This window comes from Alosa alosa, chromosome 24 (genome assembly GCF_017589495.1).
Source record: "Alosa alosa isolate M-15738 ecotype Scorff River chromosome 24, AALO_Geno_1.1, whole genome shotgun sequence".
In the NCBI taxonomy this organism is placed as follows: Eukaryota; Metazoa; Chordata; class Actinopteri; order Clupeiformes; family Clupeidae; genus Alosa; species Alosa alosa.
Window position 1 is genome coordinate 17,091,423 of NC_063212.1, and position 72,089 is coordinate 17,163,511.

Here is a 72,089-nt window from a genome sequence, read left to right on the forward strand (position 1 = left end):
GGGTAATGGTGTGGGATTAACACTTGGGAAGTTGGGAATTCACTAAATAACACTAACCTCATCAATACAATGCTCATTTCAGAGATTAGCCTCCCCGGGAGCAGCTTGATTATAACAGAGCAGTTATTTAACAGAAATAAATGAAGCAGAGGAGAGAGAAGACACAGAGTTAAGAGCATGGAGACAAGAAAGAAGAAGACTAAGGATACTACTGCAGCTTAAAGGACAATTCTGGCGCAAAATGAACCTAGGGATTTATAATACATGTGTACCGAGTTCGACCATTCGCTGGGATTTGTTTTCATGCTAGTTGAATGTGACCAGTTTTATTGCAAACCGCTAATTAGCTTTTAACGCTAGCCTTCTGGGCAGACGTACAGTAAAAAGTAATCACTATTTCTATACCACTAACAAGGCTCAAAATAGCACCACACTTACACAGTAACATAATGAGGGTCTCTACATGTAAACTCAAGCATTGAGAACTTTGTAAGTGTACAGGCAGTTTATTAAAAAGAAACACATTACCGTTCACGTCTGGTTCACATACAGGCAGGCACCTTGGGAAACTCTAGGATCTGAAGTGAATCTCGCGTGAAACGTTGCCGAAAGAAAGCACTGAACACATAAGAGAAGCACTGAACGCAACAGGAGACATAAGAGATGGCAGGTTATTTGAACGAATTTGAAGACATCGAGGATGAACCCTTTCGGTTTGATGGACGTCCTTATCTTTTCGAGCTGGAATATACCGACGAAGAGCTGCGGTACACTTACAAAGTTCTCAATGCTTCAGTTTACATGTAGAGACCCTCATTATGCTACAGTGTAAGTGTAGTGCTATTTTGAGCCTTGTTAGTGGTATAGAAATAGCGACTTAAAACATACCTCTTTACTGCCTCCCATAGTTAGGTATGGTGCGGTGTGGAACTTCACCCACCTCAGGGATTTTTGAATGGACCACCCTGCTGAGTCCCCGTGTGACTGGCCATACCTGCGCTGGTGTCGACTACCCCTCACCATGCCTTAGTTATGCTGCTATAGCATAGTGCTGTCATGGACTTTTCATGTGCCATGCCGTACAACCCCCCCTCCTCTCTCCCCTTCTCTCTCTCTCTCCCCTTCTCTCTCTCTCAACTCTCCCTCTCTTGCCTATTCTCACTATGATTTACTGTAACAATATATAGTACCACTGATTACTTATTGACATTAACCATTTTGATTTTCAGTAATACTAACCCACTCTACATTTCTCTTTCTTCCCCCTTACTGTACCTCACTTGTATAAGTATAAGTATAAGTATATATATACTTTTTGATCCCGTGAAGGAAATTTGGTCTCTGCATTTAACCCAATCGGTGAATTAGTGAAACACAAACAGCACACAGTGAACACACAGGTGTGTGAGGTGAAGCACACACTAATCCCGGCGCAGTGAGCTGCCTGCTACAATGGCGGCGCTCGGGGAGCAGTGAGGGGATAGGTGCCTTGCTCAAGGGCACTTCAGCCGCGGCCCACTGGTCGGGGCTCGAACCGGCAACCCTCCGGTTACAAGTCAAGAGTTGCCGAGTGCTAACCAGTGGGCCACGGCTGCCCTGTGAGGTATATCATCACCAGTCATCAACCATCCGTGTGCCTGGCCCTCCTCTCACCCATCCCACCTGATGTCCTATCCTCGACTGGCCTATTACTGTCCCCCTATCTGGATTCCTGGCCCGTACAGCCCCATCACCTCTGACAACTCTGCCCGGATTCCTGGCCTGTCTGCCGACCCACCACTTGCCCCCTGACAACTCCCTCTCCCTGGACAATTCCAACGCCGGACTATTTCCACTTTCTCTCACTAAATCATGATTAATGCATTATCATACCGGATACGTAATCATCCCACCTCTTGTAACTTTCACCTCAGGTGCTTTAAACACCATGTCCTATTCTCCACACCTGACTATCATATGCATTTGTCATGTATACAGACCTTACTGTCCGTATTGACCCTACACAGTAAATCGGCCAGTGTTAATTTTACTCTATGGGTGTTAATTTTAACACTATTCCAGAGTTTATATAATCCTCACTCATCAGTGTTAAAATAACACTTGCCATAGTGTTGCCGTATTAACACTAGCCTAGTGTTTTATAATTAACTCTATCAGAGTTAAAATTAACTCTATTGGAGTGTATCATTAACTCCATCAGTGATTCATAATTAACTCTTATCAGAGTTTCAAAGCTAACTCTATTGGAGTAATTAATTAGTTTCTAGAGCCATATATTTATCAAAATAAACATATTAAACAAACCACAGCAAATTAATTACTTTTCTTTTTTTTATTAACGTTTGCCATGATATGGCTCAAATCAATGTGCAGAGGTACAATATATATGTCAAAGTTTGGTCCATAAGCATTTTGTTGAGCAAAGGCCTTATACTCATACAAATCATTGACTGTAACAATAAAACAATGTTCCTCACAATCCATAACCACATATGCATGAAAATGCTCTGCAACACTGAGTAAACATTTCATAAACAAGAAATAAAACAATATAATCAAGAGATTTTTTACAATTTCACAAACTTGTGTTTTGCTTCAAACCTATTACTAGAGATGTGCAATAATGGGCCAATTTTCCATAAGCAAGACAGATAATGCACCATGAAGTGATGTTACATGTGGGTATACCCAAAGTCCTTTTAGGCAAGTCCCTCCACTCAGCAGCCATATTGCAACACATTTTGGGCACTTATCGGGCATCTATTTCAGCAGGCTTCACAACACCAATCTTGCTCCAGCGGCAAGATCACAACACATGATTGGCACAATCAATGTCTTCACAACACACCACATGATTGGCTCAATGTATTCACATGTCCACGTTTTGCCACGGAGGGGGGTGTGATGTGTGTAGACAACACCATACGTTACAAACTAACCCCATGCATTTCTATGGAGGATTTTTTGAGTGCTGTGTCTCCTCATTAGAAAGTCTACCTCCTTAAAAAGCTCATGGTGTTCATGTATTCCAAGGCTCCCGAGCTGTTCTTGACCAAACGCTGCGACACTCGTTGCTTTAGGCGCCATGCCAGATAGCCTGTCCCTCTTCCAGCATCGTAGAAGTGTTCCTGCAAAATAATGTGGGCAAGAACTATGATTATCCAGATCAATAGTTGAACATTATTATTATTATTATATATAACCTTAAATGGAAATGAGTAAAATCTTACATAGCCATTGGTGGAGTAAGGATCCCTGAGATTAGGAAACAGTCACAATGCCGAGTGCATATCTTTTTCTTTGACTACGTACTGGTATCTTTCTAAAAACAATAGGAAAATTATATTAGATATATTCAGACAACATTACAAGCTATAAAATGGAAGAGTGATTAAACATGGATTATGGATAAAATATAGACTTAACGCTTCTTGCCACTAAAATATGCTTAAGTAATATTACATTACATTACATTTGGCTAACATATTTTTAACCAAATCGACTAACATGGTAGCAGTTTAAGTTTTAAAGCAATTCTCTCAACAATTTTAGGACAATTTAAAAACAGTGGAGTACAGTAAGAATAAGTGCATCAGTGAGTGCTGTTTTTAAACAGTTGAGTGTCAGTTCAAGACAGGTGGTAAGTACTAGGATCAGCAAGACTTGTTGTAAGTAGTGCTATGAGAGGAGATGTTCTCTAAAGAGCTGGGTCTTTAGGAGTTTTTTGAAAATGGAGCCACTGTGTAGTTGGTAATAGATATCCCTACAGCTAAGGTTCTGCCTTATAGCATTTATCAACCCCACAATCACCAGTTCAATATTGTTTTTACACAGCAATTCTACTACCAAATACCTGGATTAAAAGACACCAATTTAGGGTTTTCTTGTCACTCTGCAGGCAGGTTGTGTGAGGCTATATGTGCACAATAATGATTTTTCATTTTATTTCACATTACATTATTCACCCTATTACATGCACTCTATTTTTCTCACTCAAACAGTCAATTGTGATGTTATGTTACACTGTTCTCTCACTTTGAATGAATGGAACGATAACATTGGATCATCATTGGTAAAAATGGCACTACCACTGAAAAGTCTGAGTAGGGATGTCCTGAGATCCTGAGAACCCCACCCATGGAATCCCTCTCGTTCAGTCAGAAAAGAGTTAATAGTTTGACTGGACCTAACTGTTGTATACAATTAGATTAATTTATTCAAAACAAAACATACCCATGGACCAGGATATTCAGAAGATGCCTTCTTGTACAGTGTGTCAAGGTGCTCTACTATACTCCTCCATTATTTCCTCTCCCATTTAACTCTTCTCCAGAACCTCCTGGACCATCTATGCGTAAAAAAAGAAACAATAACAGTGATACACTTGTAAAGAGAAAACTTACATGCACCCTCTAAAAAGTGTAACTCCAGAGTACAAACAAGAAAGCTAAGGGGGCAGCTAGAACGTCAAAAAACAAACGCTATTTAATACCACTGATAGTGCTCAAAATATAATTACACTTCTGTGGTTGTGTGATGAGGGTCTCTACAGACAAACAGAAGTATTGTAAACTTGGAAAGTGTACGGGTTATAACAAGACCTGTATCTGAAGGAAGCAAATTGCTTGGCTTTGTGTTCCAGTAGCATGAAATCAGTGGGATTTTGATCTTGCAGCACTGGATCTGCAAGCAGATCTGACTGAATCTAATAAACATACTTTACGTTCAGCCAGATCTGTGCAGAGCTGCAAGATTGAATGTGCCCACTGATTTGACACTACCGGAACACAAAGCCAGGCTTCTGCATTTTGGAGACGAGACAGACAAGGATTTCTCCTAGTGATATTTTAATTTTAAATGCTCACCTGTTTGGCCTTTTTCTGGTAAATCTCCTATGGCAGAGGTGTTCTCTTCTTTTGCACCAGTGGATTGATGTGCCTTGTTTGAAGAACAAGAAAAAAAAAATGGAATCTTAAAGGGCTGCTTTAAGAAATTCAGTCTCCGATTTTATTTCACTTAATTCAATTAAAGGGTGACAAAATCTTTTTTTTTTTTTTAACCTTACCCACTTTATTTGGCGTGAACAACACGTTTCACATTTTTCTTCATCAGGTTTGAACGTGAACCTAAAGCCTTCACGCCAAATAAAGTCAACAAAATATACCCTCCAGTGTGCGATTTATACTAGTTTTTGACTTTTTAATAGTTATACTGCACACCATCAGCACCTGGAAAAGGGCTGTGCACAGGGATTTTGAACCTTGATTGATTTCAAATGTATTTCTTAAAAAGGATCATAAGGATCTGCATTAACTCCAGCCAGGATACAAAGTGTGCGTGTGAAATCATTAAGAAACATGCCTAAGGTCAGGCTGATTCATAGTCTAAAACAAGCTAGAAAAAAAAAAAACAAGTGTTGCAATATGGCCGCCGAGTGGAGGGACTTGCCTAAAAGGCCTTTGGCTAAACTCACATAAAACCTCACCTTCTCGAATTAAACTTTGAAAAGAAAAACCAGGCTGCAGTTTGAGGTACTTTTTTCTCCACGGTACTGGACATTGATGAGCATTTTGCTGACCCTGTTAAAACAAAGAAAATTATTACATCAATACAAGAACAACAATGATTTGACTATCAGCAGTATATCACCTAACCAGCAAAGGACTTCTAAACTTTATTCTGACATTATTTTATCTTAAAATATGTTCATATAATCCCTACTTTTTAAGCAACACGACTGGTAATAACTTAAATAATTTCATTAGGCAGTAAACTTGTCTACATTTTACCATATCCATAAAAAAACTGCATATAATTTCAGAGAATTAACATTTATTACTCTGCTCAGCTGTAACGTTATGCCTGATGGGCTGAATATCCTTATGCACCTGCTTGCAAGCTAGTATTGAACCACAATTTCTACAAATATCTAAAATTAGTATCAGCTAGCTAACTTCTATACTCTTTGGCTTACCTGCACCCTTTATAAGTTAGGAAACAAAGAAATTGATCTAACCCAAATAAAGCCAACAGACTCCAACAGAAACTAATACCAGTGCCATACAGAGAATGGAGACTGCACCGAACCAACCAGGCTAACGGTTACCTTACACCTCTGTTTGCTACAAATGCCTAACAGTTAAACGAATGCCCTCGTGGTCTCAGCTAATGTTAGCTAGCAGCAATTTTTAATAACCAAGCAATAGTGTTCAGTTCAACCAAACGTCAATGAGTCGACAGACTGTTATAATTAGTCAGTCAACAGATTCATTTGTGCCAGGTGAGCATTTGGCAGCACACTAACGTTAGATCGCTATGAACAGTGGAGTTCTGGCTGTAACTAATGTTAATCAGCTAGGCTACGTTAGCATGTTAGAGCTATTCCCACAGTGGGTATTCAAATTCCAACCGCCTTTTCGAATTTCAGAAAGGACTTTAAGACGTTGTCGACTCCAATATTATATTAATGTCAGTTTACAGTTTAAGTATTACAAATTAACATAAAGTTAACCATTTCAATTTGATAAGGTTATAACCCACCGAAGTTATGTTAGCCTGCTGGATGTTTTACCAATAATTTTCTGAGCTAGCACTAGCTATCATAGCGACCTTGCTACTAGCTAGCGACCAAGCTAACGTCACCAATATTTCATAGTAGGTAAAAACAAGTTGGTATGAAAACATATACCTGTGATGTGACATTACTTAATTGTGTATTTGTCGTAGTTTTCATGCTAGCTTACAGAAGTAGAGGGAACACATGAATTTACCTTTTACTATCCCACGCTGTACTTCAATGGCGTCCATCTTCTTTTCAAAAATCTCAACTGAAGGACCGGAAGTGTAAATGACTCCACCCCAGAGTTCGTACATTCACACCCACTTAAAACACTAGGTTGTGAGTTTTAATTACACCGTGGGTGTACATGTTTGTTCAAACAACTCCCATAGTTACACTAATTAACACTAATGAACACTGAAAAATATGTCTCTGAAAAATTAACACTTAATAACACTGTCAATTTTACTGTGTAGGCAGATGGGTCAGGCCCTTGAGTCATGGATCTGCTCGAGGTTTCTTCCTATATGTATCTCTAATTTTAGGGAGTTTTTCCTCACCCCTGTTACCCATGGGCCTTCTTTCTTTCTTTCTTTTCTTTTCTTCCTTTTTCTTTTTTCTCTGATTGCCTACATTCTGTAAAGCGCCATGATACATGTGTAATGTTTTGGCGCTCTATAAGCAAAATAAATTGAATTGATTTCTTTTTACTGTACGTGTGCCCCAAAGGCTAGCGTTAAGCGCTAATTAGCGGTTTGCAATAAAACTGGTCACATTCGCCTAGCATGAAAATAAATCCCAGCAACGGTCAAACTCGGTACACATGTGTTATTAACCCCTAGGTTCAGTTTGCCCCAGAATTGTCCTTTAAAGAGATGACAACTAAGAGGGGAGACAGAGAAAGCAACTACAAATACAAATATACAGCAATGTATAGTTAAGAGAATCCTAATGAATCATGTCATCTAAAAATAATTTGGTAGGCTTAAAACCAGCCTTAAAACTAAGTTAATACATTAATTAAGTGGTAAGAGCAGTTTGATTTATTTAAAAAAAAAAATAAATCTTTTTTCACAAACAAATGAATTAAAAAGGAATGAAGAGTATACTGCAAAGGAGACAAAAGACATGAGACAGCCGCCAAGAAAGAATAAGAACACTGATGCGCCTGAAAAGACACCACTAGAACATTTGGAATTGCAGGAGTGTAAATTTCAGAGAATCCCTTACGTTGGAGGAGGGGGACAAAAGGTAAGCCATTTACTTAAGAATGCAAGTTGCTTCACATAATTACATGTTTTGCCTCCTAAATATGGCCTCTCCTTTGTTTCATGAATGTCACTTACTGAGTTTGATGACTTTGTCAATGGAATGCATTGATGATGTTTCAAAGAGCACAACTGCCAAAGTGTCATTATGGTATGTGACATGTCCTAGGGTGTGTTGAATGATCTATCTAGGTAGCTGTGTGTTGGTGGGTGTGGGTGTATATTTTTAGGCGTATGTCTTTGCTAGTTTGTGCATCAGGGAGGGGGATCCTGATATGTGTTGACGACTGGATTCCAATGCAAATTAAAATGACTGCTGATGTTAAGGGTCAGAACCACACCTATATAAATATCTAATTTGAACAGAGAATCATTTGAGACATTTCAGGTGCTCCAGGAGACTGGACTCCGGGACTACTCAACGAATAGAGCTTCCCAAGGATTAACCGCTTTCAGGAAATTAACTCACAGTGCATCTTTGGTGTCACCTAACCACTTAGTAGGATCAGGTCAGTGAGGCTTTCTTGATTTACAGTTTTACTTACAACTCTTTTAAATTGAATTGAATAGGCCTGACAGAATGTGTTTGAATCTGTGTAGATTTCCAGTAAACACTTACTACTTACTATACTTACTTTTTCTAAGTAAGCAACTAATTACGGTACCATCTTCAAATTAATTTTGATGGAATATGGTCACAAAGGACCAATAAACTCATACATCACTCCGACTACCTGTCCAAGCTGCAGTTCTGTAATTTGGGTTAGTCAGCCTGCAGAAATGCATAAATTTAGCATACATTTTTACAATATTTTGCATGTAGTCTCCTTATTGCAAAATTGTCAACAAAATAGAACAAGATATTATCAGTACACATTGGACTGTGTTTTATGATGTCTACAAGGTTTTCGCAAACATTTTAGGAAAAGTAGCTTGTTAGTGTCAAGTGGAAAATCTCCATGATTTTTTCATTTCAATCCATGTCCCTCAAGCATCTTTATATTTTTTATTTCAGTAATTGAGCCAACAACTACAAATTAATTAGTTATGGTAATGACCTGTTCATACCACTTTTAGTAAAGTCTACTCTATGTAATGAAAATTTGAGATGTGTGGTGTGCTTATATACTCAACTCACACCACATTTCAATCCATCATTCTCAAGACGCTGTAGTCTATAGTTACTTAACAGTGGTTCATTAGGGTTACGGTTGCAGTATGACATTTAAGAGCACATTATTATGACTGCCACGCTAGCGAAGTGTTTTTTTTTCTTCCAGATTTTATTCGTTCATAATTTTCTGTCAACAATTCCCAGGACACTGAAAGACTGGGCAGTACAGAAATTGGTGGGCATGTAGCCTCACAAGGATGACACAGAACCATTGATTTTCATTTTGATCCGTAGCCCACCAGAAGCCCCAGACCACCCAAAGGGTAGGGCAGACAGTTTTTGTGAATATCTCTAGAGCCGTAGGGCCTAGGATGACCAAAGGTTTGTTGTATGTTGGTCTCTCAAGGTGCCATCTTAAGCCATTCCCTAACCAGTCATTTGTGGTATAGTGAAGAGATGGAGACAAATTGACAAGCGTAATTTAGTTTTGGAGAGAGAATGTGCAGGACTGAGTGGCAGTCATATTTTGTACCGCTATGCAGTTCATCTAGTTTTCTTCATGTTTATTAAAATATTTATTGCCAAAGTAACCTATATAACTAATCATCTAATCATAGAAAGGCCATCTTCTATTGAGAAAACGTTTACGTTTAGTGCAGCATTATGAAAGATTAACTATAATTAATCATCTCTTGAACACAAATCATTCAGTACTCAGTTTTACAGTGTAGTGGTTAAAATGGGTATGCTATAGACCAAAAGTAAAATAGTGAAATAGCTTAACAAATTCTTATTACTCATGTATTATTATTAATACTTATGCTTGTGGAATCATTATCGTACATATGTAGGCATTGATCTAACTTCAAACTATATAAAGGGAACTGATGTAAAACTTAAAAGATTTAGGTTCAGATTACAGGCGTGATGAAAGTGTATGATGGACTCTTTTAATGGGTATATCAGTCAGTTATTTTAATGAATGATTGTGGTGATATTCACACAGTTTACCGTGGTCCATCACCGACCATGTAAATGCATTTAATATAGCTAGTGGCATGGCTCAAGAGGGTAAACTGTGTAAGTAGTGCTCTGCTCACCTTTCTTTTTTAATGAGCTGTTTTGGAAACAAATCCAGTGCTGGACACACCGTGTTTCATGCATTTTAACATCCACTAAAATGGCAATGCACACTTGTTTCATTGTATAATTTCTCATTTTATTGACAGATAATCAAACTACTAAAAATGTGGGAAACAACAACTACTGTGGTCATGATGATTCTTGGTGAGTTGAACCACAAAAATATTTGGATTTTTGCATTGAAAAATATCAATTCACTGAAAAATATTTGCATTGAAAAATATAAATCTCTAAAAAGTTAGAATGTCTAAAAATTCTACTTTAAAGCAACACATTTAATTACAACTACCTCAACAACAAATGAAACAACAACTACTACAATTGAGGCAACAACATCAACTGCAAATGAAACAACAACTTCAAGAACAATTGAGGCAACAACATTAACCACAAATGCACCAACAACATTAACTGCAAATGAGCCAACATCCACAACATTTGAGGGAACAGCAACAACCACAATTGAACCAACAACAACCACAATGGAACCAACAATTGAACCAACAACAACCACAATGGAAACAACAACAACTACAATGGAACCAACAACTTCAACCACAAATGAACCAACAACTGCAACAGAGGCAACAACAACCACAATTGAGACAACAACTTCCACCACAAATGAACCAACAACTACAAATGAGACAACAACTTCAACCACAAATGAACCAACAACTACAACCACAAATGAACCAACAACTACAACGGAGGCAACAACAACAACAATTGAAGCCAACAAACAATTGTGCAAACAAGTTCAACCACAAATGAACCAACAACTACAACAGAAGCAACAACAACAACAACCAACAACCACAATTGAACCCAACAACAACCCAAATGAACCAACAATTGTGCAAACAACTTCAACCACAAATGAACCAACAACTACAACTGTGGTAACAACAAGGCAACTGACAATAACAACCCAAATGAACCAACGACTACAACAGAGACAACAACAATTGATCCAACAACCACCACAATTGAACCAACAACAACCACAAATGAGCAAACAACTTCAACCACAAATGAACCAACAACTACAACTGAGGTAACAACCACAACTGAGCCAACAACTACAACCACAAATGAACCAACAACTACAACAGAGGCAACAACAACAACAATTGAACCAACAACAACCCCAATTGTGCAAACAACTTCAACCACAAATGAACCAACAACTACAACTGAGGTAACAACAACCACAACTCAACCAACAAGTTCAACCACAAATGAACCAACGACTACAACAGAAGCAACAACAACAACTGAACCAACAACCACAACTGAACCAACAACAACCACAAATGAACCAACAACAACCACAATTTTGCCAACAACTTCAACCACAAATGAACCAACAACTACAACTGTGGTAACAACAACCACAACTGAGCCAATAACTTCAACCACAAATGAACCAACGACTACAACAGAGGCAACCACAACAACAATTGATCCAACAACCACCACAATTGAACCAACAACAACCACAAATGTGCAAACAACTTCAACCACAAATGAACCAACAACTACAACTGAGGTAACAACCACAACTCAGCCAACAACTTCAACCACAAATGAACCAACAACTACAACAGAAGAGACAACAACAACAACAATTGAACCAACAACCACAACTGAACCAAAAGCAACCACAAATGAACCAACAAAGCTACAATTGTGCCAACAACAACCACAAATCAACCAACAAGTTCAACCACAAAAACAACCACAACTTCAACAACAAATGAACCAACAACAACAACTGAACCAACAACAACAACTGAACCAACAACAACCACAAATGAACCAACAACAACCACAATTTTGCCAACAACTTCAACCACAAATGAACCAACAACTACAACTGTGGTAACAACAACCACAACTGAGCCAATAACTTCAACCACAAATGAACCAACGACTACAACAGAGGCAACCACAACAACAATTGATCCAACAACCACCACAATTGAACCAACAACAACCACAAATGTGCAAACAACTTCAACCACAAATGAACCAACAACTACAACTGAGGTAACAACCACAACTGAGCCAACAACTACAACCACAAATGAACCAACAACTACAACAGAAGAAACAACAACAACAATTGAACCAACAACAACCCCAACTGAACCAAAAACAACCATATATGAACCAACAACAGCCACAATTGAGCCAACAACTTCAACCACAAATGAACCAACAAGTTCAACCACAAATGAACCAACAACTCAACCAAAATGAACCAACAACAACAACTGAACCAACAACCACAACTGAACCAACAACAACCACAAATGAACCAACAACAACCACAATTTTGCCAACAACTTCAACCACAAATGAACCAACAACTACAACTGTGGTAACAACAACCACAACTGAGCCAATAACTTCAACCACAAATGAACCAACGACTACAACAGAGGCAACCACAACAACAATTGATCCAACAACCACCACAATTGAACCAACAACAACCACAAATGTGCAAACAACTTCAACCACAAATGAACCAACAACTACAACTGAGGTAACAACCACAACTGAGCCAACAACTACAACCACAAATGAACCAACAACTACAACAGAGGCAACAACAACAACAATTGAACCAACAACAACCCCAATTGTGCAAACAACTTCAACCACAAATGAACCAACAACTACAACTGAGGTAACAACAACCACAACTCAGCCAACAAGTTCAACCACAAATGAACCAACGACTACAACAGAAGAAACAACAACAACAACTGAACCAACAACCACAACTGAACCAAAAACAACCACATATGAACCAACAACAGCCACAATTGTGCCAACAACTTCAACCACAAATCAACCAACAACTACAACTGTGGTAAAACAACCCAACAACTTCAACCACAAATGAACCAACGACTACAACAGAAGCAACAACAACAACTGAACCAACAACAACCACAAATGAACCAACAACAACCACAATTTTGCCAACAACTTCAACCACAAATGAACCAACAACTACAACTGTGGTAACAACAACCACAACTGAGCCAATAACTTCAACCACAAATGAACCAACGACTACAACAGAGGCAACCACAACAACAATTGATCCAACAACCACCACAATTGAACCAACAACAACCACAAATGTGCAAACAACTTCAACCACAAATGAACAAACAACTACAACTGAGGTAACAACAACCACAACTCAGCCAACAAGTTCAACCACAAATGAACCAACAACTACAACAGAAGAAACAACAACAACAACAGAACCAACAACCACAACTGAACCAAAAACAACCACATATGAACCAACAACAGCCACAATTGTGCCAACAACTTCAACCACAAATGAACCAGCAACTACAACTGAGGTAACAACCACAACTGAGCCAACAACTACAACCACAAATGAACCAACAACTACAACAGAGGCAACAACAACAACAATTGAACCAACAACAACCCCAATTGTGCAAACAACTTCAACCACAAATGAACCAACAACTACAACTGAGGTAACAACAACCACAACTCAGCCAACAAGTTCAACCACAAATGAACCAACGACTACAACAGAAGAAACAACAACAACAACAGAACCAACAACCACAACTGAACCAAAAACAACCACATATGAACCAACAACAGCCACAATTGTGCCAACAACTTCAACCACAAATCAACCAACAACTACAACTGACGTAAAAACACCCACAACTTCAACCACAAATGAACCAACGACTACAACAGAAACAACAACAACAACAGAACCAACAACCACAACTGAACCAAAAACAACCATATATGAACCAACAACAGCCACAATTGTGCCAACAACTTCAACCACAAATGAACCAACAACTACAACTGACGTAAAAACAACCACAACTTCAACCACAAATGAACCAACGACTACAACAGAAGCAACAACAACAACTGAACCAACAACAACCACAAATGAACCAACAACAACCACAATTTTTCCAACAACTTCAACCACAAATGAACCAACAAATACAACTGTGGTAACAACAACCACAACTGAGCCAATAACTTCAACCACAAATGAACCAACGACTACAACAGAGGCAACCACAACAACAATTGATCCAACAACCACCACAATTGAACCAACAACAACCACAAATGTGCAAACAACTTCAACCACAAATGAACCAACAACTACAACTGAGGTAACAACCACAACTGAGCCAACAACTACAACCACAAATGAACCAACAACTACAACAGAGGCAACAACAACAACAACAATTGAACCAACAACAACCCCAATTGTGCAAACAACTTCAACCACAAATGAACCAACAACTACAACTGAGGTAACAACAACCACAACTCAGCCAACAAGTTCAACCACAAATGAACCAACGACTACAACAGAAGAAACAACAACAACAACTGAACCAACAACCACAACTGAACCAACAACAACCACAAATGAACCAACAACAACCACAATTTTGCCAACAACTTCAACCACAAATGAACCAACAACTACAACTGGTAACAACAACCACAAATGAACCAACGACTACAACAGAAGCAACAACAACAACTGAACCAACAACCACAACTGAACCAACAACAACCACAAATCAACCAACAACTTCAACCACAAATGAACCAACAACTACAACTGTGGTAACAACAACCACAACTGAGCCAATAACTTCAACCACAAATGAACCAACAACTACAACAGAGGCAACAACAACAACAATTGATCCAACAACCACCACAATTGAACCAACAACAACCACAAATGTGCAAACAACTTCAACCACAAATGAACCAACAACTACAACTGAGGTAACAACAACCACAACTCAGCCAACAAGTTCAACCACAAATGAACCAACGACTACAACAGAAGAAACAACAACAACAACAGAACCAACAACCACAACTGAACCAAAAACAACCACATATGAACCAACAACAGCCACAATTGTGCCAACAACTTCAACCACAAATGAACCAACAACTACAACTGACGTAAAAACAACCACAACTTCAACCACAAATGAACCAACGACTACAACAGAAGCAACAACAACAACTGAACCAACAACAACCACAAATGAACCAACAACAACCACAATTTTGCCAACAACTTCAACCACAAATGAACCAACAACTACAACTGTGGTAACAACAACCACAACTGAGCCAATAACTTCAACCACAAATGAACCAACGACTACAACAGAGGCAACCACAACAACAATTGATCCAACAACCACCACAATTGAACCAACAACAACCACAAATGTGCAAACAACTTCAACCACAAATGAACCAACAACTACAACTGAGGTAACAACAACCACAACTGAGCCAACAAGTTCAACCACAAATGAACCAACGACTACAACAGAAGAAACAACAACAACAGAACCAACAACCACAACTGAACCAAAAACAACCATATATGAACCAACAACAGCCACAATTGTGCCAACAACTTCAACCACAAATGAACCAACAACTACAACTGACGTAAAAACAACCACAACTTCAACCACAAATGAACCAACGACTACAACAGAAGCAACAACAACAACTGAACCAACAACAACCACAATTGAACAAACAACAACCACGATTGTGGCAACAACTTCAACCACAAATGAACCAACAACTACAACTGAGGTAACAACAACCACAAATGAGCCAACAACTTTAACCGCAAATGAACCAACGACTACAACAGAAGCAACAACAACCACAACTGAACCAACAACAACCACAATTGTGTCAACAACTTCAACCACAAATGAACCAACAACTACAACTAAGGCAACAACAACCACAATTGAGACAACTTCCACCACAAATGAACCCACAACCACAATTGAGGCAACAACAACCACAACTGAGACAACATCTTCAACCACAAATGAACCAACAACTACAACTGAGGCAACAACAACCACAATTGAGGCAACAACTTCAACCACAAATGAACCAACAACTACAACTGAGGTAACAACAACCACAACTGAGCCAACAACAACCACAATTGTGCCAACTACTTCAACCACAAATGAACCAACGACTACAACAGAGGCAACAACAATTGAACCAACAACAACCACAACTGAGGCAACCACAAATGTACTAACAACAACCACAATGGAGGCAACAACTTCAACCACAAATGAACCAACAACTACAACTAAGGCAACAACAACCACAATTGAGGCAACAACTTCAACCACAAATGAGCCAACAACTACAACTGAAGTAACAACAACCACAACTGAGCCAACAACAACCACAATTGTGCCAACTACTTCAACCACAAATGAACCAACGACTACAACAGAGGCAACAACAATTGAACCAACAACAACCACAACTGAGGCAACCACAAATGTACTAACAACAACCACAATGGAGGCAACAACTTCAACCACAAATGAACCAACAACTACAACTAAGGCAACAACAATCCCAATTAAGGCAACAACTTCCACCACAAATGAACCCACAACCACAATTGAGGCAACAACAACCACAACTGAGACAACATCTTCAACCACAAATGAACCAACAACTACAACTGAGGCAACAACAACCACAATGGAGGCAACAACTTCAACCACAAATGAGCCAACAACTACAACTGAAGTAACAACAACCACAACTGAGCCAACAACAACCACAATTGTGCCAACTACTTCAACCACAAATGAACCAACGACTACAACAGAGGCAACAACAACAACAATTGAACAAACAACAACCACAACTGAGCCAACAACAACCACAATTGTGCCAACTACTTCAACCACAAATGAACCAACGACTACAACAGAGGCAACAACAACAACAATTGAACCAACAACAACCACAACTGAGCCAACAACAACCACAATTGAGCCAACATCTTCAACCACAAATGAACCAACAACCACAATTGAGGAAACAACAACCACAATTCAACCACCAAAAAACATAATTGGGCCAACTACTTCAACCACAAATGAACCAACGACTACAACCTGAAGTAACAACAACCACAACTGAGCCAACAACAACCACAATGGAGGCAACAACTTCAACCACAAATGAACTAACGACTACAACAGAGGCAACAACAATTGAACCAACAACAACCACAATTGAGGCAACAACTTCAACCACAAATGAGCCAATATCTTCAACCACAGATGAACCAACAACTATAACCGAGGCAACAACAACCACAATTGAGACAACAACCACAATTGAGGCAACAACAACTACATTTGAACCAACAACAACCACAATTGCGCCAACTACTTCAACCACAAATGAACCAACAACTACAACTGAGGCAACAACAACAATTGAATCTACAAAAACCACAATTGAACCAACAACAACCAGAATTGAACAAACAGAATCCAGAAATGAGGCAACAACAACCAGAAATGAACCAACAACTACAACTGTGGCAACAACAACAACTTCATCCACAATTGAGGCAACTTCAACAACAAATAAAGCAACGACAACCACAATCGAGTCAACAACAACCACATCAGAACCAACAACAACCACATTTGAGGCAACAACAACCACAATTGGGGCAACAACTTCAACCACAATTGAACCAACAATGTCCACCACTAATGCACCAACAACAACCACAGTTGAGGCCATAATTGAGGCAACAAATAAAGCCACAATTGATGCAACAACTTCAACCACAATTGAAGCAAGTTCTTCAACAATAAATGAAGCAATAACAACCACAATTGAGGCAACAACAACTACAACCACAGCTATTCTAGCCCCAACCACAAGAACGACAATTACCTCAGCACCTGCCACATCAACCAGAACTTCGTCAGCCCGTACTACAACAATCAGAACTACCCCAGCACCTACCACAAGCACTACAACTACTCCAGCCCCTACTACAACTACAACAATTCCCACCACAACAACCACCACGACTACAACTAGACCACCATCTCGTCCAGCTCCTACATTTGAGATTCGGGTTGTCCTTTTCATAGTATTTGAGTCAGTGCTTACCGACCCACAGAGTCCAGAGTTCCAGCAACAAGCAGTTGTGGTAGAAAATGCAGTAAGTACTCTTTTGTACTACATGACAAATTCAAGTTATTGGTCTGCAGCCATTGGCTAAGAAATGACAGAGTACACATTTACATACTGTAGATTGTGTATTAGTAAACATGCAATTCATATCTGTGTGGGTCTTCAAAAAAAGGTTACATTTCAGGATGAATCTGGAAGAGTATTTTCTATTTGGTAAATCAGCCATTATAATAACACTCTGCCACTCCAGGGTTAAGCTCTCCTATTTTTTTTTAAAAGGGAATGGATTGGAGATGGAACTCTTATTGGTTTACTGTATGTTATGCCCAAAACACCTCATTGATTGACTATTAGACTCAGTGCAACCCTTTTGAATCATGCATCAGACACTTGTACTTGCACCAAATGCACCACTGTGTGCTAACGAGGGGACCTCTATTTGAAAGCCAGGCCATGCACCTGGAAACCACAATAACACAATGAAAATAAATTAAACAATATTGAAATTCATAATTAGATACTGACCATATTATGATGGTGCAAATAATTAAAAACAAAACAAATGAAAAAATAATTCTGTCTGTGTTTCTGTGCAGTGTGATTTCATCTATCGGCGACGCTTTGGATTTCTGTTTGTGCGGACCATTGTGAGAGCATTCAGGTAAATCTCCCTAATATATTGTATCACAGTGAAAAAGCAAGATATATTTTGAGACTAAGACAAATGCTTTGGCAATGTTACAGGCTGGCTACTAGATACCGAGCGGACACCATTGAATCAGAAGTTGAGACAGATATTGACGTTGTGTTCAACGAGACTTCAATTGAGCCCCTACCTACAAGCTCTGTTGTTATTGAAGCCCTGGCTATCGCCATAAATGACTTAAATTCAGGCTTCAATATTTCTGTGGTGCCTGGATCCATCTTTGTGAGAAGTAAGAAAATGTTTGTTTCAGAAACTAGTAATAGTGATCAAACGTGAATTAACATAAGAATAATGAATAAGTCACATATTTAGTGCAGTAAACAGTACTATCTCTTCACAAATGTTTGTGTGTGTGTGTGTTTCCTAGGTGAACCCAAATCAGCAGCCATTGTCCAGTTCTGTACCAATGACACATTTATTGCTGACCTTTTGAATTCTTCTTCGGTTGCCTTCAGTAAAAGATCCTCACTGATCAAAACAGAGGTACAGTAGCCTATATTTCATGTGTTATAGCTGCTGACTGCTTTGATCAAACAATTGATTGTGGACTTTTCTCCATTTCTTTCAATCTATGTAGCTAGAGCCATTTTTCTTTGAAGACTATCAGCCAGATTTCATCAGCCTCACACCAACAAGCTTCAGGTGACTGCCACCTGCAAACTGTAACAAGTATAGATAATTGTGTGTGTGTTTATGTGTGTATGTGTGTATGCTTTTGAGAGAGTGAGTGTGTGTGTGTGATGGGATAATGTTAATAGCTGCTCAGGTTACACATGTATTCTAATCTTGCTTCTTGCTATGCTACTGCATTTCCCCTTCACCAGCAAAGGATCAATTATTCATGAGACGAACATGACCATAACCTCTGATGCAACGTTCCCCAATGATACACAGATTATAGCCACCCTGACTAGAGCTGCCTTGAGTGGAAACTTGTCATTTACCATCATCTTCATTGACAGCACAGGTAAACTGATTTGTTTAATATACTTAGTGAGCTCACAATATATTGTATAAATAATGCATTGCACATTGTGTACTCCATTCTCTGTATTGTAAGTCAGCGTAGCATCAAAATAAGTTTGAAAATAGTATCTTAGGGTAAAAAAACACCTGTGTTGCTTTGTTTGCATAAACGGCTAATATGGAATTGCATTTCAACTTGCTTCTATCTTGAGTCTGTTCTAACTTCCTCTTTTTATGTATTCCCCAATTCCCATGCACACACACACACACACACACACACACACACACACACACACAGCCATGTCAGCAGGTGAAGTCAGCAGCAGTGTTAACCTCCTGAGTGCCTGTGGACTTACCATCATATCGCTCCTTGTGGCTCAGCCCTGGTAGACCCAGAAATCTCTCACATTTGACCTCGCCCAAGTGGAGTATCAACATAAAGAGAGAATGTTTTGTGGATCTAATTCCACCTCCAAAAGAGATACAATGAATTATGAGTATTGTCTCTGTGAAGAGGACACACATTATATATGTAAAGGATAACGTCCGCCGAGGTGTCCTGTTATCCGGATTTAATGGACGAGGGCAAGAGGCAAAGAACTCCCCGACGCGCAGTGGAGGGGGGTTGCCTCCACCCAAGTCCATTAAAGGAACCGTATGTAAGATTGTGGCCAAAACTGGTACTGCAATCACTTTCAAATTACTGTAAAGCGGTGCATCCCCTCCCCCTCCCCCCTGACTGGCAGAGCTAGCAATCCGGATGCCGAAACACTGCTGACTTCGTGATTAGTAGATAGGTGGAGGGTGGCACATCAGGCCAAAACACAACATGACAACATCAACATCAGTTGAGGGCTGCAACTTCACTTTTTAAATAACAATATCCTGGCCGGACTACTGTTGTCAGTGATATAAGTATTTGAAATGAACATGATTTCTTAATGTCTAGTGACATATCAGGGCCATTTTATGATTAATTGAAATACATTTCTTACATACAGTTCCTTTAATTCCATGTAACAGGACACCTAGAAGGACGTTATCCCACTTATTACCCGGTTGCCACTGTAGGCAATAGTCATGCCTTTATAGCATGCAAAGGAAACACGCGGTTCCGTTTAAAAAGAAGCCGACTTGTTCAGTTTGTTTTACAACTTTCTTTTGCCCTATAACAGCGATAGCATGGACGGTTAACTTGTTTACAGTTGATTCTATTGTTCTGAAGCCTGCTTCCAGGCTCAACCATCGTCCTACTGTTACCATTCATAAGCATTGATATGTGTTGGATTCACGATCGTTTTGCGTTGTGTTTTAGTTCTGATGTCTGTATTGAATATGGTCAATAAAGCTTGACGGCTGGATCAGGATCGGTGATCAAAAGAATTTTTTGTAGATGGTACAACACTCACTAACCGAGCACAGGCTAAGTCTCAAACAGTAAAACTGCACAGAGTCTAACAGGTGTGGTAGTTAGTAGAAGCGGACCGCTGCTGAATGGTGATTAAACTTTTTTTTTTTTTTTACCAGATCTACTTCATAGGTGTCCTGTTATTCAGAATTAATAGCCACCCCATCAGCCAATCAGAAAAGATTATTTTTTCTCTTTGGGTGATAAGCTATCTTAAATGATGGAGACCTCTGCTGTACAATGATTGACAGACTGAATGTTTTTTCCTTGTCTTGAAAAAGCTAGCTAGCTAAATAGCAAATATTTAACATTGCCTAAGTGGGGGATCCTGAAAGGTGTCCCACTGACTTTTCTTGCAATAACCACCCAGTAAGCATGTGCACTAAAGCTGTCATTTGTTATGAGGAAAGAATAAAGAATCAACAGGCTTGTACATGCACAAGTGTTAATCAGTAATCATTATGTGTAATCATGTAAAATCAGAATTCACTCTGAGCATTTCTGTATTATGCAATATTATGGTTCAACAACTCTATAAATATGTAATAAATTATTATTTAAGCTTGAAAATGTATTTCTTCAATGTCTCATTTAGAATTGTGTGTTCCTATGGGCTATTTGCTCAGTTTCTGTTTGTGATTCCTGATGCAATATCAAAGATATTAGATATTCATTAGTACAGCCGTTTAGTACAGGGGTTCCCAAACTTTTCCATGACAAGGCCCCCCAAATACCACTAGGTTCTGGCCAAGGACCCCCAAATACCACTAGGTTCTGGCCAAGGACCCCCTTGATGTGTTATTAAATATAATAATAGACAATACTACGGCAAATGTAAAAATACATTAAGCTAATCCTAATAATTATTTTAGCCACAAGCACTTCGCGATGGAGCATACAGTGTGTAAAAATTGCATTTAGATAGATAGATAGATAGATAGATAGATAGATAGATAGATAGATACTTTATTTATCCCCAGGGGAAATTCAAGGTCTCTGAAGCATACAGACATCCCACACACATTCACTAACAGCAGAAAACAGTAATTAAAAGTATATAATATAAAAAAAAACACAACTAAGCAATGAGGACAGTAGAAGATAAAGAATATACTAAATATACTAAAATACAAATTATATTAAATAACACTTAATCTAAATCAATTCTAAAAACAGTATCCACTGGCTCTTGCAATGACTGATTCTCTGTGCATAGTAAGGTAAGGTAAGGTGCTCTGTGTGAGTGAGTGTCATGGTGATGGTGCAGATGATAAGTCCAACAGTGCAACAGTGCAACAGTGCAAGAATAAAGTCTAGAGACCAGCATAAAATAAATATGGACATATCAGCGAGTAGGCAAGGTAATATAAAAAAAACTATAGACAAAACTATATCTATATATATCTAGAAAAGGTATAAGTGTGGCCACAATTCGGCTGTGGCATGGAGGGAGGGGTTATGCATATGTGTTAATATAGCACGCAAACAGTGAGGCAGTAAGACAGTGGTAAAAGTGGCTAGTGGACAGACAGTATCCAAACATGGAGGGGGTAAAGAGGCAGACAGACTATGCGGAGAAGTCTATCTCTCCTCTTCCCTTATGTGAAGCGTTAAACATTTGGGGCTTTCTGCTATATGAGCGTTATCACTCTACTATTATTCCCAGTCATTATCATGGAAAATATAATGTTCAGATATGTGACAAATTATTATTATTATGGGATTGTATAACAACCCTCATAGTAAAATATTTAACATTTTTTTACATCAAATGTATTTATTTGTTGCTTTTATTTTTCCTTTCAACTTGCTGAGGCCCCCCTGGCACCCCCTCACAGCCCCCACTTTGAAAACCACTGGTTTAGTAAACCAAAAGGAGGCTATGGGGTACACTGACTATATCATTAATGAGTTTTTGCCACCCACTGGCGGATACATAAAACACAACAATCCTAAGGTTTGTAAGCTCTAAGCCATGTTGTTGCTAATGCAAACAACAGTCTAGCTAAAAACTCCTCTGATTAACCTGTTAATAAAACCCAGGGGGGAATTATCCTTTGTGAAATAATCGGTTATTTATGAACTGTCCAGTAGGTGGCACTCCAACACTATATTTGATGTTCAATGTTAAATATGTATAAAACAAGACCCCAACATAGTTGGTAACATTATTTATTATGTATTACTGTAAGTTAAAACAGACATGGAATGGAGACTTACCAGACTGTGATGCAAACCACCACCTACGTGTGCTGTGCATGCCAGTTGTCTTATTTCATTCAATAAGTGTCCAATATTTTATCAGAAATTGATCAATGATTATGGCTGGGCTTGCTTATATAATATGTATTGGATCACCTCTGAACTTTAACTATTAAATGAGCTTCTCCTAGATACTAACTATGTCTATGCCTTTGACATGCATTGATCATTTTCCAATAAGCACTATAGCCCTAAAGTGTCATAAAGGAATGTCCTAGGGTGTGGTAAGAGATGTTCTTTGTTTGCATATGTATGTGTGTGTGTGTGTGTGTGTGTGTGTGTGTGTGTGTGTGTGTGTGTGTACATGTATGTGTTGGCGGGGGGTGAGTCTTCTGTGTGTTGCTTTCAACGTCACATTACCACACCTACGTATGTAGTATACCTCTCAAAACAGAATAATTTCACAGATACATCACAAACATATGAGCAGAACTTCAAGGATTTAACCATCACAAGAAATGAAAATAGAGCTGGTTGAGCAGCTTTGACTTCTACCAACTGCATACTAGGTTTAGGTGAGTGAGACTTTCAAAACAGAAATATGAATGCTCACTTTTTTGTGCTTAGAAAAAATTATTTGTAACACTTCACATGTTAGCCACTAATACCTAATTAAAGCCTGTATTAGTGACTTGTAAGGCATGTGTTAGGCAACATTAATCATTTGTTAGGCATGTATTCACAAATGTTCTTGTTCATGGCGAATTAGGCCTTTATTCTTGATATAATCTTACTAATGACCCAGTAAGCCTTGATGTCTACTTACTAATTAGTAGTAAGTACCAAAAGAGAATATGTATAACCCACTAGTATACTGTCTTTATAACTTCCAAATAGTGGGAGAATGCAGGATAAGCAAGTATATGGATCAACCTCGCTGGACTTCACTGCCCAGGTTGCTGTGTAATGGGGTAAAGAATGTCTGTATTGACCAGGGGTTATAGGCTCTAGACTGTAAGACTATAGAATATGGAATCATTTCTTGACTAGTAAGTACATACTGGATAGGTATTACTGATGATAATGTGCCTGCTGCTAAGGAACCAGTTTCCACTTAAGAATGGGAGCCAATCTCCCAGTTGCTAAGTGCTGTTTGACATAGCAACCTGGGCAGTGAAATACAGCAATACAGCAGAGGTTGAGCCATATACTTGCTTATTCTACAACTGTTCTCCCACTATTCGGGATTTAACCAGACAGTATACTAATGGATTATACATATTCTCTTTTGGTACTTACTACTAATTACTAAGTAGAGATCAAGGCTTACTAGTGGCTTATGTTGAGGATTCATTCATCTCATTATGCATGTCTTTCCAATTAATATTAAAGCCAGACGAGAATATACTATTACAATAGTTGGCCTATCATAGTTAACAGATATTAACTAGACTATAAGATTATTTTTGCCATTGTTACACAGTAGGGTATCCCATTAGGACTCCATTAAACGCGAATCAGCCAACTCATAATTAAATATGTAATATCACATATGTTTTGCTCCAATCGTATTAGTCTAGGCCAGTGTTTCTCAAAGTGTGGACCGGGGACCACTGGTGGTCCGCAAGCTATCCCAAGTGGTCCGCAAACAGACGTGGTAAAATACAATATAGATGTGTTGTTTGCAATATTGAACCAACTTCTATGTAAATCCACAGTTCTGCAACACTGTCTATGTAAGATATGCCAGTTTAAGTCATATGAATCCTCTGACACAATAAGCAAAGTGCAAAGACAATAAGCAAGGTGGTTCAGTGAGTAGGCCTATTGTGTAGGCTAATATACCATTGAAGTAGGTCTAATTTTTTTTTAGGTGGTTCGTGCGTTTCTTTTTTATTGGTTAGGTGGGTCTGAAAAACTTTGAGAAACACTGGTCTAGGCCCTACTACATAGATTAACAGCCTAGTTGGATATGATGGTATGACAATGTTTTCGTATATTTAATTGTTTGGAAGAGCAAAATAAATGCTAGGCCTACATATTATTCTTTAAAAAAAACTATTCAGATGTCCTATATTGAGATTTCAAAGGCTACTGTAATCTCGCCTGACCTATTCCATTTAAAGGTATTGTTCAACACTAGCCTCGGTGCCATTCCGAACTTAGTCCCGCCCATAACATTTGAGGTCGAGAAGTTCGGTCTGGCATTGTTCCATTGTGGTGGAAGTATGCTCGCCCTATATATCGGGCAGACCAATCAAATCAGGCTTTACGATGATGGATAGGTGAGCAACAGCACCTGATCTATCACGTCATCTGAGCACGCTTTGATTACGCTTATGTTTGAAACAAAAAGGCTGTGGCTAGAAGGATACATGGCTTTTAAGACCCCATCTGGAAAATTAATATTATTTAATGAGGTTGTATCACTGAAAACGATTATTTCTGAAAACTTTTGCCAAATTGAGATGTGGGAAAACTCGTGGTTTCACTTTCATGAAGGGAAAACATCGCTGTTGCATTGCAACATGTTCCCTCGCTCGTTTGAAATCTCCGATTGACCACCTGTTCGAGGGATTTGCGACAGCCTTTCCCAGCTGTTTAACATGTTTGTAGCATATCACTGTTCAACAGAATTATTTTTAAAAACGGAGGGGATATAGGAGAAGAAGGATGGTTCGTGTGCTTTCTTCCTACACCTCACGGTAAGCTATTTTGTTGCTCTGATTGGTTAGGTCTATCCAATTGAGGCATCCCCCCCCCTGTATCGGTTGAAACACGCCCCATAATTACGTCCCAATGGAGCAGTATCAGACTCATATTCTGACTAGAATTGAGTATGACTACGTCAGGCTAGTTCAACACTGCAATTGGTCAGCTTTAAAAAAAACCTTTCATTAGTTGAATACAACCTGGCTCGACCCACTTATTGCATTTCATCACACCTTCCTGCTGGTGATTCTCTCATTAAATACATCGTTTCCAAACTAATGTTAATTACATTTTTTTTGACCACAGGTCCTCCAACTTATAAAAATGTGGAAAAGAGCAGCTGCTATAACCATGATGATTTTTGGTGGGTTGCATAAGAAAATAATCATATTTAGTTTTGAAGTAAAATAAACATATTTCCTTCTTTGTAATAACTACCTTCTAATTTTCCTAAAGTATCAACTACAATTGTAGCACCAACATCAACGACCAATATACCAACACAATCAACTACAACGGAACCAACCACAAATGAGGCAGCAACAACCACAATTGAACAAACAACAACCACAGATAAAGCAACAACAACTACAATTGAACTGACAACAACTACAATTGAGGCAAAAACAACCACAATTAATCCAACTACTTCAACCAAAAATAAACCAACAATAACCACAATCGAACCAACTTCAACTGTGGCAACAACAACCCCAATTGAGCCAACAACAACCACTACCAAACCATCAACCACAACTGAGGTAACAACAACCAATATTGTGCCAACTACTTCAACCACAAATGAACCAACAACCACAACTGAGGCAACAACAACCACAATTGAACCAACAACCACCACTGAGGTAACAACAACCACAATTGATCCAACAACTTCAACCACAATTGTGCCAACTACTTCAACTGAGGTAACAACAACCACAACTGAGCCAACAACAACCACAATTGTGCCAATTACTTCAACAACAAATGAACCAACAACTACAACTGAGGCAACAACAACCACAATTGGGGCAACAACAACCACATTTGAACCAACAACAACCACAATTGAACCAACAACCACCACTGAGGTAAAACCAACCACAATTGAGCCAACATCTTCAACCACAAATGAACCAACAACTACAACTGAGACAACAACTTCAACCACAATTGAGCCAACTACTTCAACTGAGGTAACAACAACCACAATTGTACCAACAACTACTTCAACCACAAATGAACCAACGACTACAACAGAAGAAACAACAATTGAACCAACAGCAACCACATTTGAGGTAACAAAGACCACAAATGAACCAACACCAACCACAACTGGGCCAACTACAACCACAAATGAACAAACAACTACAACTAAGACAAATTCAATCACAAATGAACTAAAAACTACAACTGAGGTAACAACAACCACAACTGAGCCAACAACAACAACAATTGTGCCAATTACTTCAACCACAAATGAACCAACAACTACAACTGAGGCAACAACAACCACAATTGAGACAACAACAACCACAATTGGGGCAACAACAACCACATTTGAACCAACAACAACCACAACTGAGCAAACAACTTCAACAACAAATGAACCAACAACCACAATAGAGCCAACATCTTCAACCACAAATGAACCAACAACTACAACTGAGACAACAACTTCAACCACAATTGAGCCAACTACTTCAACTGAGATAACAACAACCACAATTGTGCCAACTATTGCAACCACAAATGAACCAACAACTACAACTGAGGCAACAACCACAATTAAGACAACCACCACAATTGAGGCAACAACAACCACATTTGATCCAACAACAACTACAATTGTGCCAACTACTTCAACCACAAATGGACCAATGACTACAACAGAGGCAACAACATCAATTGAACCAAAAACAACCACAATTGAGGCAACAACTTCAACCACAAATGAACCAACAACCACAATTGAGGCAACAACAACCTCATTTGAACAAACAACAACTACAATTGTGCCAATATCTTCAACCACAAATGAACCAACAACTACAACTGAGACAACAACTTCAACCACAATTGTGCCAACTACTTCAACTGAGGTAACAACAACCACAACTGAGCCAACAACAACCACAATTGTGCCAATTACTTCAACAACAAATGAACCTACAACTGAGGCAACAACAACCACAATTGGGGGAACAACAACCACATTTGAACCAACAACAACCACAATTGAACCAACAACCACCACAATTGAACCAAAAACAACCACAATTGGGGCAACAACTTCAACCACAAATGAACCAACAACTACAACTGAGACAACAACTTCAACCACAATTGCGCCAACTACTTCAACCACAACTGAGGCAACAACAACCACAATTGAACCAAAAAACACCACTGAGGTAATAACAACCACAATTGAGCCAACATCTTCAACCACAAATGAACCAACAACTACAACTGAGGCAACAACCACCACAATTGAACCAAAAACAACCACAATTGAGGCAACAACTTCAACCACAAATGAACCAACGACCACAATTGATGCAACAACAACCAAAATTGATCTAACAACAACCACAATTGCACCAACTACTTCAACCATAAATGAACCAACGACTACAACAGAAGCAACAACAACAACATTTCAACAAACAACAACAACAATTGAACCAACAACAGCCACAAATGAACCAACAAAAATGACAATTGCGCCAAGTATTTCAACCACAAATGAACTGTCAACGACAACTGAGGCAACAACAACCACAATTGAGCCAACTACTTCAACTGAGGTAACAACAACCACAACTGTACCAACAACAACCACAATTGTGCCAACTACATCAACCACAAATGAACCAACAACTACAACTGAGGCAACAACAACAATTGAACCAACAACAACCACAATTGAGGCAACAACAACCAAAAATGAACCAACAACAACCACAACTGAGCAAACAACTTCAACAACAAATGAACCAACAACCACAATAGAGCCAACATCTTCAACAACAAATAAACCAACAACTACAACTGAGACAACAACTTCAACCACAATTGAGCCAACTACTTCAACTGAGGTAACAACAACCACAATTGTGCCAACTATTGCAACCACAAATGAACCAACAACTACAACTGAGGCAACAACCACAATTAAGACAACCACCACAATTGAGGCAACAACAACCACATTTGATCCAACAACAACTACAATTGTGCCAACTACTTCAACCACAAATGAACCAATGACTACAACAGAGGCAACAACAACAATTGAACCAAAAACAACCACAATTGAGGCAACAACTTCAACCACAAATGAACCAACAACCACAATTGAGGCAACAACAACCACATTTGAACAAACAACATCCACAATTGCACCAACTACTTCAAACACAAATGAACCTACAACTGAGGCAACAACAACCACAATTCAGACAACATCTCCAACCACAAATGAAACAACAACCACAATTGAGGCAACAACCACAACTGAGGCAACAACAACCACAATTGAAACAAAGAACACCACTGAGGTAATAACAACCACAATTGAGCCAACATCTTCAACCACAAATGAACCAACAACTACAACTGAGACAACAACTTCAACCACAATTGAGCCAACTACTTCAACTGAGGTAACAACAACCACAACTGAGCCAACAACTTTAACCACAAATGAACCAACGACTACAACAGAGGTAACAACAACCACAACCGAACCAACAACAACCACAATTGTACCAACTACTTCAACCACAAATGAACCAACGACTACAACAACAATTGAACCAACAGCAACCACATTTGAGGTAACAAAGACCACAAATGAACCAACACCAACCACAACTGGGCCAACTACAACCACAAATGAACTAACAACTACAACTAAGACAAATTCAATCACAAATGAACTAAAAACTACAACTGAGGTAACAACAACCACAACTGAGCCAACAACAACAACAATTGTGCCAATTACTTCAACCACAAATGAACCAACAACTACAACTGAGGCAACAACCAACCACAATTGACAACAACAACCACAATTGAGGCAACAACAACCACATTTGAACCAACAACAACCACAATTGAGCCAACAACTTCAACCACAAATGAACCAACAACTACAACTGAGGTAACAACAACCACAACTGAACCAACAACAACCACAATTGTGCCAATTACTTCAACCACAAATGAACCAACAACTACAACAGAGGCAACAACAACAACAATTGAACCAACAACAATCACAATTGAGGCAATAAATGAAGCAACAACCACCACAACTGAGCCAAATACTTCAACCACACATAAATCAACACCTACAATTGAGGTAACAACAACCACAACTGAGCCAACAACAACAACAATTGTGCCAATTACTTCAACCACAAATGAACCAACAACTACAACTGAGGCAACAACCACAATTGAGACGACAACCACATTTGAACAAACAACAACCACAATTGTGCCAACTACTTCAACCACAAATGAACCAACAACTACAACTGAGGCAACAACAACCACAATTGAGCCAACAACTTCAACCACAAATGAACCAACGACTACAACAGAGGCAACAACAACAATTGAACCAAAAACAACCACAATTGAGGAAACATCTTCAACCACAAATGAACCAACAACCACAATTGCGCTAACTACTTCAACCACAAATGAACCAACAACTACAACTGAGGCAACAACCACAATTGAGACAACAACCACAATTGAGGCAACAACAACCTCATTTGAACAAACAACAACTACAATTGTGCCAACAACTTCAACCAAAAATGAACCAACAATTACAACAGAGACAACAACAACAATTGAACCAAAAACAACCACAATTGAAGCAACATCTTCAACCACAAATGAACCAACAACTACAACTGAGGCAACAACAACCACAATTCAGACAACAACTTCAACCACAAATGAACCAACAACAACTACAATTGTGCCAACTACTTCAACCACAAATGAACCAACGACTACAAAAGAGGCAACAACAACATTTGAACCAAAAACAACGACAATTGAGGCAACAACTTCAACCACAAATGAACCAAGAACCACAATTGAGGCAACAACAACCACATTTGAGGCAACATCAACCACATTTGAACCAACAACAATCACAATTGTGCCAACTACTTCAACCATAAATGAACCAAGAACCACAATTGAAGCAACAACAACCACAATTGAGGCAAAAACAACTACATTTGAAACAACTACATTTGTGCCAACTACTTCAACCACAAATGAACCAATGACTACAACAGAGGCAACAACAACAATTGAACCAAAAACAACCAGAATTGAGACAACAACAACAAATGAACCAACAACAACCACTATTGTGCCAACTACTTCAACCACAAATGAACCAACAACCACAACTGAGGCAACAAAAACCACAATTGAACCAACAACCACCACTGAGTTAACAACAACCACAATTGAGCCAACATCTTCAACCACAAATGAACCAACAACTACAACTGAGACAACAACTTCAACCACAATTGTGCCAACAACTTCAACTGAGGTACCAACCACAACTGAGCCAACAACTTCTACCACAAATGAACCAATGGCTACAACAGAGGCAACAACAACAACTGAACAGACAACAACCACAATTGAGGCAACAACTTCCACCACAAATGAACCAACAACTACTACTGAGGTAAGAACAACCACAATTGAGCCAACAACTTCAACCACAAATGAACAAATGACTAAAACAGAGGTAACAACAACCACAACTGAACCAACAACAACCACAACTGAGCCAACTACTTCAACCACAAATGAACCAACAACCAGAACTGAGCCAACTACTTCAACCACAAATAAACCAACAACCACAATTGAGGCAACAACAACCACACTTGAACCAACAGCAACCACATTTGCACCATCTACTTCAACCACAAATGAACCAACGACCACAATTGAGGCAACAACAACCACAATTGCATCAACTACTTCAACAAAAAATGAACCAACAACTACAACTGAGGTAACAACAACCACAATTCAGACAACAACTTCAACCACAAATGAACCAACAACCACAATTGAGACAACAACAACCACATTTGAACCAACAACAACCACAATTGCACCAACTGATTCAACCACAAATGAACCAATGACTACAACAGAGGCAACAACAACAAAACCAACAACCACAACAGAGGCAACAACAACCACATTTGAACCAACAACAACCACAATTGCACCAACTACTTCAACCACAAATGAACCAACAACAGCAACCACAATTCAGACAACAACTTCAACCACAAAAGAACCAACAACAATAACAATTGAACCAACATCAACCACAATTGAGGCAACAACAACTACAACTGAACCAAAAACAATCACAATTGGGCCAATTTCTTTAACCACAAATGAACCAACAACTACAACTGAGGCAACAACAACCACAATTGAGACAACAACAACCACATTTGAACCAACAACAACCACAATTGAGGCAACAACTTCAACCACAAATGATCCAACAACCACAATTGAGGAAACAACAACCACATTTGAACCAACAACAACCACATTTGAAAAAACAACAACCACAAATGTACAAACAACCACAACAGAGGCAACAACAAGAACAATTGAACCAGCAACAACCACATTTGAGGCAAAAACAACCACAATTGAACTAACAACTACCAAAATTGCGCCAACTACTTCAACCACCAATAAACCAATGTCTACAACAGAGGCAATAACAACAACAATTGAAGCAACAACAACCACAAGTGAGGCCACAACAACTACTATCACAACCAGAGCTTTTCTAGGCCCAACCACAAGAACTACAAGTACCTCAGCACCTGCCACATCAACCAGAGCTTCATCAGCCCGTACTACAACTATCAGAACTACCCCAGTACCTACCACAAGCACTGCAACTACTCGAGACCCTACTACAACTACAACAACTCCCACCACAACAACCACCACAACTACAACTAGACCACCATCTCGCCCAGCTCCTACATTTGAGATTCGGGCTGTCCTTTTCATAGTATTTGAGTCAGCGCTTACCAATCCACAGAGTCCAGAGTTCCAGCAACAAGCAGCTGTGGTTGAAAATGCAGTAAGTACTTTATTATACTACATGACAAATGTAAGGTATTGGTCTGCAGCCATTGGCTGAAATGACAGAGTACAGATTTACCTACTGTAGATTATGTATTAGTGAACATATCTGTGTGAGTCTTCAAAAAAGGTTACATTTCAAGATGAATCTGGAAGAGTATTTTCTATTTGGCAAATCAGTCATTATAATAACACTCTGCCACTCCAGGCTTAAGTTCTCCTGTTTTTTAAAGGGAATGAATTGGAGATGGATCTCTTATTGGTTTACTGTATGTTACGCCCAAAACACATTTTTATTAACTATTCGACTTAGTGCAACCCTTTTGAATCATGCATCAAAAACTTATACTTGCACCAAATGCACCAGACTGTGTGCTATAAACAGGCCATGCACCTGGAAACCACAGACACAATGAAAATAAACACAATGAAAATAAATTAAACAATATTGAAATTCATAATTAGATACTGACCATATTATGATGGTGCAAATAATTAAAAATAAAACAAAGAAAAAAAAAAAATATTTCTGCTGCTCTGTTTCTGTGCAGTGTGATGTCATCTATCGACAACGCTTTGGATTTCTGTTTGTGCGAACCATTGTGAGAGCATTCAGGTAAATCTCCCTCATATGTTAATTATATGTGAAAAAGCAAGATATATTTTGAGACTAAGATAAATGTTTTGTCATTGTTACAGGCTGGCTACTAGATACCGAGTGGACAACGTTGAGACAGATATTGACGTTGTGTTCAATGAGAATTCGATTGAGCCCCTCCCTACAAGCTCTGCTGTTGTTGAAGCCCTGGCTACCGCTGTAAATGACTCAAATTTAGGCTTCAATCTTTTTGTGGTGCCTGGATCTATCTTTGTGAGAAGTAAGAAAATGTTTGCTTCTGAAATTAATAATAGTGATCAATCATGAATGAACATATGAATAAGCCGCATATTTAACACAGTAAACAGAACTATCTCTTCACAAATGTGTGTGTGTGTGTGTGTGTGTGTGTGTGTGTGTGTGTGTGTGTGTGTGTGTGTTTCCTAGGTGAACCCAAATCAGCAGCCATTGTCCAGTTCCGTACCAATGACACATTTATTGCTGACCTTTTGAATTCCTCTTCGGTCGCCTTCAGTGATAGATCCTCACTTATCAAAACAGAGGTACAGTAGCCTATAATTCATGAGTTATAGCTGCTGACTGTTTTGATTGAAGCATTGATTGTGGACTTTTGTCCATTCCTTTCAATATATGTAGCTAGAGCCATTTTTCTTTGAAGACTACCAGTCAGATTTCATCAGCCTCACACCAACAAGATTCAGGTGACCGTCACATGCAAACTGTAACAAGTATAGATAATTGTGTGTGTGTGTGTGTGTGTGTGTGTGTGTGTGTGTGTGTGTGTGTGTGTGTGTTTATGTTTGCATGTGTATATGTTTTTGAGAGTGTCTGTGTGGGTGTGTGTGTGATGGGATAATGTATTGTTAATAGCTGCTCATTGTATTCTTCATGTATTCTAATCTTGTGTCTTGCTAGGCTACTGCATTTCCCCTTCACCAGCAATGGATCAATTATCCATGAGGCGAACATGACCATAACCTCTGATGCAACGTTCCCCAACGATACACAGATTATAGCCACCCTGACTAGAGCTGCATTGAGTGGAAACTTGTCATTTACCATCATCTTCATCGACGGCACAGGTAAGCTGATCTGTTTGATATACCTAGTGAGCTCACAATATATTGTATAAATAATGTGTTGTGCATTGTATACTCCATTATCTGTACTGTAAGTCAGTGTAGCATCAAAATGTTGAAGCTGTTTGAAGCTGTTATCGTAGGGCTTGCATAAGGCCTGTTGGGAGATTACATTTCTACTTGCTTCTATCTTAAGTCTGTTCTAACTTCTTTCAACTTTTTCCCCAATTCACATACACACACACACACACACACACACACACACACACACACACACACACACACACACAGCGGTGTCAGCGGGTGAAGTCAGCAGCAGTGTTAACCTCCTGAGTGCCTGTGGACTCACCATCATCTCGCTCCTTGTAGCTCAGCCCTGGTAGACTCAGAGATCACTCACCTTTGACCTCGCCAATGTGGACCGTCTCTGTGAAGAGGAAGCACATTATACATGTACATTATTTTTAATGATTAAAGAGACCTGTATTGTAAAATGATTGACAGACTGAAAGCTACCTAAATCTAAATATATTTATATAAATAACGTTACTGATGTGGTAGATCCTGAATGTTTTCCCAATTACGTGGCTTGTGGTAACCACCCAGTAGGCCTGTGTGCTAAAGCTGTCGTTTGTTATGAAGAAAGAATAAGGAATAAGCAGCCTGTACATGTAGACGTGTTGGTCAGTAATCATATATGCAATCAAGTAAAATTCACTTTGAGCATTTCTGTATAATGTAATATTATGGTAGAAAAATGTTTGTAATAAATCATTTTTGAGGCTTGAAAATGTTACTTCAATGTCTTTCAAATGGATGTTGTAGCATTTGTGGGAGAGTCAGGTGTACAAGTGTGTCATATTGCTTTCTTTCTGTCTTATACATGAATGGTCTTATCAGAAGTTCAGAACATCACATTTGCAATGTGCCTGAATGTCCTGACATAAAGAAATAGTAAATAAATAAATCACTTAAGGAGCAATACAATAAATATGCAAATTATCTCATTAACTATGTGTTATATAAAAATGTCCCAAGCAGAAATGGATTCTATGCGACAACGTACTATAACATCAATTGAGAAATGTTTGGTAGTGACCTTAATCAGATCATTCTGAGTTTTGTCTGGTCTATAAGGTCATGATGGAGCAACCTTTTGGGCAATGTTGCTGGCAACCACATAACCAGTTCAATGGTGTCAGATTTAGTGATCATGATGATTTAATGATCATGAGATCTCATTGACAATGGGTGTATGCTGGAACAACAATACACAGGAACATTACCAACATTCCTAAAACAGTAAACAATACAACAATACCCAGCAACATTTCTAAATAGCCTTGTGCAGAGCCTTATCCTATTAAGCTGTCAAAATATATGAAACACCCATTCAGAGGGAACAGTCAAAAGATGCAATTTCACTAGTCTGCCTTGTGCCTCACAATAGGTTACTATTGCCGAATTAGGCTATTGCCAGCCAGGAGTGGACAGAAAATAAATTTGTTCTCTTACTGAGGAAAAGTAAGAGTGAATACAGGATTTTTGATTGTAATGAGTTCCCTAACTGGTAATTCTATGTCCCGACTGTCATGCTAATGAAGCAAGTTTAAAGGAACACGACAACTTTTGGGACTTTAGCTCATTCACCGTATTTCCCAGAGTTTGATAAGACGATACATACCTTTCTCATCTCCGTGCGTGTAGTTAAGCTACTCTGTCTGACGCACTACACTACACCTGCCAATTACGGGAAAAACGGACTCACCCTATTTATAATATATTTTTATTGGGGGTAAAATTCAATAGCTTCACTATCATTGGGCCTAGTGCTTCCAAAATCACAATACACATCTAAGGCCTCACTAGCAACAAACTACACCAGCTAATTATGGAAAAACAGACTCACCCTATTTATAATCTATGTTTAATGGTTGAGAAATTCAATAGCTTCACTGTTATCGAGCCTACTCCTTCCAAAATCACAACATACATCTAGGGCCTGCCAAGCAACATACTACAGCAGGTAATTATGGAAAAATGGACTCGCCCTATTTATAATATGTTTTTAACGGGGGTAAAATTCAATAGCTTCACTGTTATTGAGTCTAGTACTTCCAAAATCACAACACACATCTAGAGCCTCACTAGCAACATACTACACCAGCTAATTATGGAAAAACGGACTCACCCTATTTATATTTTTTTATAGGGGGGAAATTCAATAGCTTCACTGTTACTGAGCCTACTCCTTCAAAAATCACAACACACATCTAGGGCCTCACTAGCAACATATTACACCTGCTAATTATGGAAAAACTGACTCACCTTAGTCTAAAGTCTAAATAAAAGTCTAAATAAGTCTAAATATAGACATAACAGCTATAGCTTAGCTGGTGAGCCTTAATTAACGGGCTTTGGCTTTTTCAGAGTGTCCTTAAGGTCGAATGGATAGGTCATAGGCCACTTCTATTTTTGGATGCACATTTTTATTTTAATAATTGCCAGATGATATGTGATGATGCTTCACATCTTATCACATATGTGGAGGCGAAATGGCAGGGCCCAGTAGGCCTACACGATGCCAGGAATGATGTACCAGGAATCTAATTTGAGCGACACATTTCAACAGGGTACGTTAGGGCAGGCCTACACCTTGAATATTCAGATCAAATCAGATCCACTACAGACTAATTAATGTGTAGGCTGCAGGGCTCGAATTATCTTTTTGTCTTTAAGGGGGTCTCTCTATCTCATACAAAGTTGGCACACCCCGCACATTGCCTAACAAGGCGATACAGTGAAATAGCCTAGGCGCAAGTGGCGCTTTTTTTTGGTACAGTATATGCGCACGGTAGGCCTAGGCTTTACCTTGACACACGCACACAACAGACAGATTTTTCATAGAAATTGATTACTTTTAATTAATTTCAACATATTATTGATTGTAATAGTCCATATCTCATTTCAATTTCACAATACAAAGAAATAGACTACACGATTTAGTCTGTGCCATTCTCAATTTCACAACGTAACTCATTTAAACCAGACCACCGTCTCAGATAGGCTATCCTCAGTGTCAAACACAATAATGCATGTAGTGTAACTTATACACAGGGTAAAAAGCACTAACTGGCAGAAATTAATAAAGCCAGCCAAACTATTGTAACAAACTGCAAGGTTGTCTCAGAATGTTTTTTTTATTGGTTACACACCAAAACACACGAACGTCATTAAACAGGCAACACAAGGGAGGTCAATTAAACAAGCACAATTAAACAGGGTAGTCACATACAATACACGGGGTAAACACATGAGGTACAACATAAAGAAAGACTATACCAGCTAACACATACATGACAAGGTAAACGCCATTACTCATACTAAAACCAACATCAACATTACACACACACACAGACACTGCACAGTATTATGGGAGTTCAGTCATGAACCAGCTAGGCTCAGTTCACTACACTATGTTCTAGTAGGCTAATGTGTTGAACCGTGGAAAATTAATAGACGAACAATTTTGGAGATATTGTCGGGTAGCCATTGAATATTCCGACATCAGAGATTGCTAACAGGTGTTTCAAAATAGCTGGGAACTTTCCGGAGCTCTGAATGGCAGAGGATAGCTAGATCATCAGACAACACAATCATTGTAGGCTGCATTATGGGCCATCATTTATGGCTTTGTCAATCAACATAGAATAGGTGAAGTGCAAGTTCAACAGCAAACAGGACTTTTCAGCACGTATCAAACCACGTAGGCTAGCCCAATGAAGGCCTATGCAAATAGACAAAACACTCACATCAAAGCAGGGTGACTTCTTCAGATTTGCGAGTGCTGTCAAAACGATACGGTTTGCTCATATAGTCTAGTGGTGTGGTGGTGAAGTGTCATGCTGCGTTCAAGAGCGTAGTGTAGGTCTACGTCCCGTAGTAGCCTATATTTTAATTTAACGTCTTTAATGGTAAGAGATCGCACAGGGATGGATAATGAGCGGTTGTTTAAGATTAAATTACAATGCCAGACACCTTCAGATACGAGAGACCCCCTCAGGTTTTTGACTTTGTTGCTTTCATGGGAGCCAGTCCTCACTCTATGGGAGCTCGGCTCCCTCTGGCTCCCGTGTAATTCGAGCCCTGGTAGGCTGTAACCTATGCAATTACAGGAAAACTTGATGGGTATGCTACTGTGCATAGGCTACACATGCCTTCCGACATTCATCACCCTTCCGATGCTGGAGCGCAAAGGTTTAACTTGGCCCACAGCTGCAGAACCCGCGTTAAAATAGAAAATTACATTTGGGATTCTCAAGGAGTCTATGGCTCACTCAATCTGTGACAAGGTAGGCTAGTTTAAGAAAGCATCATTCAAAGCAGTCAATAGAATATGTAATGTCCACTGAATTATTTAATTGTGCTTTTAACATTAAATAGGCTATCCTAAACGTAGGCATTTATAGTCTCTGCCAAGCAAGGTCTCGTTCCTTGGCAGACGCTCAAGTATTGCTCTTTTTTTGTTATTACAGTTCTCTCCTCGTAAGCTTCGAGAAGAACTTGCTACTCCACCTCTGAAAAATACGCTCTTCGTTTCGCCAGTTTCACTCATGGTTTCGACCTCGGCCTTTATAAGTTCGCTGTGAATGCGCACAACTATAGGTTATCTAACACAGGGTTGATTTAACTATCTGGTAACCAGTGTTTTGGACCCGACAGCTCGGGTTTAGTCGACACAGGTTCAGACAACCCAGAGGTTAAGTTTGATAAAATGTGTTTGTTTAACACTGGAGAAAAGGGTGTGAAAACCCCCGGCCCATTGGGCCAAATCCGCCCGTCCTGCCATGACGTATGACAAAATAATAATGTAATCCGCCCTTGAGGCTATTAATTGCGACAAACAACGATACTGATTAAAATAGACGATAGATCCAGGTACGGTGACAAATCTCATTTGTAGGGCTACTCTGCTCCACTATGTGCAAGACATCCAGAGCTTGATTCAAACCCAAAATCGCTGCACAAAGTTTTCAGGAAATACTTGTATTACACGCGAGAAACACAAAGAGGTGCATTTGTAATGACGCGGTGAGGAAGCGATGCAGGCCATAGTGTTGCAGAAATTGAAGCAGAAATATGCCTTCACCAAATGTTGAAAAACGTTCACGTGTGATGAAGTCTTAGGTAAGCTATTTATTCACCTATTCTAATTCTGAAGGAGAATATCCTTTTGGAGATTATGATCGATCGTCTATGACAGTGATAGTCACGGTGCGTCTGTGAATGGAGGTGCGTGTACAACGGTGTCCACTAAGCATACCATGCTTGTTTGACCCTCTGCCCAACATAGCTTGGAGGTTGCAGTGGTAATCGTGATGATAGTGTCCGTAATGGATGTGGTACAGACAGCAGGGCTAGTAGAAATAGCCCACACAGCAAAAGGACTCCGCGGCGGATCCGCCGCAGAGATATGACGGCTTCCGCGAAACGGACCCGTATCGGAGTCCAGATGCTCTCAGGAACGGATCCGCTACGAAGGCGGATCGCGGACCCGCCGTGGCTCCGCACTGCATCCACTCCGCATCCGCGATTAAAACCTTACCTCCGCGGCGGGTCCGTTTGGGATCCGCAAATCGATACATACATCCGCCGCGGACCCGCAACGGACTCAAAGGCTCATCTGGCCCGGGTCCGTTTTGGACCCGTTTATCTCATTTTCAAAATTCCTTCTGTTCTTGCTGTAGGATAAAACTAGGCAACTATAGGATAAAAGTAAAACTATCACTAGGCCTAGCCTAGGCTACTACAGCAATATAGGCCTACGATTAATCTGCATTGCCTCGTATTTTTAACTTAACAATACTGTCAATAAACCTAACAGAAAAGGTTTAAGTCAAGACATCAATTTACTGTACAAACGTGATCACTACTCAATGGAAATATAAAATGGACATTTATGGAAAGTTACAGGTTATAAGCTATTCTGTTTTTGTTAAGTAGCCTACATTGTCTAGGCTACTTTACATTCATTTTGTGGTCAAAACCTAATTTAGTGCTTTATAGGCCTAGGTCAGTGCAGACATGAAATATTTTATCTAATAGGCTACAACTTCAATGAAATACTGCGCTATGCACAGCTAAAATATCAGAAAATGAATAACTGGTGAATGACAAGAAGTTCAATAAAAAGATTGTTTAATGCTTATTTCTCCCATTACTCCATTTGTGTGGATGGAGGCGGAACACATCTCCTCGTTGCCCGATCCACCGCCGGTTGAAACACCTGATTGCGTGTTTGGTGACCTCAGTGTCCGTGGCAGACCGTGTCACCATGTTTTTCCTCACAGCACCTGTAATCAAACAGACAGATATGTTTATGTTTATGGTATGTAGCATCCAAAGCCAAGTATGCTTACACAATACAATATATGAGATAGGTATTAAGGAGATTAAATTTAAAAAGAAACATGACTTACAAAGCTCCTCTGTTCGCTGCACGTTGAGGGCTGGTGTGGGGGTGGAGGGAGATGAGGAGGGACTGCCGTTCCTGGCCCATAGTGAGGTGGGAGAGGGGGACATTTTTTTTTATTAAATGGTAGTATAAAATTGTATTAAATTGTAAAAAATTGTATTAAATCTGTTAACCATGACTGATAATACACATGGGGCCTTTCTATTCACTAATATTTCAGAGATCAGCCTACCTACCTTGAGTAACTCTCCGTATGTTAAATGCAGGTGCAGGTGCAGGGAGTTGAGGTGGTAAAGAGTGTTGCGGTCCTGCCCCATGGTGAGGTGCTAAGGGAGATAAATGGTTGTGATCTGTTAACCATGGTAGGCTGAGAGCTACAGGGACAAACAATGGCAAACAAAAACAAATCTCTGGTCATGCTGGACATGAATTTGTATGTTTCAATATTTTGGTATGCACTATCTATATCAACTCCATGAATGGATTGACATTGAAATCAATGTGTTTCAATACAATCTGATAATAATGAATGAACTTTTCAGGCAATATTGCATGAATGCAGATGTTTTAACTGACAAAATATTTGGCTGAGATTTTGAAAGTAATGGATAACGTATGCAGAAAATCTCAGATGGTAATGCAGATGCAATCTGATGATCTGAAATGGAGTGACTACTGCTGTGTTAATATAGATGGGGCCACTGTATTCAATATTATTTCAGAGATCAGTCTTTACCTTAACAGTTTTCTCCAGGTTGAGGGGTAGTGACTCGGCTGCCTGGCACTCGGCGAGATGGTGGAGCTGGAGGAATAGATACAAAGAGAGGGGAATGTCTTTAGCACTAAGAATGTTAACCATAGCTCTAATATTAATATTATGATTTAGTTATTTCAATGTTAAGACATTATTACTTACTTTGCCAGTGCAATTGGCTTGGGCTTGAGGCTTCAACTGATATACCAGGCGAGTTGGAAGGTACCTCAGAGATGCAAAGTCACCATTTTCTGGCTCTTCACTGTCATCAGAGTCCCCGAAACGATGGCTGTTACATAACGATATCATTATGGTTATTGCAATCCCAAAATTTCCAAATATACATATAGTACAAGCATCTCTGGTCTATTTTGGAATGCTACGGGAATGTGTTCACATTACATTTTAACAACCCAGAAAGTATCTTACTTGATCAAGCAAACCCAACAGAGGCAATCGTAACGTTAGATGCTAGAATCCAGCCGATAAAAGTTGACGCTGCAGAACAAACAAAATAGAAGATGGGGACCAAGTTCCATACAGTTAAGTTACGTTAGCATAATAAATCACAAACCGATGCCAATAGTTGTCTGAACCGACTTAAACAGTGATTAAAATGCCGAGGCTTTCATTACAAAGATGGCAGATAGACACTAAAGTTACGTATGAGACCAAACTTGGCAAAATGCAAACGTTAATGCACAGCTAGCTAGAGGCTAGGGCTAAACCATTATCAGTGAGTCAACATGCTAAAGTTGTAGGTAGCCATCATAGCAGAGTGCTTCACTGACTTCATTGACTGAAATACCAGTGCCAATATCACCTTAATCAAGGTTTGCATCGCAAACGTGATTTCAATATATGTATAGCACTAATAGACATTAGCAATAACTTATGCAATTGCGCCTAGCAGCATGCTAGCTAGCAGCTATATGCCGCTAGCATAGTAGCACTATATGGACAACAGCGACACATTCAAACAGACAAGACCAGACTAATGTTAAATAACAATGTGTGTTTTTTAAATCACACTACCATTACATATTCTGCCGAAATTGCTATCCCATTTTAAATCAGATAGGCTACAGACTCATATGAGCATCACAGCTAACAATAACGTTAACTTTACACAAACTGTTGCACAAAATGACAAACGTCTCTGGTTGCACTAGTCTAACGTTAACGTTAGTCCTAATATCAAACAACTAATAAACATGATGATTATAAAACCACAAAGGCCAATGTTTAGCTATTGTGAATGTCGCAATATATTAATAAATATCACTTACTCGAGAGGGTTCAGCGCAACCGTGTCCCAGCAAAGAAAATATCCACTAGTATGACTCTTCTTGGCTCTTGGTGTACAGTCATGTTCAACCGTTACAGTAAATTCGCGTCCGCGCCCGCGGATCCGACATGGGTCCACTCAGGATCCGCTGTTTGACAGTAGAATTTACGGGGCCGCCTGGAGGCGGAGCTGATCCTCTGTGCGGCACCAAAACGAATGCGACAGTCACGCGGGTTTGGCGTCTTGAAGGCGGATCCGCCTAGGAGTCTACTGCTGTGTGGGAGGGCTCTAAAGAACTACAAAGTCACCCGCAATATGCGAACTTCTGGATACTGCAGATTACCCGCGATAGGAACTGTTTGACCAGAATACTTTATTGTAGGCTTATATTGTAGTAATCTATTACTAAACCACAACATCTTAGGGTAACGCTTTAGAATAACATGTGCTTATTAGGTATTAACAGTGCATAATAAGCAGTTAACAATTTATTACTAACAGTTAGTTAACTGTTGTTATCCTTTAATAACATTAACTAACGGTTAACATGCTGCTTGTAAGTGTTAATAAGCAGCCTTTTAAGTGACTTACAAGCATATTTGTTAACAGCTAACATGCAGCTTGTAAGTGTTAACAAGCAGCTTGTTAATGCTTGTTAATGTTGTATAAGACAAAGAGGTGGATAACTAATACGCTTATAAGACCTTTCTTATTTATTTGTAGTAAATTTTGCAGCCCCCCAATCTAAAGCGAGGACCATGTAGCCTATAGCTCCACAAGCCCAACCTTCTATCTCTACTGCATCTATCTATCTAGCTTGGTTTAGCTGTGCGAAATGCACCTTCAAAATTGCTGCAGTGAGCAGGAATTGAACCCTGGTCTCCTGAGTCATAGAGTGATTTGCTACTAACTGAGCTAAACTAGGTTACTTCACTGTAACAGTATTGATGAAATTGTTCATTTTGTTCACAGCTATGCGCTGACAAGTGACTAGCAGTTGAGGAGCTTTGCTTAAACTTATGTAGCCTGCAGCAGGAGCTGTTGTTGATTTGGGGAAGGGGGCTTTTACTTTGACAGAGTGATTGACGGGACGAATAAAGTCTCGTGTCCGTGGCAAAGTATCGTTGGATCTCGTTTGTTATTCATTAACATAAGGCAGCACCTGTGCTTTTGCCGAGTCGTCGCTGGTAGAATACTTGTCCTCAGTTCAGCAACGAAGCATAGCATCTCGTTTAGGACGACTACTGTGGGGGTTTAGAGCTTTCACACAGGTATGCTATTTATGTTTGAGCAGACATAGAAATGTATTGTAGCTGTGGTAGTCAAGTGTTTTAACCCTAACAAATGCTTTTAGCATAGTAACGTTGATGGACAAGGGATATGCCAAACGAACACTGGAGGTTCCGTACCCTTGCTGTGTCCATTATTAGGTATGACCTCCCGTTTTGTTCTAAGTGCACTAACTAACATCAGTTCAGTCGTAACAACTGCTACTTTTTAACAACTGTTACAGTGTGAGCTGCATCCACACGGAGGTAGGACTGCTTTACGCAAGGGTTCGGGAGTTTATGTCAACAGAGGCGAGTACAGGGGGAACTCAAGATTAAGCTGAAGGAGGCAAAGGAGGACTACAGAAGGAAGATGGAACAGAAGCTGCAAGATAACAACATGAAGGAGGTGTGGGACTGTATGAAATCTATCACTGGCCTTAAGAAGAGCAGCAGCTCTGTGGAGGGAGACCTGGTCAGGGCGAACCAGCTGAACCACTTTTACAACAGGTTCGATTGCCCATCCCACATCCCACAACCCCACCATCACTGGATATTGCATCCCTCCCCCACATGGCTACCACGAACAAAGAGGTGACAACGACCTCAGTCAACAGCCACCAGATACACAGACCTCAGATGCTGCCCCCCTCCCCTCCCTTCCCCCCCTCCATCATCACTGCTGATCAGGCTATCGCACCTCTCCCCCACATGGTGACCACGAGCAGTGCGACAACAATGGCTTCAGCCAATGGCCATCAGTCTCTAGCCACACGACAACCCTCACAGAAGCACCCCTCCTCCTCCTCACCCTCCACTCCCCTCACCCCCCCCATCATTCCAGCGGACCAAGTAAGTTATCTCTTAAGGAAACTCCATCCTCGTAAGGCAGCCGGGCCTGACAGACTGTGTCCAAGGCTGCTCAAGGCCTGTGCTGCTGAACTGGGGGAGCCACTGAAGCACATCTTCAACTGGAGTCTACGTCTCGGACAAGTTCCAACACTGTGGAAGACATCATGTCTCACCCCCGTTCCCAAGAAACCACACCCCAGCAAGCTTAATGACTTCAGGCCTGTCGCTCTAACATCACATGTGATGAAAACAATGGAGCGGCTGGTCTTAGGTATGCTCAGACCCCAGGTACGCCATGCACTAGACCCTTTACAGTTTGCATACCAGGAGAAAGTGGGCGTGGACGATGCCATCACTTATCTTCTACACAGGACACATTCTCACCTAGACAAGGGGAAAAGTGCTGTGAGAATCATGTTCTTTGATTTTTTCAAGTGCTTTTAACACCATCCAACCCCTCAGACTGGGAGACAAGCTCTTGCAGATGGGTGTGGACGCTCACCTGGTAACCTGGATTACAGATTACCTGACCGAGCGACCACAGTTCGTCAGACTGAAGAACTGCCTCTCTGACACTGTGATCAGCAGCACCGGAGCGCCACAGGGAACTGTGCTCTCTCCAGTCCTGTTCACCCTGTACACATCTGACTTCCACTACAACACCGAGTCATGCCACATGCAGAAGTTTTCTGATGATACTGCAATTGTGGGGTGTATCAGGGACGAGCAAGAGGAGGAGTACAGGAGCCTGGTGGAGGACTTGTGCATTGGTGCAAACTCAATCACCTTCAACTTAACACTTCAAAGACCAAGATGATGGTGGTGGATTTCCGAAGGTCTAAGCCCGCTCTGCTACCAGTCTCCATTGATGGGGTCAATGTGGAGGTGGTAAGCACCTACAAGTATCTGGGTCTCCACCTGGACAATAAACTGGACTGGTCAGCCAACACTGATGCACTCTACAAGAAAGGACAAAGCAGGATGTACTTCCTGAGGAGGCTGCGGTCCTTCAATGTGTGCAGCAAGCTCCTCAGGATGTTCTATCAGTCTGTTGTGGCCAGCGCCCTCTTCTATGCAGTGGTATGCTGGGGAGGAAGCACAAAGAAGAAGGATGCTGGGCGACTTGACAGGCTGGTAAGGAAGGCTGGCTCTGTAGTGGGAGCTGAACTGGAGTGCATCACTTCAATATCTGACAAAAGGACCCTAAACAAACTGATCAACATCTTGGACAATGAATGTCATCCGCTCTACAGCACTATCAAAAACCAAAAGAGCTTGATCAGCTGGAGACTTCTCTCACTGCCATGCACAACTGAAAGGCTGAGGAAGTCATTTGTTCCTAGGGCCATTGAACTGTTCAATGCCTCACTAAAGGGAAGAGGAGAGATAGACTTCTCTGCTTAGTCTGTCTGCCTCTCCATGTCCATGTTTTTTGAGTACTGACTGCCCACTACAGCTTACTACTGTTTTACTACTGTTTTACTATTGTACACAGCCTAATGTTTTCACTACTGTTTTACTGCTACACTGTTACCTCAACCTGTTCTTGCACTGAAATAGTTTTTTATTTTACCTTGTCTACATTACACTTTACTCTCCTATTTGTCTATATTATTTATGCTGGTCTCTAGACCTTACTGTTGCACTGTTGGACTAATGTTGGACTACTTTTTGCACCTTCATCATGACACCCACTCTCTTGAGCACCTTGCCAGGCACACACAACTAAGGACTATGGTTGGACTACTGTTTGCACCTTCACCATGACACTCACTCCCTTTAGCACCTCACCAGTCCTGGCCCTGTCACTACAAGCGTCTTATGCTTGATCACTTATATAGTGTATTTAGTATTTAGTTTTGTTAGTTTCTTATCTTATCTTCTACTGTCTTTATTGTACAGTGGAGTTTAGTTATATGTTTATGGGTCAGTGACAGCTAAGGGTTGGTAAGATGAGAAAAATAAAAATATGTTTAAACCTTTAAAACAAAACATGCCTGAGGTTTGATAAAGTGTATACTTTGTATTTCTGTTGTATTCACATTATTTAATATGACGGTATGCTATTTTTTTAACAAAAAAGATAGAACTAACAGCCTGTTAAATTGTCAAATGGTGAAACCACAAAAATGACAAATATCTAATATTTCACACCTCCTGGAGTTCATGCAATTGCTCTCATGAAATTATTCGTTTATTTTGTAATATCCTATGAGAATATGTTTTTTTTTTTTTTATTTCTAAATTTAAATTTTATGAGTTTTTCATTGTACTGAGCAAGACCATATGCTGTAAACATCTTGTTTTCTGTCTATTCTTTGACCATTTGAGTAAAAATGGTTTAAACAACCATTATTACAGTAAAGTAGGGTATTAAATCAGTATCCCTATTCATTTTTTTGTACATTATTAGTATTTTAGACAAAATACTGGTTACACCAATTGACATAAATCGGTTACACCAATTGACCATGAAACGTTTATAGCAATAGGACAAGAAATTGACACAGAAAATAGGCATCAAGGTCAACTGAATTGGATATTTTGATATGTATTCATGTCATTCATCATATTCCATATCAAATATCATTTCATAACATCAATGAAGAAACTTGTGTTCTATTTGATTTCAATTCAGTTCTCATACAATTTCAGTCTATACCCATTATTTTCAAAGAGAGTGAGATAAAGGGCCCTATTTTCGTGATGCAAAACCTGGCACAAAGCGTATTATTATTCTGACGCAAAGTTTTTTCCTATCTTACACTTTTCTTAAATAATGCGCCCAGGGGTGTGGCAATTACCAACATAAGGTGTGGTCTGGCACATGATCTAAAAACCGCTATCTTACATCTAAAAATCATTACGCCACTGACCAAGAAAAGTCTGGTCTATAGCGAAAGGCGCATATGAAACACAGCTGAAGACGCACTGTCACGAGATGTACAGTAAGCAGCAATTCCTCTGCAGAATAAATGTCCTTAGGTTATTTATTCAGTCATTTGAACATTATAGGGGGAAATTTTGCTTTTTTCAGGCTATGTTTTTGCTGGTAAGCCATTGTCAGTCAATATTGAAAGTAATTAACTGTGTATAACTGTTTTGTCGTTGACTATGACACCACAGTGGAGTTAGTTTCACTTAATATGTTCAATTAATAGACAAGTGCAGATGTGTGTAGCCTATACTCTACTCGGTTTTAGTAAAGAATGGCTTAGTGGAATACCTGTTCCATACGGTCTTGCGTACAAGCAGGTTCCTTCAAATGCACCGCTGACTATCAAAATACTGATGCGCTGTTTGAAGTTGCCCTGCTTGCTGTTAAAGGGAATGACAGATGTCCTCCTCATTGGTTTAAAGGATGTTAAGCCCAAAACACACCCATGACTGATTAAGAAACATTTTTGCGCCAGGCACCTGACGTTTGATAACAAAACCACCCTGAATGTGGACTGGACAAACCCCTAAATATATTTACGCTATTTGCTAGTGACCATTCATTTTATTTTGCTAAATTAGGGCCCAAAGTGTGTGTGAGAGAGAATAAGAGTGAGTGAAAGAGTTGGTATGATCATTTAACAACCAACCAACAGCAGGATCTGCGTTCACATGCACTCTGTGGCGAGACAAGTTTTTCTTGCTTGTAAGTGGCATCCATTGGGGGACAAGAGGTACATTTTATATAAAATAAATGTATTTATATTATTTATTTATAATTTGAACATACTGTTGACATACATCATAATAAAATATTAAAAAATAATTATGGAAGTTTAAATTTAAAATGAAAAGCTTTGACATTTGAAAAATCGCTTAAATTGCAATCTAATTAAACCCTTTAAAGCTATTGTTCATGCTAAACAGTTAGTCACTATTTAAATTATAAAAATAATATAATTGGCACCTAAAATTATATACTCTTGGCCCTGAATCTGATCAAACTGGTCTCAAACAGAAAAGAGTCAAATGGTGTAACCGGTTACACCATTTGACATTTCTATTTAAAAGCAAAATTTGCAGGCATTATTATGGACAACTATGTACACACTTCACCTTTATGTGAATATTAAATTGTATTAAATACATTAAATTGAATATTTTATGATTATTATGATTTATCAACATTTTAAAAAGGTCATACTATTTGACATGTAACCTAAGCTTGCCTGGCCATGGCCTAAAAACACTATTATGTTACTTTAAGAGAGTTGCTAACCTTGACTCATAGCAGTTGGGGTCTTGAAGGGTCCTTCTCTATGACATAATTTCCTGTCAAATTATTCTCTGACATAATACATACAAAATTGCTCCTTAAATGGTGGTTACACCTCTTGACATTTTAAGTGGTTGATGTGACAGACACGATTCCCCATATTAATTCAAACCTTCAGAACAATGGGGTTTCATTACTTGTATTAAATATTGAAAAGTTCTAGTGCAAGATCATGCCAGATTATTTTAGAAGGGATTTTGGAGAGAATTTCACATTTTTTTCAGCAAGTGTAATTATTTGGCTCATGTTTTTGTGGTTACACCGTGTTGACAATTTTACCCAAATTCAGTTAATACTCTTTCAAAATTAAATAAATCCAAAACTTTAAGATTAGGGTTTGATGAAAATGATATTTGAAAATAATTTGTCAAATTATTTTCAAATTTTAAATGTATGTAAGCCATATGTAGACAAAAAAATGAGCGTCACATCATTGACCCTTATACTATACTAATGTTTACCATTTCTGTTGTAAGTGCATGTTGTGTGTTATGTCTGTATGCTACTGAGACCCTTGAATTTCCCCTTGAGGATCAATAAAGTATCTATCTATCTATCTATCTATCTATCTAACCAGCTACGGCATAACTCATAAGCATACAACATATCATTTCGAGTGAAAAAACGGAGAGAAAATCCAAAAAAAGTCAAAGGTACAAGACTGTGTACATATTTTCATTTCCGAGCGAAGGAACTACTCATCCCATAAACCACTGCACCTCACTGAATAATATAGGCAAAATCGGCACGATTTATTTTGCCATTTACCGGTAAACCATTTCCAACCGGAGACAGCACGCAAACCCTTAGCTCCAAACAGTGATTTTTATATAGTGAATGTGCAGTTAATAGCAGTTATTTAGTGTAAATAATTTCGTGTAAATTTCGTGTTAATAAATTTCGTGTAAATTTCGTGTAAATAAAAGTGTTTTGATATTGAATTTTATATTTATCATCGTGTATTTTATATCGTGAGTGTGTGAAAGCGGTTAACGTTAACGTTAGCAACATGGTGGAGTTACCTGACTCATCCTATGCTGTCATCACTGCTCAGTCGGGCTGATGCATGGACTGGTGCATGGTCTGCTCTTGGACCACCATATTCAGTTTATTAATTTGCCGTGAATTATTACACAAAAGGTTTATTAAATGCACAAAGTTTTCCTAGGTTAATGATTGATATGAATCATACAGTATGAAGGCTACAGTAGCCTAGCTAATGTTAACTAGCACTGCTAGCAGCATTAACGTTGCAACCTCCCTGCTTAACTCACCACAACTTTGTAGGTCTTGTCCCTCATGCTGGCCCTTACAAAACCCACAAACTGACTCTCGGACACACAACAGTCAATAATGTGACCCGATTTAAAGTGGCTTTCACCCCTTTGGACACTCACTAAAACACAATATATTTCTTACCTGTGTTGCAGCATGTAGGCTAATGTTAGCTGCATTATGTAATGACATACAATGTCGGAAATGCTAAAGGTTAGCCTGTCGGCTACCTGAAAAGTTTGAGTGTTTAAACTAACATTTACAGTGGTCTATTTGATAGTGTATTGGCCCTGACTAAGTTCGTGTGATGTATAAACCACAATCCTTGTTGATACAAGTACCAATATTCGTCAAGAAAGTTTTTAATCACATTAAGATTTTCGCCATAGGCAGTAAAAGACTCTTTTCGCTGATAAAGTTTCAAACTATGACCATAACGGCCTTTCCACCAATCAGAGGCATCACTGTGGGATTGTGGGTAATGAAGTACTTATCCAAGAGATCGCGAATAAAAGGCATTTATCTCAAAACAAGGTTAGTGCCCCATGAACTCTTGGCGTCTATATGAGCATATACAATCGCTTAGTACAGCCGTAGCTGGTTTTAAGTCTACCACGTGCAGTTAAGTTTTTATGGCTTATACCGCAATTGTCAATGGAGAAATTGCATTGAATTTTTACTTATGAATACCACCGAGGCTTCTGAAGGATTGTGCTGCGGAGCTGGCGGTTCCTCTGCACACACTCTTCAACTGGAGCCTCCAGACGAGTCAGGTGCCGAAGCAGTGGAAGACAATATTAATTAGGACAAAATTATACCCGACCCGTGATCCGACCTGCTTATTTACAAAATGTGTGCTTTTGGTAGCCTACCATGCAGTGTGACGGTAGCCTAGGCCATTTCTCTAAAACAAACTAATTTATTTGCGAAACTTTAGACTACACATATGCTGGACATAATGTTTGCACAGGAGAGAGAATGAGAATAAGAGCGCAAGCATACACGCAACCAGCTAAGGATTAGCTAAACACTAAGACAAGATTTCAAGGCCATGGACATATTTTTCTTTCGAAAACAGAAATAGTGAAGGCAGCAAGGTAGGCAAGAGAGGTAACATCGCTGACAACGGTTTTAGCACAATTTTCAAGCACCAATGCTTTTAAGATATGAAAATCCTTAATCTTTAACCTCCAGCTATTGGCAACATGCCTTATGTTAATGTTTAGTACACTGGCTTACAAGCAAGAGAGCTAATGTTACATATTATCAGCCATTCATGCATGATGAAACAAGTAGGCTATAACTAGATGTTATGTTTAGCGATTGACAAACCACACCACCCATATTTTTGCTGCAACCCTGTTACAAATAAAATCGTCACCATAACTCATTTATTTAGTGTAACACATTTTTACATTTACCACTGTCTCATTTTTCCCTTTTCTCCTCTTGCCTTTGCTTTCTTTTCTTGTTTCCTGAGGCATGGGTGCACCACATGATAGCCTACATATGATGACGCTGTAAAACCTCAAACCTTTTAGCAGCCTGGGGCCTTGTTACAGGGATTCTGATAATAGTGGTGTTGCAGTTTCCTGCGTATGACCAATCATAGAACTTACAGGGGTGCTCACGCAGTTGTTATTGCTGTGGATTAAGTATATAATCAGTAACAGAAAAGGTCCGCACACTTGCTCTACATTTTTTATTTTATTTGACTTCAATCCCCCACACACATGACGTTTCGAACCCTTCGGCTCTTCGTCAGACTTGAACAGACAAAAGACCATCACCATTTAAAATTGGTCATAGGTCACCTGACCCATATGTACCAGGGTTCACAATACATACATACATCATCCACCATCCCAATAGGGATTAAATATTTAGAAACATACATTGTATAACAGCAAAATATAAAACATCCTGTATATAAAGTCTCTGTAGAAAAATATATAGGTATATAGAAAGATAGAAAAATATATATACTTGACACACAGTCTTAACAGGGACCTATATAGCATACAATCATCTAGACAGACGCGCAACCAAGATGTATACTTAGCTAGAAAGTGATCTTATCAAGTCTTCCAGGGGTTTCTTTTTATCATGTACATAAGCAGAATGTTGCACAAACTCCAGATAAAAGGATGATCTCTAGACCTTAGACATTATGGTGTGATACATGTCTTTATCACATCTCTCAGATCCTATAGAAATATCAACATTAACCGTCCTCAATCCCACAACAGAATTACAATTAGTATCTCAAATTATCACAAGTATGGTCTTATATTGAACTATTCATTAAGTCCCCTATGGGTGAGTATATCCCGTGTGAAAATCCACCATAATTCCCGTTTAAGGAGCAAGTTGTCCATATTCCCACCTCTTCTTGGGCATTTCATCTTAATGAAGCTACATTATGCTTGGCCTCTTTAAAGTGTATAGCAACTGGGCTTTTTTTTTGTCCTGGTTACGGATGGTACAGCGATGTTAAGTGATTCTGGTTTTTAGTGCTCTTGATGTTTTTCCCACGTACGCCAATCCACATGGACATTTAGGTAAATTACATTTCTAGTGTTGCAGGATATCACACCTCTAATTTTGTAACTCTTTCCTGAATGGGGGTGGTTGAATGTTTGAGTTTTGTGTGTGTAGTTGCACTGCTGGCAATTTCCACATCTGTAATTGCCAGAAGGAATGTGGCTGAGAAAATGTGTTGGTGTAGGTAGGGAGGGAGATAGGAGGCAAATCTGCCCTTACCAACATATTCCGGAGATTAGGTGGTCTCTTAAACACTACCCGTAGTGGTTTCTTAAACACATCTTTCAAGTGGGATCTGTTTCCATAACATGCCAATGTTGACTTACAACCTTCTGGATATCTCTGCTTACAGGTGAAAATTGGATACAACAGGTAATTATTTTTTTCTGTTCAAACCACCACGGGTAGTGTTTAATATTTTTCTATTTATTACAGTGCATGAAAATGCACTGTACTGTTATTCCAAGGCTTTTTCTTCTTCTTCTTCTAACGCAGTTAATGCAGCTTAAACCGTTTAACGTAGAAACTTCATTCAAACTATGTTACGTAGGTCTTACTTAGGACATGTGGGCTTTGTATTTTTCAACTTTGTAACTTTTATACTTTTTAAACTATTAATTAAAAACTAGTCAAAATTTCCCCATAGACTTAACATGGGCTGATGACATCACAATAGAGCCGTTAAGCAATTAGAATCCTATGGCAGGTGTTCGGGCCACCTGGACCAACTGCCAGTCTCAGGCTTTAAGCATACAAACTGGCCCTATTAAGACTACACATCTTGTTCAACTGCTTCCTCTGCCAAAAACTGTTTCAAAATAAGTCCTCACTACAATATTTCACTGTTAAACAATTTAACCCTTTAAACTACTGAACTTTTGAACTGTTCAGCTATTGTAACTGTAACTATTGTAACTGTCATCAACTATGACTCCTACCCACTGTAGCTAGTTAGCATGGTTAGCATAGTTAACATGTTAGCATGTTAGTTAGCATTTTTAGCAAAACTGATAAAAATGATTCGCTAAGCTAGCTAAGTAACGTGGTTAGCATAGTTAGCATGTTAGTTAGCATAACTGCTAAAAATGATTAACTAAGTTAGCTAAGTAACATGGTTAGCATAGTTAGCGTGTTAGCTAATTATTTTTAGCAGTTATGCTAACTAACATGCTAAGTCACATGGTTAGCATACTTAACATTTTAACGTTGTTAGCATGCTAGTTAGCATAGTAACTTGGTTAACATTATTATCTTTGTTAACATAGTTAGCATAACTGCTAGCGAACATTAGAGCCATTCCAAGTGTCAGTTATCGTCAACTATCTACCTAAATAATTTAACCATTTAAACTATCCACTTATTTAACCGTTCAATCATTCCAACTATATTAAACCTTATCTACCAAGTAAATCATTTACCTATATAAACTATCCACCTATTTAACTGTTCAGTCATGCCAACTATATTAAACCTCATCTACCTAGCAACCAATATAGTTTGTTTTTACTCTGTATGATATTTGACATCATATTTTTTGCATTTTCATGCACTGTATTTCCTTCAGGAAATGCTTTTCTAGTTCTATATAGCTATATATTTTTCTACAGATATATTTTTCTACAGAGACTTGATATAGAGGATGTTTTATATGTTGCTGTTATAAAACATGTTTCTAAATATTTATTCACTATTGGGATGGTGGACGATGTATGTATGTATTGTAAACCCCGGTACATATGGGTCAGGCGACCTATGACCTATTTCAAATGGTGATGGTCTTTTGTCTGTTCAAGTATGATGAAGAGCCAAGGGCTCGAAACGTCATGTGTGTGGGGGATTGAAGTCAAATAAAATTAAAAAACGGAGAGCAAGTGTGCGGACCTTCTCTGTTATTGGATCTTGGACTTTAGGCTCCTGCACCTCAATTTGGATGTGCGCACGTTCCCAAACTGAAATACGTGGCTTACATAATCAGCCAGAATCAGAACAGGATTGTGAGGATTCAAACTCAGTCAAGAGGTGGTCAGCAATGTCAACAGTCTTAGAGATGGATACAAGGAAACCAGATGATAGGACAAGATCTAGTGTGTGACCCTTCTGATGAGTTGGGCCAGATAGCCTACTGGTTAAGTTAAATTAAAAGGGTTTACATAGTTCTACTATTGGGGAACAACAAATTAAAATAGTCTGGATTGACATGTGTGTGTAGGGGTGGCAGTGTCATCAGACAACATTCTTTGTAGGAGCACAAGGGTATGGCCCAGTGGTGGCCACATGGCAATCAAATGACTAGCCAACCAGAAATCCAAATAATGGTTTCACCTTGCTCTTCTGGTTTAGTGATAACTCTGTCACTTTGCCTTTGTGATGCATTGGTTATTAGTACAGTGAAGCCAAAATGTCATGTTAGTGTTCATAGATGTCATTAAGGAACGCAAATCCTAGTGGTATTTGCATGTTAGAGTTTCATGCGTGTGTGTTTGTGTGTGTGTGAGTGTCAAGAATTACATAGCCTCCCATGGAAAAGTAAACATTACAAACATTACAATAAACATTGTCAATGTCATAGCCACACCTATATATGTGCCTCACCTCCGAAAACATAATCTTTTGAGATATATCAGTGTAGCAGGAGTACTACTACGACTGCTCGACTGATACACAAAGGATTTTACCCATCACAAGAAATTAAAGCAGCTATCTGTATCTTTTCCTGCAACCAACTGCTTACTAGGAGCAGGTAAGTGAGAGATATTTCTGTGAGCTTCAGCAAGTCATTGAGCATCAATTCTAGATATAGACAAAAGTGTACAGACCAGAATTATTATACACAATAATTGTGTTCGTTTTATGTTTACTAGTTTTGTGTTCCCAGTAAAAATGGCCGCTGCATTATAACTTGTTATAAATCCATAGTAACACACATATTATCATGCAATGTTGTGATAGACCTTTGTATCAACTTGTGTTCTATTGGATATAAACAGTTTTGTGCTTCCATTTGCTATTTATGGCCTGCAGGCCTCACTGACCTGACCTCATGCAAGTCAGAAAGGGGAAGATTCTATTGGGGAAAGGTTCCAGTGAGGGCTGGCATAGAAGCAAAGAGGGGGAGTGAGGGTGTGTTTGTGTGTGTGTTTTAATGTACAGAAGCACATATACAGTACCCTGGAAATCCACAATGGAATTGTCTCTGCGAGACACTCTGGCAATGAGCAATAATACACGTTACTTTTACCCCAACATTCCGGGGAACCAGCTAAACTGATAAAGACAGCGCTGCAACGTTGGAGGACAGTACACATTGGTCGTAGTGTTATCCAACTGCGTCAAAGTCCAAAATCATTCAGAGTAAACATGGTCTAGCGTTTTCCAGTTGCGTGCAGTGAGATTTTTAAATGCATGGTTGTTGCCGCCCCTCGAGTTGGAGTTGTCGAGTTGTCATTACATTGTTCGTGGCCAGACCCTTAATCTTTCTAGATTACCAGGGTCTGGATGTGTATATAAGTATGTGCCTGGACTCAATTTTATACATTGACCATTTTGTCACCTATTAACCCATTTCACCCCATCGGTCACAATTGTGACCGAAAAAAAAAATGTACTTATAAGCCTCTAAAACTGTAACTGGGGAATATCCCAATACTCTTTCAGTAAATATTGAAACAATAGAGTGTTTCAATGAAATGTGTGCAGTGTCAAATGTTTTGAGTAAATTGTCACATGACCAGAGCTGTTTACTTCCTGGTTGCACCTTGAGAAGAGGATGATGGCCTCACAGCTCCCAAATAAAAGGTTTTTAAAGTATGTTAAAATAAACATAAGACAAATATTTTCTGTACACATGGTCTTTAAGGTGTCTAGTTATGATATATACATTTATAATTATTCAAATGTCTTTGGTGTGTTTGCAGAATGAGTAAACATGTTAACGGTCACAATAGTGACCGGTGGGATAGAATGTTGTATCTAGATGCACACATACTTCTACACCTACAAACACACACACATACACATACTCATACATACACACATACAGAGACATACACACACACATACACACACAGATACACACACACATACATACTCATACACACATACACACAGATATACACACTCACACACACACACACACACACACACACACAGACATACACCCACACACATACACTCAGACACACACACACACACACATATTCTCTCACACACACACATGCACACACACACACACACACACATAATGATGTTTTCTAAACAAAGTTCGGGAGGAGCCCTTAGGGATGATTGACAGCAATTAACTCACCTGTCTTCCGCTGCCAGGGTATTTAAGCCGGCCTCCTTATCCATACGTCACACGCCGCGGCGCCCGCAAAATTATTAGAGTCGCAAAGCTTCGGTAGGCAGACGTAATGGAGCTAGGTCTTTTCACTACTAACCATCCAAAAGCTACATCCAGTCCATGGGCTACAGCCACCTGGTTCACCAGCGTTTCCAGGTCACTGCACAGAGCAAGTAACCTGACCCTCGCCAGATGAATTTCGCTCCGCCTAGCTCCACTCATCCATCTGGAACCGATCCATTGGAATGGTGTTTCAGAATTCTGGGCCTAATCAAAAAATGCTTGCATATGATTGAATTGACGTGCTACTTCAACCACTCACATCGAAGCCAACCCGTGACACTGATAACAGTCTCACGGTCGCTTCTCCACTACTTCACATCTATGAAACTCCCGCCCTGCGTCCTGATTGGCTGAACCATATAGTCGGTTGCAGAAATCACTCTCATGGGTCCCAGATGGATGTGAGTGGAGCTAGGCGGAGCTAAGCGGAACGAAATTCATCTGGTGAGGGTCAGGTTACAGAGCAAGGGTAAGCTACAACTATCGATTATGCTATAGCCTACTCACCCTAGCCTACTTCAAGGCTCTAACAATCAGGCTGCTCCAAGTTCACGTTTTTCACGTTGCAAGATTATCCAGGTAACTCGAAATGCTCTAAATTCTAACATGGCTCGCCACGCCAAGCGTCTGAAGTTTGTAGGCTATCCACTATCCAGCGGAGGCCTATCTTCCGAAGATCACTCAACCCGTAATCTGTGTTGGCATCGGAAACGGAACAGGTCTTGTTCATTCACTTCCTATAGTTGTCCAGTGACTTCTCATAAACTGATTAGCGTTGTTGGATATTTAAGCTACTTATAACGAACTGATAAGCCTCAACCTTAAGTGCCCAGTATTTCCGCTGGCTTGTTCCGCAGGCTGTTTAAACGATGGCGCTGCGTCGCAGACGTCAGCAATTATTAAAGCGATAGTACACATTTGTAATTTGCGTCAGGCTACGCAGACGGCAAGGACCGTGATTGGTCAACTCGTCCTGTGTCGATGGCCGACGTTTCATGTAGCTTCTAGGGGTATAGCAACAAGCTAGTTCACTTGCAAGTCATATTTTGTTACAAATATTTTTGTATGTTTTTATATGTTTCGTATGTTTTAAAATTAGCACTTCGCCAGCAAGCAGTGCTTTGTGGGCAGTTGCGCTAAGTTCGCTCTCAGCAGGCCCTCAAACCCCAGTCTACAGCCAAAATATATTAATGACACTCCTTGAACACCGGTTTATTGTTTCATTCCATGCCAACACCGACAGGAGGGAGTGATCACCCCCCCCCCCTCATTGACAGCTTATTAAAATGTTTGCTATTATCACATCGCATACAATCGTTTATCGCAGAGGTTCCCAAACTGTGAGGCGCGCCAAATGATTTGAGGGGAGGAGCGGAAAGTTGGTTCAAAAAAGAAGGGAAAACGTTTATTTCATGTTAGAACTATCTATGTTTTTTTTTTCAATGATTATGTAATTGTCAACATTATAAAATCAAAATAAATCATAGAAGAGATGTATACTAAATCTTTGGGATAGTGGAAAGTATTATTGATCCCTATCCTGAGTGAGAATGTATTGTGCCAAACTTCATAACGTAATTTAGCAACAGTGCTGCCAGCCGAGCTAGCTGCAAGTTACAAGTGAACAGTAACTTGCAGCTCCAAGCGGATTAGTACATGCAGCCTTACAACACTGTTTCCAGCTCTTCGAGTCACGGTAAAATTTATTTTTTGGTAGGCTACATAGCTAATTTAGATAAACGTATGGTGTGGGTGGTTGCGTTTCTTTAGGAATCCGCCGCCTTGGTTTGTATAGAAATGAATATTAAGTGACAGATACACGTAAAAGGTTGGACATACGTGACGGTAATATGTGACGTTCCGATAGCTAACTTAAAATGGACAGATTTGTCACATTTTATCGCTGCACGGCCCGAGCCTGATATGGGCAACAAAGCCAAACGTTGAAAATATGATGAAAAATCATTGCATTGCATAGCATAGTATAGCACCTATTTAAGTGGCTTATCATTAATTGCAAATGATTGTCGGGGGCGGGCGGAGGTGTCACTGTTTTCGGAGGGGAGGCCCACATTGATGGACTTTGGGAACCCAAGGTTTATCGCATCGCAATGCATTATCTTATTGCAAGCTGCAACTATTTATGTCGTCTTCTTGTGTGACAGTTAGTGAAACACGACACTGCACTGACGTGCTCATCAATCAGAAGTGGCACAACTTTGGATATTAGCTAAATCTTGACATCGCTACTGCATTGCTCCAATCATTGGACAGCGGCACACATCCGCAGCACTCTCCATTTCCGCGGCATCTTGTAGCCGACAAGGAAGTAGAATGTGACGATGTGTCACATGTCTAAAGAAAGCTCTCCTCGTTTGCTACACTGACATCTAGGTCCCATCTCATTGGCTCGTTCAGACGCAGCGCTATGGCCATTCAAAGCCTGGTTGTCAGATTCATCGCTTACAGGACTCATTGGCTTTGATGGCATCTATCTCGACTCTCATTGGTCCTACAGACATGTAATTGGTATCGATTGAATCAGAAGAGCCTCGTGAACACGCAGAGTACCGTGAATCCAGCGACAATAATGGAAGTCAAACCGAGATACCTGGATTTCCGCGGAAAATAAGTTTTCACTTCGCTTCTTTTCTTATGTATCTGTTTTGTTTGCACTGGCGTGTACAACTACTCAATATATTGGCAATAAAACAATGTAAATATTTAATATCTATGGATTCTTACGAAAATTTCAAGACCAAGCATGCTGGGCTAACTTATTGGTACGGCCATACAGACAAGTGACAAAGTATCAACGCAGCAACTTTGGGGGGGTGGTGGAGGGTTTTCTGATATGTTATATATCGGGATAAACTTATATTTTACACACAAAATATATGTTAATTCATGGAAAGCTTTACATATATCGATTCTTGAGATCCTCAGCTTTAAAATGGTATATAGCATGACTATGGTAGTTCATGATAAGGTGCAAAAAAATTTATGTATTTGCCCGAACTCGGGTCACTAAGTTCTATAAACCAATCTTTTCTCCTTTCCGCTCCCTCTACTCATTCTCTTCTCCTGACCAGGAAGCAGGCTGCTCTTGACAGCGCTTCCCTGCACCACACGCTCCAGAGCGTATCACTTCACAGCTTCAGCCACAGCCACGCCAGCGGCCCAGGTTCTTAACCACGGACTTCCTTCCCGCAGCATCTCCGACTCCACTTCTTCAGACGTCCCTCCGCCCCCTCTTCCCCTTCCCCACCCACTTCCCCCAGCCAGGACCCGGTCCAGGGCTGCCCCTCTTCCAGTCGTTCCGACGACTGCTCCCTCCCTTCCCCCTTTTGCCCCTCCCCATTCCATTCCCGGAGTCACGTCTGTACAGCACGCCACGACTCATGAAGAGGCGTCCGTTCAAACTCACCTCGCTAGCTCCCCATTTTCTTTACGAGTTAGCAAGCACCTGGTCTCAGCCGGCTCCGGTAGGGACAGCGTCGCTACCCCCCCTACCCACCCCTTCCCCGGCTCCGCTTTAAGACCAGCCCGGCCAAGAGCGGGGTTATCAGCACTCAGCGAGTTAGCCGGGATCACGACGTCCCATTCCGGCTCCCCAGCTATTCACTAGCCACAGCAAAGGCCCTTCGACCACCTCCTCACGCTGCACGTTCCAGCTTTAACATCCCGTTCCGTCTACCCAGCTATTCATTAGCCACAGCCATTTAATTCCATCTGGATACTCACCATTCATGCTATTCATGCCTTATCATGCCTTATCTGCCTATCATGTATTATGTGTTGTATGTCGTATCATGCTGAATATGTCATGTTTTATCAGGTAATGGTATTCTAAAAGTATTCTTTCAGCCCAGGTTGAATTATTTAAGGCTGCCACAGATAGTACGGAATGAGCTTGGACCCAATGCAACAACAGCCTCAGGGAGACCCATGCAGCAACTGCTCCGTTGAGCTCCTACTACCCTGCTACAACGGCTCCGCTGAGCCCCAAGACCCATGCAGCAAAAGCTACACAGAGCTACAGGACCCATGCAGCAAAACTACTTCAGCTGAGGCCTCAAGAACCATGCAGCAACAACTACTCTTGAGCCCCAAGAACAAAGGCGTCTGGGCTGAGCTCCTGCAACCCTGCTACAACGGGCTCAGGACCCTCGGGCTTGAGCCCCAAGACCCGTATATACGGCAACTACGCTCAGTCCCAGGAGCCATGCAACGATGGCTTCGCCCGAGCCCCAAGACCCGTAGCGACTGCTGAAGCCCAAGAACCACGAGCTCCAAGATGCAGGACCCATGCAACAACAGCTACGCTGAGACCAAAGACCCATTGCTCAGCCCCAAGAGCCATGTAGCAACAACTAAGCGAGATCAGGACCTATGCTTGTCCCGGCTCCACCACCCCAGAACCATGCAGCAACAGCTACGCTGAGCTCCAGGACCCATGCAACGACGGCTCCACCAAGCCCCAAGAACTAGCTTGAGCCCCAAGACCCATGAAACGATGGCTTCGCTGAGCCCCAGAACCATGCAGCAAATACACCGAGCTCCACGACCCATACAGCAGCAGCTACACCGAGGGCCAAGATCCGTGCAATGACTGCTTGGCCGAGCCCAAAGCCCCATGCAGCAACAGCTCCACTGAGCCCTAGGACCCAGGCAACGACGGCTCCAACGAGCCCCAGGACCCATGCAGAAGCAGCTCCACTGAGCCCATAGGACCTTTAGGAACAGCTCCGCCAAGGTTTAGGACCCATCTAATGTCTACTCCATCTAACGTCTCGGCTGAACCCTGAGACCCTCGCGGCAGCAGCTATGCTGAACCCTGACACCCATCGTTCCCACGGTTATGCAACACATGAATGTCCGGCGCTGAGCAAGCGCAACGAAGATCCACTCTTGCGTACTTGCCGCTTGCCTCGCTATACTTCGCAAGGGGTTCATGTCACAGCACTCTGATTTTCCCTCAATCATGTTTACCGGCCTCCTTTGGGCTGCTGAGATGTAGTGAGTCTACATGCCTCTCGTCTCATTTCATTCCTGATGGCAGATCTTGAGAGTTAGACCAGGACACAATACGTTTACTACCAATCAGACTAAACCGATCAGTTCTGAAAAGGACACTCCTATTCATATCCAACTCTGCTTAAGATCCTCAGCTTTCATACCCATCACACTACATCTCATACCGGTCAGCTCAAGCATCGGCCTACTAGCCCGCTCTCTTCATCTCAGATGAAGGGTACCCATCACTCGTCACAGGTTCCAGACTCTAATATATCCTTGTCAAATCCGGTTCCGGTGAGGAGCTTCTCTGTGCATTCAGGATAGGAGCTGCTACTACAGCTGCATGCATTGGCCTATCAGAGCAGCAATCAAATACTGAGCCGTTGGTCCACAGATGCCTATCAGTCCTACTGTACATCCACTCCATCTAGTGGATCTATGACTTGCTAAGCAAGCGCAAATGTTATTTCGGTAGTGGTCTTCCTTTCTGCTCTTTTGGGGTGCAAGCGGCCATCGCTCTATCGCGATCTCCGCTTCAGGCATTCCATGACCACGGCCAGCTACCATGCCAAACACGCACTTAGCTTATACACTCAGTATAGCAATCATGCCGACGGGCGAACTAGTGAACACATATTCACACACACAGATACACACACACACATACACACAGACATACACACTCACACATACACACACAAATACACACACACATACACACACACACACAGATACACTCACATACACAGATATACACACTCAGACATACACACTCACACACACAGACATGTAAACACAGACACAGACACATACACACTCACAAATACACACACACAAATACACACACATACACACTAGACACACACACAGACATACAGACCACACACACACACACACAGATTGACATCAACTGACACAGACATACACACTGTCTGGTGTGAGTGTGTGTATATCTGTGTGTGGGAGGTGTGTATGTCCGTGTGTGTGTGTGTCTGCATGTAGTTGTGAGTTAGTGTATATGGTCTGTGTGTGTGTGTGTGTGTGTGTGTGTGTGTGTGTGTGTGTGTGTGTGTGTGTGTGTGTGTGTGTGTGTGTGTGTGTGTGTGTGTGTGTGTGTGTGTGTGTGTGTGTGTGTGTGTGTGTGTGTGTGTGTGTGTGTGTGTGTGTGTGTGTGTGTGTGTGTGTGTGTGTGTGTGTGTGTGTGTGTGTGTGTGTGTGTGTGTGTGTGTGTGTGTGTGTGTGTGTGTGTGTGTGTGTGTGTGTGTGTGTGTGTGTGTGTGTGTGTGTGTGTGTGTGTGTGTGTGTGTGTGTGTGTGTGTGTGTGTGTGTGTGTGTGTGTGTGTGTGTGTGTGTGTGTGTGTGTGTGTGTGTGTGTGTGTGTGTGTGTGTGTGTGTGTGTGTGTGTGTGTGTGTGTGTGTGTGTGTGTGTGTGTGTGTGTGTGTGTGTGTGTGTGTGTGTGTGTGTGTGTGTGTGTGTGTGTGTGTGTGTGTGTGTGTGTGTGTGTGTGTGTGTGTGTGTGTGTGTGTGTGTGTGTGTGTGTGTGTGTGTGTGTGTGTGTGTGTGTGTGTGTGTGTGTGTGTGTGTGTGTGTGTGTGTGTGTGTGTGTGTGTGTGTGTGTGTGTGTGTGTGTGTTCAGTGTTCATAACAATTTGAAAAGTCCTGTCAGAATACCTTTATTTTAACAAAAAAGCAATTTGAGCAACCTTTAATTGAGTATACGCATATTATCCCATGGTAATAAAACTCACTTTTTCATCTACTTTTCTACATTTAAAAAAATATACATATATTGATTACTTCAAAGGGTTGCTAATAACACATGATTTGCATATTTGCATGTCTGGGAAAAATTTGGGCTTAAATGGGTTAATTTCTAATGGCCGGTCATTTTTGACCGGAAATACAGTACGCACGGGTGATCTAAAGTTAAATAAAACACTCAAATTGTTATAAAAATGATCAAAATTTGTTTTGTGTCTTCAGATGCCCTGTATTAACAAAGCCAAGGAGCCTCATGATGGTCAAAATAAGTTAACAATATTTTTGATAGAAAAGAATTGTCAATCGGGTCACATTTGACCGCGAACACAACAGGTGGGTCAATTAGTTTGGGCGTAACATCCTTTAAACCAATGAAAATAACATCTGTCTTTCCCTTTAACAGCAAGCAGCACAACTTCAAACAGTGCATCGGTATTTTGATAGTCAGCGTCAGTGGAACAGGTATTCCACTAAACCAGGGGGTGGGCAAACTGCGGCCCGCGGGCCGGATTCCGGCCCGCCAAGCACTTTCATCTGGCCCGCCGAGCATTTAATTTGGTTATCAGGCTGCTCGCTATTTTTCTTCCTGAGAGAGAGACAACATTGGTTAGCTTTACTGCAAACTGCTTTTTACTCTCCTTAGAGAACGTTTACAATGTCAATGTCGAAACATCATGTTAATAAACAATAAACAAATACACAGAGATTGCCCCTTCCTTTGGTCCATAAATGGATTTAAGTATCTTGTAATACAAGTAACACCTGATATGTCATACAAAGACAATTATATGCCACTATTTGATGATTGCAAGAATAAACTCCACACTTGGTCTTCCCGTCCATTGTCTCTCATAGGGAAGATTAATGTCATTAAATTGAGTATACTTCCTAAGCTCATATATGCTTTCCTGTTATCTCTCGCCTTCTTCTTTTAAACTACATAATAGATATATAAAAAAAATCATCTGGAACAATAAAACACCAAGGATCAGATTTGTTACATTAATGAAAACTGATTCGAAGGGTGGGTTAGGACTACCTAATCTCCTGTGGTATTATTGGGCTTGTCAAATTAGAAATGTGATTAGTTAGAAGGTAGAAAATAGTTCCCTTTGGGTATTGAAAGTAATTTTGGTGAATAATTTACTTAATATTAATCTTAGACTGGCAAACTTCAGGAAAAACTCAGGAATCAAGTTTATTCTGTTACAAGCAGAGAGGGTACAAAAAAATGGTCTATGGTCTATGTAGGCCTAGCCCAAGCCTGGATGGCCTAGGTTGGCCTGTAGCCAACTTCTCCCTCTTCCGTTCTACATTCTTAGTCTTAGTCTAAGTCCAAGTCTAAATCCAACAAACATTGCAGTTTAGTTACTTTTAAATGCTTTAAACAAAGAAGAAAATGGCGCCAAAACAAGCCCACATGATTGGTTCTCCAGTTGGCATCAGACACACCTACTCACACACCTATTTCACACCTATCCATTCTTATCAGAATAGCATGAGGAGAGATATCTTATATATCAGAAATATCACTTATAGAATGTTCCAAACATTCTCACAATCAAATCATTACAATCATTGGACTGAGACTATCACAATGATACCGAACATGAATACATTTACATTTCATGACACATGGATACATTATATCAAGGTAACATCCTTTGTCCTGTGTACCTGTAGCCCTTGAACCACTACATTAGCATTCCACTGGGGGAGGGGAGGGTGTCTTTGTTTTAAACCAAGAAGGGCCACATGGCAATTAAATTATTATTCATTTTAACCGTAAAATTATTGCTATCAGTATCAGTGGAATCACTGATGTGTTATCCTTTAGATATTAACTTACTAATTTTCACTGATACACTTCAATACTCCTCACATGTAGAGGGCTTGTCCCCACTACAGTCAACACTGAAAGCTTGGCAAGACTGTAATAAACATTTAGGCATACAAGGTCATGTAAAAATTCACCCATTGCTTTCAATCCTGACTTCCCTGCATTATGTCAGACTTTCGCAACGTGACATCTCAGTGTTTAAAAACTTTTTCTGACCTACTCATGAACAACTCAGACTCATTTAAAACATTCAAAGACATTTGCACAGAATTTCAAATCCCAAGATCAGACTCTATCTACAAATTCATCATCTTATTTCTTCCCTACTTAGTAAGCAACTGGTCAGACTACACAATAAAGAATTTGAGCAATTCATTAATTAATTCATCTAGTTCAGTTAAAGGCAAAATCTCCTAGTCATATAGAATCTTCTGCTAACTCCTCTAATTCATTTCTATCTTTAAAAACTAACTGGGAGCAGGACCTTGGGCTGTCTTTTAGCAATAAGGACTGGATATGTTTATGCAATAAGATGACTTCTCCTTTAGCCACAAACATTACAATTAAAGAAACCAACTACAAACTTTTGTACAAATTCTATTTGACTCCAGTGAAGCTTAATACATTTGACAATTCAATCTCACCTGTTTGTAGAAAATGCAATGATAAACTTGGAACATTTATGCATTTTGTTTTGTTTTGTAAACCTGTCTACTGTTTTTGGGAGATGGTCCACGAGGCAATTCAGGATAACACTGATTGTGTTTTTGAATTGAATCCTATGCTGTACCTGATGAATTATAATGAGGATAGCTGGTTTACATTGGAAAGGAAAACTGTGATCACAATACTTTGTCATTTTGCCAAAAAATGTATCCTCACAAACTGGATCTCTCAATCAAAACCTACTTTGGGCCAGTGGCTGGAACAGATAGATAGGTTTTTAACTGTCACACCTGAGTCACTGAGCGCATAGTATAATAAAACAGAAGGGCATGGCGAAAAACTTTAGTGTACGATAGAAATACCATCAGATCAACCAAAACCACCTAAAACAAGTGTGTAGTAAGTGTGTATGCAGATAGTTGTTATCAAGGTGCATTCATTGTGGCTCTTTATTCCACTGCTTGGTTGAATTTCCCATTGGCCTGCGTTCTTTAGAATGTATTAGCCGTATGTTATTTGTACACCTATGAAGTAGCTACAATTTGTTGGCCGTATCACACTTGTTTATTAAAGGGGAACTATGCAGGTTTGTTAGCTGAATTTACCTTAACTGAACAGCTTTGAAGTCATTGGAATGGTTATATTACTTTTTTGGGGTTGAATAGTGGCCGTCTCGCTTCCCCCTAGCACCTGTGAGCAGAAAAAAAATACCCTTGCAACTTTGGGCCAGCGGGCCGACGGCCTCAGAGACAGAAAGTCTCGCAGCCTTGTGATGTAACAAATTGCTTTACTACACTACACACATACTACCACTACACCGATTGAGGAGTGTCAAAAAATATATACTCTGAAGCTGTAGGGGGAGCTATGCAGAGAAACCTGCAAGCAAAAAGCAAATAGCAAAGAAATTGCCAAAACTGCATAGTTTCTCTTTAATTTGCCAAACTCGTTGTGAAGTTTAAATTAACTGAACCGTAACGCATCCAAGCTGTAACATACAGATGTTCAGATAGTAACATAGTAGCATATGACTGAAGTGGATTTTAGCTAGTTGGATGGCACGTAAGCTAAGTAAAACAGTGATGTTTCAAAGCTAAGGTTCATCAGAATCCTGAGATATGCCCGCTTGACAACGGGAGAGATAGAACTAACGACTGGCTTTTAGCCGTAGCAACCATCCATTTAGAACTAACTGGCCTTTGAACATAGCAACCATCCATTAAGAACTAGTAATGGCAGTTTGTCCTGCAAGTTTAGAAATTAGTTGATATGTGCAAGAAAATAGTAGTTCTACAAAGTTTTAGTGATTAAAACATTTACATTATAACAGGAAATAAACACAACGCAAGTGGCAACAGTGGAATAAACAGGACAATGTACTCCATGGCATTCGGTTCACAGAAATGAATGCACTTACAAGGTGTAAACGCCCCTCTGCTGTGTGTCAGGGCCATTTTACCACCTCGACCGTGCATTTAAAGAAACACTATGCAACAATTTTAGCAAAAATTACCTTAATTATGCAGGTTGTGTCAGACACCAAACAGGACGAGGACCACAAAAGCGTCACGTTAGAAAGTTTATTTAAGGGTTGGGGGTTACAGGGGTTTCGGGAATTCCAAGAGTCTGCGTGTGTGTGTTCCCCCAATAGCCGAGCAGCAATGGCAGGAGCTGGATGATCCAGGAAGTCCTGGGGGAAACACACACACAACAGCAATTGAAACGAAGCAGCAGTACAGTCAAGGGCTAGGCTGTATTCGTAGAAGAGAGACGGAAGGCAGGTCAAGATTACCGGGGCTGGAGATCAAAGAAGTAGTCGAGCGGGTCTGGGTTCACAGGCAAAGAGTCAGAGTCGTTTTCCAAGACAGGCAGGTAACTGGTGCGGGTTTGCAGACGATCTGACAAGTGTGGACTGAAAAGCAAGGCTTTAAATACAGGGCATGATGAGTGGTGAATGCAGTGCAGCTGGTAGGTAAACGAGGGTGAGGCAGAGCAGAGCAGGAACAGGTGGAGGTCATCAGACTTCAATCAGCGCGTGTTACCAGGCAGAGAGAGAGCTCATGACAGGTTGAGAGTCGTTCTGATGGTTCTACAACACTTTCTGGGTCGTTTGGTGGGTGCTTCGTCTCCCCCTATCGCTTCTCCGCGAAAAAAAAAAATAACTTTCTGGACTCTGTCCGGGTACATCCGGATGTGACTCAGCGGAAGTATCTAATCTCGCCTCGAAAATGTAGTCAGATTGCAGTTTCAAAGAAGACTGCAAAACGGATGCCGACTTGGCTTTGTTGCTGTTGAAATTGTAAGTAGCCTACCCGTGGGTGAGTCTTTGTAATGTGCTTTGATAGTCTCTTGACCAATGTGTTTGCTCGACCGTTTTATTGTGAGCCCTGTATGTGTTTAGCTTGGTTTCTCAGTCACTTGCTACCGAAGCTGCAGGGGAAGCTGTGTAGTGTAAAATGCAAGCCCAAATCCGGTGAAAACCCAGTGAAGGAATAACCAGACCTGCATAGTGATTCTTTAATTCTGTGAACCGTATGCTGTGTTATCCATTATCCCTTAAATGTCCTGCCACTCTTTTTACTTTGGCCCTTCACCACAACTTTCTCTTTCTTTCTATATTTTGCTGGTCATTTTCCATCTTCCTGGCATGGGACTTGAAGAAGAGTTTCATGGGCGGATGCCAACTCCTTCTCAGGTTTCTCTTATGAGTGTTAGTCCCTTGAGTGCAGGTGGCACCACCAACAGTCACAAGCATTTCCTCTCTTCCATTCATGTCTTCTGTCCCCACATCAGCCTCCTCTGTACCCACGTGTTCCTCTTCTCCACATAATTTGCCTCATACTTACTAGCTAAAAACCTAATAATTAGGGGATTGTAAAAGGAAGGGTTACCTAAAAAAAAAACTATAGAGGGGTATTTTCCCAAAAGCATAGTTAGCAGGTATGTTAGCAACTATGTGAGTACGACAACTGTTTCCCAAAACGATCATTTGAACTATAGTGCTGCAACTTACATAGTCCGGTACTTCGTTGAGCTACACAAGTGTTTCCCAAAACCACAGTTCCAAAGAACATTCGGTACACTGTCGTAAAGTTAGTTAGTTTGAACTACACCTCTCAACCTGTAATCAGGAACATATTTCCGGGAATCTTTATGTCAAAGACGTCACTGATGGCAGTTATTTGTGTGCAAATCAATAATTATAAATGGATTTATGTTTATGGTTGATATGTACACTTCTAACCATCATACATCCATATTTTAAAAGTCAATTTGCAGCCACATGGACGCAAATCAAAGTCACACATCTGCAGATAATAATACAGGGTGTAAACTTTCTAATTAGTCAGTTGAAGCAGTCATTAATAGTCCAGACTACTAAAGTTTAGAAACTATCATGGTGCAACCTTATGAAGTACTAACTAAGTACAACGGTTTTGGGAAACAGTCATAACTTAGATGCATCATACCATATTAGTTAAAAGCTAACCTCTGTAGTTTTTCAGATTTCAAAGGCTACTAATTTGTCTGACATTCTATTTAAAGGTAATGATCAAAACTGCTATTGGTCAGTTTTAACAAAACCTTTCCTTACTGGAATTCAACCTGACTTAACCCACTTACTATGTTTGATCACATCTTCCTCCTGGCAATTATCTTGTGCAATATTATGCATACTCGGCCATATTCGCTGGTAATACATCACTGCCAAACTCAGGGCCTCACAGTGTTTCTACATGTTTGCAGTTATGTGCATTTTTCCCCTTGCCAACAGGTCCTCCAACTTATGAAAATGTGGAAAAGAGCAGCTGCTATGACCATGGTGATTATTGGTGGGCACAATAAAAATCACATTTTGTTTTTGAAGTAATACACAAATATTTCCATCTTTGTAATACCTACCTTGCAATTTTCTTAAAGTATCAACTACAATTGGATCACCAACATCAACAACCAATATACCAACTACAAGTAAACCAACCACAAATGAGGCACCGACAACAACAACTGAAAAAACAACAACCACTAATGAAACAAAAACAACAAAAAATGATTCAACAACCAACCAAACAACAACCACAATTGAAGCAACTACTTCAGCTACAAATGAACCAACAACAAACACAATTGAACCAACTACTTCAACGACAACTGAACTAATAACAACCACAATTGAGGCAATTACTTCAACCACAAATGAACCAACAGCTACAACTGTGAAAACAACAACTACAATTAAGACAAGTACTACAACCACAAATGAACCAACAACTACAACTGAGGCAACCACAACCACAAATCAGACAACTTCCACCACAAATGAACCAACAACTACTACTGAGGTAACAACAACCACAACTGAGCCAACAACTTCAACCACAAATGAACCAACGACTACAACAGAGGCAACAACAACAACAATTGAACCAAAAACAACCACAATTGAGGCAACAACCACAAATGAACCAACAACACCCACAATTGAGGCAACAACAACCACAAATGAACCAACATCTTCAAACACAAATGAACCAACAACTACAACTGAGGCAACAACGACCACAATTGAGACAATAACAACAACAATTGAGGCAACAACAACCACAAATGAA

The 72,089-nt window shown here is 40.1% G+C and overlaps 3 protein-coding genes and 3 long non-coding RNA genes across 6 annotated transcripts; 4 read left to right on the forward strand and 2 right to left on the reverse strand.

Moving 5' to 3' along the window:
• Positions 1–2,864: 2,864 nt before the first annotated feature.
• LOC125289723 lies at positions 2,865–4,418 on the reverse strand. The gene is made up of 3 exons (XR_007192682.1): positions 4,234–4,418; positions 3,231–3,322; positions 2,865–3,128 (listed from the first exon to the last, which is right to left on the reverse strand). It is a non-coding gene; the product is annotated as an uncharacterized LOC125289723 (long non-coding RNA).
• A 3,848-nt stretch (positions 4,419–8,266) lies between these two features.
• LOC125289726 lies at positions 8,267–10,410 on the forward strand. The gene is made up of 3 exons (XR_007192685.1): positions 8,267–8,336; positions 10,171–10,228; positions 10,352–10,410. It is a non-coding gene; the product is annotated as an uncharacterized LOC125289726 (long non-coding RNA).
• Positions 10,411–13,089: 2,679 nt separating this feature from the next.
• LOC125289108 (mucin-5AC-like) lies at positions 13,090–32,562 on the forward strand (the record flags this gene model as incomplete). Its single annotated transcript, XM_048235793.1, has 14 exons — positions 13,090–13,158; positions 14,299–14,400; positions 14,957–15,235; positions 16,787–16,846; positions 18,775–18,839; positions 18,923–19,113; positions 19,252–19,367; positions 19,462–19,526; positions 19,709–19,851; positions 26,629–27,137; positions 28,452–28,691; positions 31,214–31,584; positions 32,053–32,265; positions 32,505–32,562. Coding segments are annotated over 14 exons (2,481 nt in total), but the record flags the coding sequence as incomplete, so codon positions are not given.
• On the forward strand, positions 17,690–20,567 carry LOC125289720 (cell wall protein DAN4-like). The gene is made up of 7 exons (XM_048236694.1): positions 17,690–18,206; positions 18,775–18,839; positions 18,923–19,113; positions 19,252–19,367; positions 19,462–19,526; positions 19,709–19,851; positions 20,149–20,567. Exons 1-7 carry the CDS (start codon positions 17,733–17,735, stop codon positions 20,238–20,240), a joined length of 1,146 nt encoding a protein of 381 aa, XP_048092651.1. The 5' UTR covers positions 17,690–17,732; the 3' UTR covers positions 20,241–20,567.
• Positions 32,563–32,845: 283 nt separating the features above from the next.
• LOC125289721 (uncharacterized threonine-rich GPI-anchored glycoprotein PJ4664.02-like) lies at positions 32,846–35,945 on the forward strand. Its single transcript, XM_048236695.1, has 7 exons — positions 32,846–33,358; positions 33,912–33,976; positions 34,060–34,238; positions 34,406–34,521; positions 34,616–34,680; positions 34,895–35,061; positions 35,350–35,945. Exons 1-7 carry the CDS (start codon positions 32,966–32,968, stop codon positions 35,439–35,441), a joined length of 1,077 nt encoding a protein of 358 aa, XP_048092652.1. The 5' UTR covers positions 32,846–32,965; the 3' UTR covers positions 35,442–35,945.
• A 5,139-nt stretch (positions 35,946–41,084) lies between these two features.
• LOC125289722 lies at positions 41,085–43,852 on the reverse strand. The gene is made up of 7 exons (XR_007192681.1): positions 43,577–43,852; positions 42,717–42,785; positions 42,450–42,576; positions 42,270–42,335; positions 41,770–41,859; positions 41,538–41,608; positions 41,085–41,411 (listed from the first exon to the last, which is right to left on the reverse strand). It is a non-coding gene; the product is annotated as an uncharacterized LOC125289722 (long non-coding RNA).
• Positions 43,853–72,089: the final 28,237 nt, after the last annotated feature.

What these genes read in the sequence shown, in the direction of transcription:
- LOC125289720 (XM_048236694.1), top strand. Translation starts at nt 17,733, where the DNA reads ATGTCCACCACTAATGCACCAACAACAACCACAGTTGAGGCCATAATT. An exon ending in CTCACACCAACAAGCTTCAG is followed by an intron (nt 19,527 to 19,708) that starts GTGACTGCCACC and finishes CCCCTTCACCAG; the next exon opens with CAAAGGATCAATTATTCATG. An exon ending in CATCTTCATTGACAGCACAG is followed by an intron (nt 19,852 to 20,148) that starts GTAAACTGATTT and finishes ACACACACACAG; the next exon opens with CCATGTCAGCAGGTGAAGTC.
- LOC125289721 (XM_048236695.1), top strand. Translation starts at nt 32,966, where the DNA reads ATGTCTACAACAGAGGCAATAACAACAACAATTGAAGCAACAACAACC. An exon ending in CCTCACTTATCAAAACAGAG is followed by an intron (nt 34,522 to 34,615) that starts GTACAGTAGCCT and finishes CAATATATGTAG; the next exon opens with CTAGAGCCATTTTTCTTTGA. An exon ending in CTCACACCAACAAGATTCAG is followed by an intron (nt 34,681 to 34,894) that starts GTGACCGTCACA and finishes GTGTCTTGCTAG; the next exon opens with GCTACTGCATTTCCCCTTCA.